The sequence below is a fragment of the Nymphaea colorata genome, chromosome 11 (genome assembly GCF_008831285.2).
Source record: "Nymphaea colorata isolate Beijing-Zhang1983 chromosome 11, ASM883128v2, whole genome shotgun sequence".
NCBI lineage: Eukaryota > Viridiplantae > Streptophyta > Magnoliopsida > Nymphaeales > Nymphaeaceae > Nymphaea > Nymphaea colorata.
Window position 1 is genome coordinate 7,500,433 of NC_045148.1, and position 58,064 is coordinate 7,558,496.

Genomic DNA, 58,064 nt, shown 5'->3' on the forward strand with positions numbered 1-58,064 from the left:
GGCCCCATTTGTAGTAGACACAACTCTCTCTAATATGCCCACACCTAGAGTGCGGTGACACTTTTCGACAGCAACTCTTTCCAACTATCTGTAGACTTTCTCTGCAAAGTCATCCTTGCCTTTTAATTCTTATATAAGAGCAAATCACTCATCTACCTCTGCTCCGAAGGACCTAGCATAGCCGGTTTACTTAAGTATTATGTTGATGATACATCCTTAGTTCGATTCCCATAGGTGCTACCCATCTAGGTTGCAAACTGTAGCATACATGATTCATGAGTTGAAAGGTGCACCATAATCTGCCTTGGACCATAGGGGATGGGGGATGGGGGTTGGCTTCACCTCTCATGAACCGCCACTCATCTACCTCTCTACCAATTGAATTTGAGATCTTCAACAAAGAAAATTAAGGACTTATCATTTGCTAAATATTAAGCCAATATTTTTTTTTTTCCAACGCCCAATGAGGCAGTCCTGTGACTGAAAACATCTTGTATATTAATTATTTCTATACAATTTTCAATACATGTAAAGTTCCATGGGATATTTGTCATAGTGGAGTATTTTCAGCAATGAGATCCACCATGATCTCTTTGAACTATGACAAAGATAGTGCGACTCGTTGAATTGACTGCCATCATCAGTCGAAATCTTTGAAGAAGATCACTGCGTTTTTCTAAAATTACTGCATGTCGGCAATGCTAGCTTTTGCCTTTGCCAAGGAAAGGAAAAAAAAAAAAGAAAACCAACACATCATCGTGTCCAATAATTTGTTGCGGCTTCATGATTATCATTGGGTCAATTATAGTGCCACCTTTGCCTTAGAATCTCTATATATCCACCTTTTTAATTTAAAAAAAAAAAATCCTCTCGCCATTTGGGTCTTCACATTGTTACTTCGTAGTAAGAAAACAGGCTTGACTTGTTGGAAAGGCCGGAAAAAATTGTTAGATAGGAGCCAATCACTAAGCTGCAAATGTCACCAACGAGACGATTTCCTCATGTGAATGCAGCAGCACACATGGTTTCATCTCGTAGCAGTTGAATTGCTATTGCCCGTCACACAGCCGCAGCCTGCCCACTAAACCAGCCCCCCTTTTGGATCATGAACATATGCACTTTCAAAGCAAGAAGACAAAAAGCCAGCGTTCCTCAACAATGAAAGAGAAGATCTTCACTTTCATTTGGTTTTCTTTCTTCGACTTAAGATGGAACGCTTAGCTACCTCACTAGCTGATAAAAGATCGGAAAGAAGAAAAAAATATCTGTGGCTGGCTGTGGCCCTGAGAAGTTGCAGTGAAATAAGGAAATGATGAAAGGGACATGAACGTCAGAGGCGACCTGCCATGTTCCCACCGTCACCAAAACAACCAAAGGAAAGTAAAAGATGCACAAGGGCCTCCTGTTTCTTTGCTTCCCCCCACCTTGAAGCCCTCGGTATCAATGGAACTAAAAAGTCACCATTGTGATCCTAAGAACCCAAGTGACCATTAATGCATATGATCTCTCCAGGCGCGAAGGCACTCTCCTTTGCACCTGACAAAAAGAAAAGGACCCTTCAATTCAAAGGTGGATTCTGACACGCAAAATGAAGCCTTGTGAGCCGCACCACTGTGTTGCTGCTGCTAGTGTACGGCCTCAGAAAATGAACCCACCTTGCAATATTGGCTGAAAGGGCAAGTTGGCGCCGTGATATTTTTATGGGCAGCCTGTGTTGATAACAGCTGCCCAAGGCCACAACCTCCTTTTGGTTAAAGAAGCCAGCAGTCTGAGTTTATGAAAGTTTGCATTGGCATATATGAGAGATAGAGAGAGAGGGAGAGGGAGAGCGATAAGTGTTTCTGTGGTAGCCATGGCGTCGTACCATAGAGAGGTTTCCCCCTCCCTCACCAACCATAAAAACACCCAACAGCCCATTCTTTAAAGATCCTTCCTGAAGACCCCTCTGTACATTAAGCCAGGCTGCCCTTCCAAGGAAGAATAAAGGAAGCCATGATCAACAAGGGTGAAGATGAGGAGGGCATGACACAATGGTTTGAAGAGGTTACCAGGGATGCGGAGGAGGTACAGACCAGCATTCTTGGCAAGATAATACGCCAGAATTCAGGAACAGAGTACCTCCGGAAATGGCTGGGACAGGTCCAGGTTGATGAGGTGGATGACCATGCTCTCGAGTCATACTTCACATCATTGTTACCACTTTCAACGCATGCAGATTATGAAACTTACATTCAGAGGATTGCAGACGGAGACTCATCTCCCATACTCACTCAACAGCCAATTACCACTCTTTCATTAAGGTAAAGTCTATCTCTCCCTCTTTCTCCCCTTTCTCTCTTTCTCCATATGCTTGTCAAGGCTATCTATTGATAAGAATCCTGCTATGCAAATTTGCAGCTCAGGGACAACAGAAGGAAGACCCAAGTACCTGCCATTTACAAGTCATAGTGCTCAATCTACTGTTCATATGTTCAGGCTGGCAGCAGCCTATAGGTCAAGGTTTGGGCTAAGCCACTAAGTGTTAAACGTTCTCACCTTTTTTTCTGAACTTGGCTTCTGAAAATACATACTAATTTGGATTTCTTTGTACTCTTTTGCATATTTATGGGTTTCATTGCTTTTGAGACCATTGAGGAAAAAGCTGAAACCTTTTCCTTTTTCAATGATGGCTGCTGTTACAGGGTTTTCCCAATTAAGGCTGGTGGGAGGATTTTGGAATTCATTTACAGTGGCAAGCAATTTCAAACGAAGGGGGGGATGAAGGTGGGAACAGCAACCACTCATTATTTTGACAGTGCGGAGTTCAAAATAAAGCAAAAGCAAACAAAGGCGTTCACGTGCAGCCCTGTTGAGGTCATCTCTAGTTCAGACCATAAGCAATCAACATACTGTCATCTCCTTTTGGGACTGTTCTTCTCAGAAAAGGTGGAGTTTGTCACTTCCACCTTTGCCTACACAATAGTCGAGGCATTCAGGGAATTTGAGCAGCTGTGGGAGGAAATCTGCAGGGACATAAGAGAAGGTGATCTGAGCCCAAGAATCACATCCCTCGTCATGAGAAAAGCAGTCCTTGAGTTGATCTCCCCTGCCCCGCTTCTGGCCTCAATCATAGAGAAAGAATGCATGGAATTGAAGGATTGGTATGGTGTGATTCCCCAACTTTGGCCCAATGCTAAGTACATATATTCCATCATGACAGGATCTATGCTGCCCTACTTGAAGAAGCTGAGGCATTATGCGGGCCACCTGCCTTTGGTTGGTGCAGACTATGGGGCTACAGAATGCTGGATTGGTGCCAATATAGACCCTGCCGCTCCTCCTGAGCTTGTCTCCTTCACTGTAGTCCCAACTTTTGCTTATTTTGAGTTTCTGCCTCTTCATAGACACAGGAGCCAAGATGCTGCTGCCATGCATGAATTCACTGAGGCCCAGCCAGTGAGACTCTCTCAAGTGGAACTTGGTGAAGAATATGAAGTTGTTGTCACCACCTTCACAGGTAGGAAAAATACCACCCTATGAGAGAGAGAGAGAGAGAGAGAGAGAGAGAGAGAGAGAGTCCACAGATCATGCTTGGTTAGACTTCAGTAGAGCAATCTCAGTACCGAACATGGCACACCTAAGGACAGGCTTACTACCGTCTTCACCATTAAAAACCCCACGTTTTGAACAGGTCTGCCACCAGCTTTTGGCACTTTGGAATGGGCCCCACCGTTTGGAAACTGGTAGTTTTGACTCACTCTTTGGTGGTAGTCTGTCTTTGGTGCTCTATCAAAGGCTGCACCTTTTACTGAGAAATTCTAGGAAACCGCGTTTCTGCTTGGGATCGACGCTGTGGTTTGTCCCCTTCCAAGTGCTACTCAGAGCAGACGAACTAGAAATGTTCTTTAAATCTTAGATTCTAAAAATCAAAGTTCACGTAGATTTATTTTCGGCTCCTTCCATATTTCATAAGCGGCAATAACTTTATACCTGCTTTTCTAGTTTCACAGATTCTGAATTTTTCTCATGGCCTTAGTCTCTTAACTCTTCTAGTCTCATGTCTCTGTCTTATCTTCATATAAGTAATCTAATTCTACTTATCTGCACATTTGCTTTGTCTTTTTCAGTCTAACTTTTCTATTTAGCTATACCCATCTTTTGTTTTGCGCAGTTTATCCTATATATATATATATATATATATATATATATATATATATATATATATATATATATATAACGTGGAGTGCAACAAGAATTCTCAAATCCATTTACTTTTCTAGGTTTATATATATATGATATATATACATACATGTATATATATAAAACCTAGAAAAATAATTGGATTTGAGAATTCTTGTTGTACTCCACGTTGGAGTTTTTTCATCATCTCCATTCCTTCTTTTGTCTGTGTCACCTAGGCCTTGTTTGAATGCAGGAAGGTTTCTTTCATGTGGGAAGGCTTCCTCTCAAAAGATGCGAACTCAGGACCACATGCAAACATCTCGATATCTACCTGTCCGAGATTTTTTATCCGAACTTATCCTGAAACAAAGAAGAAATGGGGATCAAAAGTTTCTGGGACCATTTCCACCTGTTAGATTTTCTCCCGTAGAAAGTTTTCCTGCATTCGAACACAACCCTTAAACATTACTCAATTTCACAGTAGGATTGATCTTCAATTCCGGTTAATGAAGCACAGATTTGGATCTTAAATTTGGACAGAAAAAAGTTGGTACCATCTTAATGGACAGGCGCTTCGAGTCAAATCATATCAAGGGACAGCCTTATCTATATGGCTTACATGGGTTGATCCTACACGTCGTTTTACAGAATCAATCTTGTGGACCATAGTCCAAACCTGGATAAGTACAACCTCCTTTTTTCTCAAGTGGTCTTGATCTTTGGACCAGACGAGTATGTCTCGTTTTTGTGTCTATTGTTAGAGTCATTAGCCACGCATTTCACATCTTGTGGCTCTTATTTTGCTTCTGTATGACTCATACATGAGGTGACAAGCCGGACAAGTGGGTCCCGTCCAAGTAAAGTTCCATTTTCTGTATACTTGGCCGTCCTCCATGGATGCTCTCTTGGAGGCCAGTTTTTGAAAGGTGTAGATCGGTGTGGGAGCCCAGAACTGAGTAAGGTGACCCTCTCACTAACTTTAACATTACTTAAATTCTTAGACCGTCAGAGATAAAACTAGATCAAGCAGCGGACACCTCATGTGTCTAATCATTCTCAATTTGCCAAGTGGGGAAGCAACAGGTTGTCTGTTTGGTTCCCCATGGAATTTTCATGAGAGGCTTTTAGTAGTTTTAACTAGTTGCTTGTTGATGTGAAATCTGAGGTGATTTAAGGTTATTAGGATCTTAGATGCTGAAATTTGGGATCAACTCCTTTCCCATCTAACTTGAAATATGAAGTTTGGTCGTATATTAAGGATCTCGAATCCTCTTCTTCATATATAGTAGTAAGACTTCTTATTTGTATGTTTATTTAAAGAAAACTGCCGACAGTAAAACTCCCAAGTTCATATCCTTATGCTTTGAAGGTTTTAACTTGCATTAATCCTTTAATGGGGATGTCAGGTTTGTCACTTAACAGTGATCACCGGATTCAAACCTCGGTTACTTTTGAGTCTTTGAATCTTCTGAGTGTGAACACCCTTGCCATATATGAGTTCTCATACAAAAAAATTTCACGTCAAGTGCTATCTACCGAACACACCACAGGAGATTTTGCGGTAGAAGGGGAAAGAAGAGATAATTATGGATGCCTCCCACCATCATGGTGTGGGCGCTGTCACGGCCATCAGGGTCGTCAGTGGGCTTGGCCCCCATAACTTCATAGGTGGAAGTCATTATTACGGCCACCGACGGAGGATGGGGCTTGTCGCCGGACCAACTCGGCCAATCCCATTTGATGCCCCTTATTCGGCCCTTAATCCTTGGGCTATGGCCTGTTGGCTGTCATGCATTAAAGGCCTCTTCCGTGCTCACCTGATCTTTCATTCCCGGCCTCTCATCGAAGGGTATGTGGTTGATCTTTTATTTTTAATGCCAACATTGTTTAATTCCTTTTCATGTGGCATTTGATTATTCTTAATTTACTCTTTTCTAAGAACCTCAAGGTTTGAGATCTATGAATTTAAACATCAGACTCTTTCTTACTCGTTTTAGATCATAGAGACTTTAAGTAGACACCCTTTCCTTTCCTGTGTCCACTCCCCACATCCCTCACTTGCTTCTTCATCTCCTCTGCCATTATTTTTCTCTATATCTCGTAGAGATTCATCTTTGACATCATTTCAGCTGCTATTTCGTCTCGTCTACCATCATTTTCTCTTGTTATCTTATCTCACACCTGGCTAATGAGCCACTCCCCTCCCCGTGCACCCACTGCTGCACTCATCCCCATAAACTTCCCTCAGATGACCTTAGCCTTATGCTCTCTAAGCTTACGAGAGAGCTTCATCCTCTTGATTGCTCTCCCCCAACAAGGTTTGCTACCTTGCTAACTGGATCAAGCAATTCAACCGTCACATGTTCATTCTAGTAGAGACAGGGTTGGATGATATTACATATGCCTTCATCCATGATATTTGGCAGACTGTGGTGCTTTTTTAAATCGGCTGATCATTCTTGTGGTGGCATTCCCATTCTTTGGAGCATTGTCTGCTTCTGTTTCTTTGATTTATCACAGCTCGTTAATTTGCCCCCTCCATGGTTGCCCAAGTCTCCTTCAGCCCTTCCTTTTATCCTTACTGCAGTATATTACCCTTCATCTTCCTTCTATGAATGCCTCTTTTATCCTGACCTTGAAGCCATTAGGGATTTCAATCATGCCCCTTGGAACATTACTGGCAACTTCAACTCCATCATGAGATCTCAACTTCACTTGCTCCCATTAGAGCTTTTAGAAATATTTTGGCACCCCACCTTTGTTGTATGACGCCCACCTCCAGGGCAATCCTTTCACCTAGTTGGCTGCACTGCCTTGATCAATTTCTCCTGATCATTACAAGTGATGGGTAGTGCAATGGGTAGCCTGTATTAACCACGTCTTCAGTTCGATTCGGGAGGATACTATCTTCATGATATTGAGAAGTGTTGATCTGGTTGAGGGTTGCCGTTCTTAAAGCTAACGTGGTCGGATCTTAGCCTTATAAGCCCCTCTCCCTCTCTGTGGCCATGGTTCATTCACCGACAATCTCTAGCTGTTCTTGATTGGGAGCTTAGTGATGAGCGATCCTATGCAGAAGCTATATTATTGCAGACTATTCTCACCAGCATGGTCATTGAGCAACATTCTGATCATTGTCAAACAAGATACATGTCCATATGTTCTTTTTTCATTGCTTGGTCAAGAAATAGGGTGAAAGCATTCAATTGTGTTGAATTTTGGGATGTGCGGCTCTCTGTCCTGATCTGATAACGCATTGATTAATGGAATCTATCACCGCATTCACCACCTCTTACTCAACTCACAGACAAAATATTTGAATGGTGCCACAGGTCAAAGCTCACATTTTCTCAAAAGAGAGGGCAGTGGTACCACGGAGTGGCAGAGAAAAATTTTCTGGAGGGCCACTGGTTCACAGATTTTCATACTTGAAGTAACATTTACATATAGAAGACCTTAATATACAAATGAAGGAAAATTTAGGCCTCACACCAGCTAATATGTGGCTCCACCTTTGGTACCATGTGAATATGTGCACGATATTGTTTTTCTCCTAAACATGCATGTCCCTCCTTCCCCATTTTTACCCTTTTAGGGGAGGGTTCTTACTTTTTCTCATGATGGGTAGTTTAGTCATTCTGGGCTTTGAACACTAATCCCTCTCTTGAGCACTCAAAACACATAACCAGCTTCAGCCTCAAACCTCCAAGGGCAAGAACTTTCATGGCTTCTAGCGGATAATTAGATTGCTAAGTTCTTTCATGCATAATCTTTCCATAATAAAACATCCAAGCTAAGTCACATGGGTACTGGTATGGATTCAGGTTTGAGTACGTATACCGCTAAGTGAGTTCAAGTATTACAATTTTTAGAAAATTTAGGTAGGATAGAGTGTATACATAAATATAAACAATATATATAATAATCAACAAAAATTCTCAAATTAAAGAAAAATGAAAGGAAATTACATAATTTAGGTAGAAGAGAAATAGAAGAAGGAAAAACCAAAACTAAAGAAAACATGAAGTTTGAAAACATAAAATTTTTAAGTTTTAAATGCAGCCGTAGTATCCACTTGCCAGCACAGGTATTTGGGCAGATCGTACCCACATGACTGAATAATTTGACTTCATTCTGGACAAAGTTTTTCTTACGGTGTGGTGTGCCTCTGATTTGGCTTCTCTCTTTTTTCAGGTCTCTACAGGTACAGGTTAGGAGACGTTGTTCAGGTCTCAGGCTTCCACAATAGATCCCCCAAGCTGAGTTTTGTCTGCAGAAGGAAGCTCACTCTGACGGTCAACATTGACAAGAACACGGAGAGGGACCTGCAGCTGGTCGTAGCAAAAGGATGCCAACTACTGAACGACTCGGGCCTCGAGCTCGTCGACTTCACCAGCACGGCCAACCTCTCTGCGTCGCCGGGGCGTTACGTGATATACTGGGAGCTCGGCCATGGCGGCAGGGCCGACACGAGGCTCCTGGCCGAGTGCTGCAAGAAGATGGACGAGTCCTTTGTGGACCCTGGCTACGTGGTGGCCAGGAAGTCGCACTCCATAGGGCCGCTTGAGCTGTGCATCGTGGAGAAGGGCACCTTCAAGAAGATCCTTGACCATTTTGTGAGAGACGGAGCGTCGCTGAGCCAATTCAAGACTCCTAGGTGCACCACGAACCAGCTCTTTGTTAGGATCCTTGAGAGCTGCACGGTTGAGAGGTTCTGCAGCACGGCCTACTGCTGAGAAGAGTGTGAACAACTCAATAACATTATTAGATCCAGGATCTAATTGATATCAATATAATGCAAACCACACATGGAAGTTCAAAAGATGTCGTAGTGAAAAGATGAAATAATGGCTTCAATTTGTTGATGCATCTAGTTCGTTGTTTCTGGTTGGTACAACAGTTTCTCAAGCAATTGAAACGAGTTCCTTAATGTTTCAACTTTCGATCTATGTTCTTCAATGTGCGTCTTGGACTAGTATTTAGCAGAAAATTTATATTGATCCTGACAATTCATCGCTGGTTAGAACTGACAACTCATTATTCTCTCTTCTTTAATGTGGGTAGCAGTGACCATTCAATGTTATGAAAAGAGACAGAAAAAGTGGTGTGAGTTTGTTTGGATTGGAGTTTTGAAGACCGAGCTACTTTACTTGGGTAGTTGTATGCAACTTACAACCATTGGCCACATACAAATATAAACACACAAATCAGTAGCAGTATACACGTGTGCTCCTGCTAGGCTTGTTTGTATATTGATACGATGAAATGGAAAGAAAAGGAACAGTCCTTACATTATTTCACATTAATGGTAATTTTAAAGCTCTCCGCGACTTGATCAATATTGCACCCCACATAAAGAGGTAAAGCTTCTTAGTTATTTAAGTTACGGAGCATGTTGTCTGCACCATTAAGGTAATTTTATATATACTAGGAGCAGTGGCTAGCTACTTGTGGACCAGGGTGCGCATGTCCTACAGCAAGACTTAAGAGTGTGCTTGATAACATCAAATTTGAAAGCTGAAGTAATTTGAGATCATTGAGGGCACATTTGATAGACACAGATTTGATATCCTTAGGATCTGAGAACGATGCATTTAGGATCAACTCCCCCCCTTCTGATCTCAACTCTGTTATTTTCTCAATGCAAAGAAGTAAAATTATAAGGATTTAAGTGTGGATCTTCGGTCTGACTTATGATCCTTAGTTTGACAAGCCATGAATTTTACCATAGATTTTTTGTCACATCCTCAAAAGCATGTCACATCATATTCACATCATAACTATGGATATCAAATCCGAGGTAATCAAACGCCGCTGAGAATCTCAAATCTGTGGATTTAACATCCAACCCCTTCCCATCTGATTTCAAATATAAGGTGAGAACCTCAAATCTTCTTTTTCACATAGTGGTAAAATCCAGTGTTTGTTTACAATATAGGTCCCACATAAAAGAATCATAAAATCAGCCATGGATCGGGCACAGAGGCTATAAAACACACACTAAAAGCTACAAATACCTAGTTGTGGTCCATCTAAGTGGAGTGCCCACTTAAAAGATACTGGTCCCTGCTCAACCCTAGGATGTACTTGGAAATTAAAAAGCTAAAAGAGACAGAGACCATGGTCAAATAATGAGGCCAGCTATCCTTCTTCACATTTATTTAGTGGTACTAGACGTGAATAATCTGCTTTGTGTGTCCTCCACAAGAAATAAGGGGGAATGCCCTTGCACATTACAGTGTTATTGTAGTTGGGGGAGAAGGTGGCAATGAAGTATCAAGCAGAAGATTTCCCTATATATAACTTTGGCTATCGTTGTTATGTTTAGAATTATCGATTGGCTACCAAGGCTTATAATGTTGTTTACACTTTTGACTTACTCTTTCTCTTTCAATTTCTATATAACCAATCTAAGAGAAATGCCAACATCTGGGCTTAGTAAGCAATGAAGACAAGTGATGCTAGAGGATTCTGTCCCTATAGGGGACCAACCTTCTACAGCTAGTACATTAATATATAGGCCCTAGCTTCTTCACAAGAAGGCACATGCTCTCTTAGACCTTTATGTGTGGATGTACACATGAAGAACCACTTCGTGGGTACATATCAGCTAAGTTTCAAAGATCTATATGAAGCTAGGCACTCTATCACTATATGGTAGAATTTTATATGACCTGCAAGAGTGCCTTCTGACAATATATAGAGGGAGAGATGATATATATGCTAATGATTGTTAAAATCTTATATCACCATGTAATCATAGAGGAATAGATGTTATATGCTACTTAGAACAGTGTATACTCGGGTATCCTTTTTTTTTTCCTTTGAGTAGGCACAGCAATGCACAGGGATTTTCCGGTCACATGGGTGAAGGTATAAATGCTGCTACCGGTGCTGGAATTCCTGTACGAAGCATATATATATATATATATATATATATATATGGATAAAATTTAAAAAATAAATGCTAAAAAGAATTGACTACATTTTTATTAACAACGGTCTATGGCATGGGGCGGTTTATGGTAGCATGAGGGATGATTTATGGTTCTTTGGTAACAATTATCCAGCATCCAGTAGCGTTATGTGTGTGTATGTGTGTGTTCATGCGTTTTTTTTTTACTTGCGATCAAACGTAATTGAAAATGAAGGTCTGCAGGATCTCGACATCATCACGGAAGAGCAAATTTCTGGCAGGGGACAGGCAGAGAGCAGTAGCCAAGAGATACCTACAGGTTTTGTGGAAAGAAATCAATGTTTTTCAACCCGAAGTCTTTCATGAGGCCTACTACCTAGGTGGGCAGAACTCTGCAATTGCAGTCTGGAATCCCTTCAGTCAATCAATTCCTTTCTGCAAATTGCGGTGTAATCATCCTGAATGTTGAGGTAAATGGTCTGGCGGGAGGCTGGTTGAATGATAAAAGCCATCTTCTACATTAATTATAACCCACTACCGCTTCTGATCTAAATATTTAATCTTTCTCATAAAAATGTTTATGTACTTTCTGTGTACTTCTAGCCCCCTTCATGCTTACTTGCGCAGTTTTATTGATCGACATAGGGACTTGGTTGAGTTGATAATTTGCTTGAAAATGAAGGTTAACTCACAAAGAATGAGAAAATGTTTCGTAGATGATAGATCAGAAGTATATACAGATGCATGCATTTTCTTTCCATATTGATGTTGGTATACCTCATACATGTGATATGGCGATTGGCTTCTTATAATTAAACAGAGATATCGACTCCATTTGGAGCCATCTGCAACTTGAATGAGCCCCTTCGTGCCACGGAGACCCTAGTTAAAGCCAGGATTCATTTCTTGTGCACCCCATTATTGAATGCAGTATTACCACACATACCTCAAGGCCCTACCTGGCATTTTAAACGCTAATAGGTGGCTTGTGGACCCCAATCTTATTCAGTTCTCAGGGAATATATCATAAGCGTCCATTTGGTAATGCGAAAAGCTTCTACTACTTGTTCCATGAATCTGCCCAAGGATTGAGACAGAGTAATAAAACCTTATAACATAGTGTTCTTTATAAATATATCCCAAAGATCAGGGCAATATTCATGGAACTATAATAGTTTATAGGGACATCCTTTGAGTGTCACATAAATGTCCCCTCGTGCTTGAGGTATATTAGTGTTTCCAATTGTTCCATAAATCTAGTCGAATATTTGGAGCAGATCCATGGAACAGTCATGAAATATCCCTACTACCAAACGACCCCTAAAAGGTCCAACACTATTGAATTAGAACTCTCTTGCTCTTATAAATAGAAGATGGTCTATGAATTTTGGTAACTTTTTATTTTCTAAGTTTCTAGCTAGTTAATTAGAACTTTAAATTTGAGTGTGTAAATGCCATCTTTTGTCATACCTTATTCTTGGAGTATCCAATTCCATGACAAATAATGTGAATTAATGAATTTAAACTTCCATGTTGATCAACCTGAAACCTATAACTAAAATCATTACAGAATGAGATGAAAGGGAAATCTTAAACAGAAGCCCTTTTCTCTTCCCTTCTATCCCCTAGGGTTGTGGTTCTTGGATCCCTTGATTTGTTGTTGGATCTGGGGTGGAGGTTGAGATCGGTTGCAAGGTCTAGAATGCTTGGGTTTGGCTATGGTGTCTGGCGGATAGAGCTGGACATCAAAGATCTTCTTATTCAGACAAAACCTATAGCCTAAAATAGACATACCACTACCCAATGATAGATCAGGACAGAATGAATTATTAAGAGAGTTGATGGGGTTTGCAGGAAAACTTGTTGCGAGGTCACTAGTCCCTCAATGCTGTGCAATAGACAAACTACTAGGGTTTCAGGCCAATTATCTTCATCAATTGGCAATTACCCACTAATACGACCTTATGGCACCTAAACAGACTCTTAAGCACCAGCTAAGACAGGTTGAGTATATCCAAGAAACCTAAAGCAGCATCAAAGGGGCAAACAACTTATCAAATAAATAAACTATCTAACACTAGCAAGGACGCTCACCAGCCTATTTCAGGTTGCATTTTCTCTTGGAAGATGGTTGCATGATGCAGTCTTCTTGGCAAATAAGGTTGGCCATTCCATCAGCTCTTTATGCTCTCCATCTTTTATCCTTAAAGCTTGATATCGCTAAGGCTTTTGATTCGGTTAGTTGGGATTTCTTATTTCACCTCCTCCATGGGTTCGGCTTTGGACATAACATTCGTAATGTAGTTGTTAGGCCTCAGATGACCATTTCCTTCAACGGGTCTGTCGTTCAGTTTTTCTCACTGCGTCATGGGCTTTGTCAAGGTTGTCCCCATCTCCCTCTTCTCTTTAACCTCGTTGTTGATGCTTTTGCTGCCCTCTTTAGGTCTACATCATATTCTAACTTTTTAAACGTGTTGCTGCTCCCTAGCTTGTTTGGTTTCTCCGTCATTCACTATGTGACTATTTTATCGTCTTCGGTACTGTATTTCAGCAGTAGATTGCTAGAGTTTGGTTGTTGCTTCGGCTTTTTGAGTTGGCTTTTGGGCTTTCTATTAATGCTACCAAGTATTAGTTGCTTCTCCTCCTTGTCGATCATGCAACTGCATTTTTTTTAGAAGTGTGCTTTGGCTATAGTGTCTCGTTGTTACCGCTTGACTATCTTGGTCTTTCATTATCCTCTTTCCCACTGCGGCTAATGTCCAATAGCAGATGCTCACCTGCCTGCAAGTCTGACAAGCTAAAGTCCTCTCCCTTGTTGGTACAGTCACCCTGGTCCGACATTGTTAGCCTTCATCCCTCTCCATGCTCTTGGTCTTTAGAAGCCACTCATTGCCACCTTTGTCCGTTTCAATCGTCTCCTCTAGTGCTTCCTTTGAGGAGGTCAGTGGCCCTCCGATTGTCTTGTGCACTGGGGATGTTGTTACTCGTCCTTACTCTTAGGGGGTTCTAGTATTGTCTTTCTTTGTCATTAGTTATGACATCTAGCCACTTATTATCAGCCCCTTTTCTCTTTTCTTGGGTTTAAATTTGTCTTTCCTGCCCCTCACACTTGGCACACCTTTGGGTATATCAGATCTCCGTTACACATCTGAAAGAAAGAATATTCTTTCCACCATACTGACTTTCACCCACTTGGACCAGCTTTCCCCAAACCATGCCCCCAGTTGGCTCATTTATTTGTCTTGTCTCATTCGCCTTCGCTTCTTATTACGGTGCTACTTTTGGTCTGACTATTCCATGGTTCTCTGATTATGCCATTTGGTTTTCTAGCCTCTTACCTCATGTCATGGTTTTTGTCTGACTCTTTTTCGGCTGGCCACATCAATACCTGGACCATCTCAAGCACCTTGGGATCCACAAGTTGTTAACCAGTGTCATCTTTCTCTCCCTCTCAACTGTGAAGTTGTTGACTGTCTTTTTTTTTTTTGTTGTTTGTGTGCTGCCGCTTGGCCTTCCATCTCCCCTTTCCCCAAGGCAGCTTCTTCTCTTTTCTTTTTCAACTTCAGTCAGCAATGGTGGGCAATTTACCTAACAGTTTTGGCTCATTTGTTTTTGGTGTCGGATTTGAGAACACCGCAATAATCATATGCTCAGGGACACATCAACGAGTGTTGCTTAGTGTAAAAGCAAATATTCACTTTTCTCTTCGTATTGGATGCAGGATGACTTTTGCCTCTGATTAGCTCCTTCCCTCTCCCCTCTTCCCCACCTCACTGTTCTTGCTTGTTTATTTGTTCTAGCTTGCTTTGTTTTTGTTTATCTTTTGACATTTTCATTTTTGTTACTGTTGCTTAGTGGCACCTTGTCACTACTTTTCGCTATGAATTTTTTTATTTTGTCAGATATATATATATATATATATATATATATATTATACCAATTAGTTAATTTTAAGAGAACCGACTATGAGATCCTTGATCAGAAAAGGAAATTAGCTTTGCAGCGAGATTATTGATGTAAATAAATTCACAAATGGATTTCCCTGCAGCTGTTCCAATACATCAAATCTGAACAGATACCGATGGTGCTAAAACAAAGGAATATAGATCTTTGTAACAGATTCATTTATGAGGAATTATTAGAGACAGTTGTAAAAGCCATTATAACTATCAAGATATTGAGCACCACTTGACTCTAAGGTCGATAGATGCCTTCCGTTGAACACCCATGTATTGTCTTTCTTCTTATTTCAGCTTTAGATCTAATTTTCAACAATCTGTTATGCAGTTGGCCGGGGTGGGCGGCATGTCATGGGCATTATCCTTTGAGAATCAGGATGGCATCCTGATGCCATTGAGAAATCTCCCTCTTTCTATCTTTCTCTCTCTAGCACCACATACCAAGTATTCGCATCTATGTAGATTTTTTATGCTTCTAAATTTCGGGTGAGGGGGAGGATTAATCTCACCACCGAAGAAGAGAGACCAACTACAGGTCCTTCCCTTCAAAGTCTAGAGTTGTATTGATACGAAGCATGTAGTGAGATCTCCGCGTGCTTCAACTTATAAACATAACCTCCTTAGTTGAATTGAAAATGCATTGCATTACCTGTTCTAGGCTTGCCCGTTCGAGCTATGCCCTTCTGGGTATTTGATGCTTTTTAGACTAGAAGTAAGGTAATATCTAAGGGCATAGCCAAGGGGGGCTCGGCCCCTCCTCAAAAAAAAAGTTTTTTTTTTAAATTACGTGTAAATTTTAAAAAGTTTTACTTATCGTATATAAAAATTTTGAGAACGATATTTGGGCCCTCCCATGATAATATCTTAAAAATATCTCCAGTCCTTTTTACTTTTAACTTTCAGAAATTGAATGTCCTTTGTATTATCCGCCATTATGAGCTCGTAAGTCTTAACATCACAGCAACTCTGATGGATGCCTTTACAGTGTCTGAGGTGGTGAATACTGCCAATTAAGCTCGAGGTCCATCGCCCTTCGCCTGTTACATGCACGGAAGAGGGCTGGTGAATGAATCCAAGGATCGATCGACCAACACGTTTAACATGAGAAGATGCGATGCAGCAAGAACAGCAGTGAGTGAGCCTTCCCTGTTCTGTACGAGAGGAAGCCCTCGCTTCTCGTGAACTTCGTCAGGTTCCAGTAGACGCCAAGAAATTTGCAGAGGCCTGGAATGGGCCACGTTGTCTTGATTTGGTAGCTGACGCGCGACCACCGAGTAACAACAAAATGACTTCGACAACACCGTGTTCTTCTATTGAAATTTCAGGGACGGAGACAAGTGTGGGATATACGGAACCCAAAATTTTTCTTAATTGACGTTTTTTTAATAATTTTTTCTTTCATTTACACTTTTTAAAATGTAAAATTTTTTATACCTAGTGTCCCTAGAATTTTCTAGATCCACCATCTTGCCAAAATGAGGTATCTTGATCCATGGCAATTTTTTATAGTTTTTGTCACATGATGAACGTGGCTGTGAACATGGCAGTGCCAGGACCAAGGTGTTGGGGATTAAATATGTTTTATTGTAGAACTTGATTGTTCCCGTCGAGTACCAGGTGTTGCATAATTTCAGATGCAAACTGCTGGGAGATTCGGGCTCTCGTAGGGCTGTTCATGAGCCAAGTTCGTGTCGAGCTGAGCTGACTCAAACTCGTGTGGAGTGTTCGACAAAACTCGAGCTTTGCTTGAGCTCGAGCTGAGTTGGAGGTCATTCGGTCGAGATCAGATCTGCTTGAGTTCTAAAAACTCAAACTTGTCTCGAGCAGCTCGATCAAGCTGAACCTTATGCTTACCAGCCAAATCACACATCTATTTGAACCATCCACTTTTATGATAGCAGTAATAGGATACATATTTTATATATATATTCTCTTTTTCAATCTTAACTAACTTTTCTCACTCTCTGATCTCAAATAAATATGCACGGTTATTTTTTTTATCGATTACTGAAGATGATAAGCATTAATAAACCGCCCTTAAATGGGTCCGAATCTAGTTAGATCTTTGATAATAGTGCTGTCTGAATGAGGAGATTCGAATTAAACAAGTGGCAACTTAACGATTCAACTCAATGCATGGCCCGATGAGACAGCGCAGATGCATGTGAGTATTCAATGGCTGGGTGCACGGCAGCTAGGGAACTGAATGAATTGGATTCGAATCAGATACACCTTTAGCCGTATACGTTTTTTCACGTATTTGTATATTTGAATTCAAATACGAAAAGTCATATTAGAATCCGACCTCACAATCCAAATCAGATCCAAATCCTATTTTTTATTCATATCTGAATCTAGACCCAAATCTTGAATCGAATCTGGCTGATTTTCAAAATGCATGACCATTGGGTATAGTTTATTTATTTAAAACTAAATCGGATCTGAATCAAATTGGATGTCAAAACGGTTAGATTGGATATCCAATACAAATTTGATATATTGACTTCTTTAACGGCAGCATCCAAATCCTAGTAGAGCCCATGAACCAGTAAGGAGATGCTCATCAGCTCTGCTGTTATGTTGGACCTGATACCCACTTTATTAATTAGTGAGGCCTGTGAATTGATGCATGACTGATGGATGAGCAAACATTTACATGCATGAAAGATGAACAAAGATTCATGGTCGACATGGAAATGAGTTGAGATTTCATGGTATCAGGGTCTATTGGAGCCGCTTGGATTCATATATTCGTCTTCTGCAGTCTATAAATTGTATTCGAATGTACAATCCATATTAATGATCTTCAGGAAACTTCAAAATCAAGGCCAGTGGTAAAAATGTTGCATTACCCACGAGACAACTTTTCCTCTTCATCAAGCAAGGGACACCATGGAATTTGGCTCTCCAAGAGAGAGATACAATGGTCTATATGTTCAAAACTATGAATTTAGTTGCAACGAGGAAACATGCAACTCTTCCAGGCGGATGCAGCGAGAGACTTGATAATAGGGCGGAGCCCCATACAGGCTTGTGAGGGCAGTTGCCTACCCCAGTCCCCTAAAATATACTTATTTCCATATTAGTTGACCTCATTTATTTACTGATTGAATAGATTAGTGCCCCTCAATTCTTATTTATATATGGTACCCTCAATCATTCTATGTCCATATATATATATATACATATATATATATATATATATATATATGTGTGTGTATATATGATGCCCCTCAGTGTAGAGAGAGAGAGAAAAAGGGGAGGAGAAGAAACGGTCCACTTGGCCTCTATGGCCTCTATAATGGCACCCCTAATCCCAAGATCCACATTCCTCAATACCATTAAAATAACACCTTTCAAGTTCGAAATGATGACGTGACTATAACATGCCACCTAACCCGATATAACATGCCATATTTGAGATCAAATTGTGCATCCAGTTCATATGATGGTGGTAGTTAATGCACTATTAAACAGGTAGAATGACTCGAAATTAACTGTCAACGTGCTAAATTCATCTAAATGTATATCCTAAAGTCTCCAATCAAATAGATTTATATGCATCATCTGGGTTTCGCTTGGAACGATCAAGTAGATAACATAGTAGTACATTGATAAATAATCTAATTAATAGACTTTGTCAAGTAAAATTAATCTCATACACAAATAGAATTGAAATAGATGCATTACGTTAAAAAAGAAATGGGAATTTTTTCATAGTCCATAGCAAGCATGAACAATCTATCAAGCAGATTATAAGCCGAAGGCACATGGAAATTAAATCTAATGAATAACCAATCTTTTGTTGAGTTTTAAAAATGTTCCCAATATGAATTGTGCTTTTCCAAGCATTCCATAAACATATTTCAGAAAACATCATAGAGACAAATACTGAAAATCTCTTACATATTCAGAAATAGACGCAAGAGATAACGAAGAAAGAGAAGTGAGTGGGCCATTGTTGGCTGGCAACCATCATTTGCAGCAAAGAGGGGATATATATATATATATAGAGAGAGAGAGAGAGAGAGAGATTGGTAAAAACCTAAGTCATCAACCCTTTAATTTTGGCTAGAAAATTGTTTTTAATAACCTATGAACAACCTCATATATTTATGAAAACTATTTTGATATAAAACATGCTTTGAATCGAATTGTTTTTATGAAAATGTTGTTTTTTCTGTTATCAAAATGTTGATGCTATGAGTGTCATTCATTTGTGCTTATTAAAAAAACATTATTAAAACCCACAAAATGATCAAAGGGTGGTCTTGCCTGACCTATTAGTCTGGTTTCTACCAATCTCTCTCTCTCTCTCTCTCAATCTCTTTATATATATATATATAAAAGAAAAGAGAGAGAGAGATGCAAAGTCCAACGGTTCGAGATAGAGAAAGAAGCACCGACTGTGAAAGGGGGTAGACCCTCAAGGAAACCCTTGACTCCTCGAGGTGAAAACTTACGGGTTAAGTTTAACAAGTAAAATGTGTGAAAAAACAACCATTCTAAACAATGAAAATGAAAGGAAAAAGCAAGTTCAATCTTGCTGGAGGTGTACATGCAAACCATTTTTTCATAAAGGAAGGTATGATGAAATATTACGGAAATTAATAAAAGATAGAAGCCCATTCCTAACAGAAGAAAAAGAAAAATAAATAATGAGATTTATGTGCTTTGGTATATATAACACACCTATTTTCATGGTAAACTTAGCTATCAACATTGTGTTTGATAGTAAGTATGTCTTTGATATTTTATAAGCTTGTTTACAACACTAAAAAATATCACCGCATGCTAAATAAGAACTACCAAAACAAGATACACTACGATATGCATTATCTGCGGGTGTTGATGCAATCTTCGTTGCTAAGATGATCTTCATTGCTAGCATAATCCTCATATTGTTTTCCAGTTATCGTTCTGAGAATCACGTTGAGTGCATGTGATTTCATTACATGTAGTCGCCGGTGGTGAGGTCTGGCGGCGGAAAAGAAGGGCTAATGTTTACTGACGAGACGACAAACCATCGGTATATGTGTAAACGCTGACGGGTGTCGAAGCCGTCGCTACATGCTGAGCTAAGACTGACGGTAACACCAAACCATCTCTATATTGTTAGTTAACACTGACGGGTCTGGAGGCCATCGCTACATAGTGACATAACATTGACAGTCACTGCAGGCCGTCAGCAAATCTTCAGCTGACACTGACGCTCACCACAAACTGTTGGTAACTAGTCAGGTAACTCTGACGGTAAATGAAAATGTTTGTGATATTTGATCAATAGCAACGAAAATTGATTACCGTCAATATTTCATAATACTGACGGATATGCCTTACAATGATATTTTATTTTGTCGATGAAAAGCCTAGTTTACTGACAATTTCTGTTGCCCATCGGTAGAAATCCGTTACTACTGATGGTTTCTTTTCTTATGGTCAGTAATATGTCGGTTTTTTGTAGTGTCACTCCACTTTCATGCCCCTTCAAACTAGGCAATGGGCTGGAGATGCCTAGTTTGCCTCTAAGATGAGCAAAGGTAAAGTGAGACAAATCCTGAGAAAATATCAACAACTTGCTGTTATAAGGGGACCAAATGTGTGGCCAATAAATCCAATGCATACTTTCTTGCAGAAATGATAATAGATTAAGATTAGTGGATCTAAGAGATGTAATCCAATATCTTTTAGAATAAAGGTGATCCAAGTTGAGTCCAAAGCTGATGAAGCCATAGAGTGATACTCTACTTTGTTAGTGGATCGAGCTGTAATGGGTTGTTTCTTTGTTATCTAAGAAATGCAGTTCATTCCAAGGAATGTGCAAAGCCTAGTGGTAGATGAAAAAATTTCTTGGCACCTCGCCCAATCTGAATTGGAAAAAGCATGAAAGCAAGGATGTTATTGTGGCGAGACACTGCACTGTAGACTAATAGTGTCATGGATCTATTGGATGATACTTTTGACTAACGCAAAATTGTTTTCCCATGGATCTTGTATGTACTAACTGACAAAGTTAACAGCAAATGATATTGGGGCATATGTAAATGTAAGATATTAAAGGCTCCTTACCAAGCTGTGAAATAGTGTTTGTTTTGAAAATGGAGCATGATAATTTTGAATGACTGATGTTGCACAAGGTTTAGAAAACAACACTTTTGCATATTCTAACAAGATCTAATCATATCGCTTTTAACTTATCAAAAGTCTATTCGTACTATTAAGTAACTCAACTGCAGTAAAGCCATGCAAACTTCCCATGAAAGTTTTTCGTTGCAAATTCTCGACTAAGTTCTTGAATAAATTCATTAACAAGAAAATCATTGTTGCTCGTTAGTATTATATGATGGGAATGTAAAAGTTGGAAAAGAGTTCACTCTGCTTTATGAAAAATAAAGAGAGATGTATTTGATATACTGGAGAAAAAACCTTTCAAGAGTAATTAGAAAGATCCAAGCCGATCTTACCATGTTCATGGAGAATTATGCAATCTATAAAGTGCTTTGTGTAAGTTGACAAACATAGTGAGGTTCTGGAGGGTTTTCAAATCCTTGAGGCTACTCAACATATATTGTTTCATTCAACTTGTGATATAAAGAGACACTTTTTACATCTAATTATATTATGTCCTACTTTCAGAAGGGAGAATTAATAGTTAATACTAGAAAATTGTAGTTGGTTTAATAACTTGTGAAATGATTTTGGGAAAGTCTATACCTACAATTTGATCAATTCCCTTGGGCTACCGAGCATGCTTTTAGTTGTTTCAGCCAAGCATGCTTTTTTAGTCGTTTTAATATTCCATCAACTTGCAGCTTTGTTTTTAAACACCCATCAAGTTGACACAACATTCAAATAGGCAGCACAAGGAACTAAATTGATGTCATCCACTGCTTCAAGACAGCAATTTCTTCTTCATTGCCCTAGCCCATCTTGGGTGTGCTCAAGCTTCTTTAATGGTTCAACTGGCACAACAAGAGCTAAAATATTTAGGATTCGACCTTACTCTTTTATCGTGTGCTCAAATTGCCATTTGATGTGAATTTGAAGTAGTCGAGCAAAAAAAAAAAAACTTTGTGGTAATGTAGTTGAAAGGGTGTAATATTGGTTTTACATGAGGAAATTTTGTCAAAATACAACATATTTTGAAGGTTCATTTCCTTCAATATGCATTGGTGTTGAATCTCCATGTCTTGTTTTGAAAAAGTAGTAGGTCGTGTGGGACAATGACCTTCTTCATGCCATCTTGTGAACTAGCACTTTCTTGAATAGTTGTGAGCAATGAAAACAAGGTTCCCACTTTTCAAAAGGAAAATTTGATTAATCAAACACCATGTCTCCTGGTTCATTGGAGGATACAAGCATTTTTATCCTTTGTATGTCGAACTATTACCCATAAAGACACAAGGTGGCAACCTTAGTTCAAATTTGTTGTGAGAATAATCACATGAATATGGAAAGCATCGAGTTCCAAAGATTCTCTTGCAATAAAATTTGATTTTCCCTAAACCAAACTGAAATGGACTTTTCATATTCAATGTGAAGAATTGGCAAAGGATTTATCAACCATACTTCCTTAGGGAATGCTTCAACCAATATTTGGTTGGAACTCCACCATCAAACATGAAGGCAATGGTGAGTTCAATAATAGTTATATGTCATCATTTGGTCTTCCCACTTTGAGGTGGTGACTTTGATATGGCTTGAGGTGTTGGATTCTGTGATCTTGTAAATCTGTACAATAGTATGAACCATTAAGCTCAATCCTTCATCCAATTGAAAATTATTATTCTATTGCTTACATGCAAATGCGTTTGAGATTTTGCACATAAATATTTTCTAAAAAAAAATTTTCAAAATTCACTTTAATTTGCTGGAAAACTAGGGAGCCATGAGGATACCTATTGGTATGAGACTTGATCATTAATAACAACTATATCACAAGTAACCGAATCAATCATTATGCTTATCTATTGTTTAAATTATTAACTATTATCGTAAACCTTGAAATGGATTGAAAGAAAAAGCAAACATTGCATGACTTTGAAGAAAATGATATATTTGACAAGAGAACGATGAATGTGAACCAAGCTTTTGAGAGATAGATTTGAGAAAGTCCTAAATTAGCCCTCAGGGCTTTGAACATGAAGTTTTGAACCTCATTTTCATCATGGGGTCATGCATGATGCAGCCTAAGTCTAGGTGCATGCTTAAGAACATAAATTTGATTTTGAAAAAAGAAAAAAGTGCCCCAAAGAGGATGTTAGAAATAGATGTGCCTTAGGAAAAGGTTTTTGAAAGGGTATTGTAAAGGACTCCAGTGCTATTTTGATCCTCTTCGCAATTGAATGTTAATCCACTCTACAAATTGACTCTATTTTTCCCATGTGTCTACTTAATGGTGTAAGTATGTGAGACTACTTTTAGTAACTAGGTTAGGAAAGGGCTTAGTAAGCTTGGCGTTCTAAGTTTGGCAAATTGTAGGGGAACTTAGTTCAATGGGATCAGTAAGTGTAAGTCAGGTAGGTTTCAAGGGACTAGGTTTCTTGGAAGCCTATGTAGATAGATCATTATGTTTCAACTTTCAATTAATCAGGTTTGGTGGGACCTGCTGAACTTAAATAAATGAGGTATAAGGAAAATAAGTTAGTAGGCTCTACTGCAGTTAAATTAGGTAGGTTAAGGGAAGATGTGCTTTATGGGCCTACCTAGGCTAAATTTGACAAGTTTGGAAAAGATGAGCTCTATGGGATCTACCTAGCTAAATTAGGTAGGTTTTGGGGAAATGCACCATATTGAACCTATCTAGGCTATATTAGGCAGGTTTTAAGAAACTAGGTCTAGTGGGCTCTATTGATGATAAATTAGGGAGGTTTAGAGACAATGAGCTAGATTATACAAGACCTGCCTAAAATAACAATAGTTCAAAAACTATCATTCTAGGCACAAACTTATGCTTTCGATTATTTGAAAGTGGTAATCCTTAGAGGTCCCTGAGGGAGTTGGGTAACGGTTGTGGTGGGGGATGCTAAGCGGTTAGTTCCTGTTTCAAATCCTTGGGGCATCAACTCTATGTGTTGTAAAAGAAGAGAGCAAAACATGGAGGGGGCATTACTCAGAGGAACTGAAAGTAAGTCATGTACCGTAAGGAGTAGTTTCGTAATAGATACATCTTGTAATTGTCCCATGAATCTACCTTTAATATTGCACTAAGTTCATGAAACAATAGTTTTAATGTCTGATAAACCTACTTCATTTTTTTGTGCAAATTTATGAGATAGTAGCAAAGTGTCTTTGGCTGCCAAACAACTCTTAGGGGAACGAGAGGTTGGGTGGAAGCTTCAGCTCTCTTCTGAGTGAAAGGATGAAATACTCTTTCTGCTCACCTAAAGGTAAAGCCCAAAGGTCAAAATAGGAGAGGAATTCTTAAATTGTTCTTGTTAGTAGTGCCAAATGACCGTTTGTACCCCTTCCACAAATTAGTCAAACTTGGACAATTGACCTCCCCACACCTCGAGACTAGGCCAAGTCAGATCTACAATGGTATATAATGGTAAAAAACTATTAATTGAGTGAATTAGTGAAGTTGGAAAACAAGGAAATCAGTTATTTTGAAGGGCATTGGTATGATGTTTTCACTAGGTGAGCTGGGGAAAATCCAATTTGAACAATGCTTGAACAAAAAACTTTTAGAGAAAGATGAAAATTTGATGGTATTCCAATTAAATTGAGCTCAGAAGACACTTAGAGTGAAGTGAATTAAAATCGATGCTGAATGTGTAGAAATTTGAATCTGGTAGTGTCTAGGGAAATTGAACTTGAACCAAACTAAAGCTAGGTTGATCTAAGGTGAGTCATAATTGACCCAAATTGAAGTTGAATTGTGTCTGCTGGGTTCGTTTCAATTGAAAAATAAAAAACCATTGCACCAGCTCCTCATGGATGGAAACTGGCTGCCTATCAGCCCCCATCTGGCCATTGTGCCAACCCCTCGGGAACAAAAAAAAATTGCATATTTGCTTTTGTATTTTGGATATAAGTTTGCATGTAAATTCTCATCTGCTTCATTATCAGATTAAAAAAACTGTGAGTTGAGAACATATTATCAATTAAAATCAAAGATGCTACTTTCCAAATGTAGACTCTTTTTTTTAAAAAAAATTTGAAAACCTAATTAAATGAAACAAAGGGAGCAACCTTACTAGGACCGCATTTAAAAATTAGTTTTTTTCAGAATTCATTCATTCAAATAAAACAACACTATTATAGGAAAATTTGAATATGAATAAATAACAACTACCTATAACTAACTTCATCTAGCCCAACAATTAAATTTGGGAGTAAGCGAGACTAAACTTACTCAAATTTGTTGTTCTTTGTTTTCTTGAAAGAATTAAATAATATTCACAAAGTATAACAGCGGTTTTCTGCAGTTGTCCAACATCTAATGCTTGTTAATCTAATGATGCTTCATGACTAACAGATGAAGGGTTGCCCTAATTTTAGTGAAAATTATGTTTCTTGGGTCTTCCACATTTTGTGATTCTTCAATTAAAATGACGCTTTCTAGGAAATCTGTCAAATAAGAGCCTGAAGTCCAATTCTGTTAACATGATAAACTTATCATGATCATTTCAACAGTGGCGTAGCCACATGCCCACACCAGCCTCTTACAAGTTCTGTATTTTTAAATGGAAACTTTTAAATATTTATTTTTATATATATAAGTGCCCCATCATATTTGTCTATTTTTAAACAAGTGCCCCTCCAGCTGATTTTTTTGGCTTCGCCACTCCATTTCAAGCTGCCCCTTCTGTTTCTCAAGTTACCAAAACAACACCTGAAGTTCATATTTGACAGTTTATATAAAAGTTATAGATTTAATTAAGGATAGTAGGAAATGATTTCCTTTTATATTATAAACATATCCCACATTAAGTAAAAAAAATGATAAAGAATTGCTCTAATTTTTAAAAGATTTTTGAAAAATGTGACTGCTCGCAGGTTATATGTTACGACCCCTATAACAAGTGACTATGACATACTAGTTAAACCAAAACCGGTTTATCCCTTTTTCCTCATAAAATTACCATTAATATAATGGAGAAACATATCTTCTCGTGATGCTCTTTTCTTTCGCTTCTCCATGTTAAAAAGACTTGTGTTCCCTTAGTATTTGCTTTGTCCTTAGAGTTACATCAGTATTAAATGTTGACATTTTTGCATGCTTCAATTTGCACCTAAGGCCCATGTTTAAGGGCAATTTTTTTGTAATTTTATATGTAAATTTTAGAAAATTTCAATTGTTCTATATAAAATATTTTTAAAATGATATTTTAACTTCGGTTAAAATTTAAAAACTTTAATTCGGCCCCCTCATCAAAAATTTATTCCTGCCCATCCCCTTATAATGCAAGAGATATGGGTGAACACGAGCCGAGTCGAGCATGAATTCAGTCAGCTCGAGCTCGGCTCGACTAATGAAACCTTGAGATCGACAGAAGAAGCTCGAGGTCTACTCAGCAGTTACTTGTTGACCTTGAGCTCAACTCGATTAAGGTTCGATAAACTTGTTCGAATAAAATTGATATTCATGGTTACGTGTTGAGCTCGATCTCGACTCGATTAAGGCTCGACAAACTCATTAACTCGTTCAATATATTAATTTGATTAAAACTCGACAAAGTCGATTAAGGCTCGAGTTCGACTCAACAGTTCGACTCATTCACTAGCCAACCTTTAACTCCCTTCACCCAGCCAGGAGAGCATAGCTTCCTTCGAGTTTCAAATGAAACATTTAACAAGCTTCAAGTCTTTAAGCTATGCTTTTGGAAGGGCGACAATTTTAGAAAAACGATATTTTCAGGGAGTTTTCCGTGAAAAAACCAAAAAATTTAAAAGCGGCAACTAGCTTTTCACAAACTCAGGCTTCAAAATTCCCCGTAGTTCTTCCAAACAGCATTTTGTCTTTGTTAAATACTATTATCGCGATATGTTCAAGCGAGGAGAAAAATAATCCGCCAAGAAAGATTGTTAACCGAGCACGCCATCGTCTCAAGACAAGACCCTGTTCTCGTAGCAGACTGGCGGGGGAACGGGGAAGCATCTCTCTTCCGGCTTTCTCTCTCTGGTTCGGCAACCTGCCGTCCGTTATTGCTTAGGCCGCCAAGAAGCGTCGTTGCTGGGAAATCAGACGGAATTAGTAGCAGAACGCGCTCGAGGCGGCTGTGGATGTGAACGCACCGCTGGCTTCGTTCGCCTTTTTCTTCCTCGACAGCCTCGCCTCTGCCGGAAACATGGTGCGTGCGGAAAAGTGGCTCTTGGAAGATCCCCATTTCCTTTACCGCCTCTTTCAAAGAGTTTCGGGCAGATTACTCTGTTTTTTAGGGGGATCTTGGGGGTTTTTGTAGTGTGCGCAAGTGGTACTTTTCTTTCATTTTTTTTTTTTCCTTTTGTGGGCAGTCGTCGTCGAAGAAAGTGTTCACGAGGGAGGAGTGGGAGAAGAAGCTCAACGACGTCAAGATCCGGAAGGAGGACATGAACAAGCTGGTGATGAATTTCCTTGTCACCGAGGGCTACGTCGAGGCAGCTGAGAAGTTCCGGATGGAGTCCGGCACCGAGCGTATCCGATTCCGATTTTAGTTCTTTTTTCTTCTTAAATCCAGCTCATGGAATTGATTGCAGTTTGTGAACCGAAACTTCAATTTCACAGTTCCAATTTCGGTCCTTATCTGTAGACAGCAGATATCGACCTGGCAACGATAACGGATCGGATGGCGGTAAAGAAAGCTGTGCAGTGCGGTAATGTTGAGGATGCAATTGAGAAAGTGAACGACTTGAATCCGGAGGTACACATTTCCCTCTCTCTCTCTCTCTCTCTCTCTCTCTCTCTCTCTCTCCTGGTCGGTGTATTTTCTGCTCAATTAATAATATTTTTAATGTTTAAGCTTTTTTCTCTCATTCATGACATAGTTTTCATTACGAAGTGGTAGTAAAACTTTTGCCTGCATTTCCTAGGCAATGTAATGGTGAACTCCATTCTGAGGTTACATAATGCTGGTTGTGGACTTTATCCTTAGATCGCAATGTCAATCAGAGATAAAAGTATTGCACTTTTTGAATTAATAATTAGCATTGATAACTATACTATGAGGCCTTGGGAATGCTGATTATTCTATTTATAAGAACATGGTTACATTTAAAAACACCATTGTGCTTTGTCTTCCTTTTATATGAAGCATAGTTTTAAGCTTGTGTGGTTTCAGAGTGGTGTTTTTGTTCAAAAACCCGAATATGTCATTTATTTCGTATTCAGGTGCTCTTTCTTGTCATGTCAAGTGTAATCAGTCGTCTATTGCTTTGATTTTCTTTCCTAAATTCACGGTATTCACAATATCCTTCTTCACCGTTGCTTAGTTTGGATTTTTGGAATTAATCTGAGATAATAGGTACCAGGTCTTACTTTCTTTGTCCTTCTGTGTTTCTCTCTGTTCACTTCTGAACAGCTCTTGTAATAGTCTTCAGTTCCTCTGCAGTTCCTTTATCAGCGTATACATTGCTTGAGTCTTTGGGAAAGTTTCCTATATTTCTAGAAGTGTATCCCTGGGCTGATGTTTGATGTTGCTCACGGACAGTGGTTGAGCAAGAAATTTAGCTGACATTTGATTGCTTTTCCTCAAGATCTGTATTAGTCTATTAGATTCGTGTATTTACTAACTCAAATTCATGTTTGGGCATATCACACATATGCATAATGCTTATAAACCTAAAATTCCTAACAAATTATTAGAATTTGATTCAGGTTTAAGGTCAAGCAATTATGCCATTGCGAATATCAAAACTTTTGTTTGTTCTAGCCCACGAGATGCACCCCTCATAGTTTGTTTACTTAAAATTTAAAAGCATGCATGTAATATAAGTCATTGTTAAAAAATCCTTGACTTCATCATTGCCAACTTCCTAGGACCTGTGCCATTGATTTTCCATCACTTCAAAAGTATATATATGCTCTATAAGACATACATACTGATTTACTGTAGCATTAGTGGGCTGGGTCCCAGATTCGGATCCATTTAGGTTTTGGATTTGTCCGTAGTGGGACTATTCCTCGGGATGTTCGGCCATTATGAAGATTGAGGAAAAAGCCTGGACTCTAATACCAATCTGGCATTGATTATAGTTTTTTACTCTAATCCTTGTGGGAAAAGCACCAACAACACACAAGAATAAGAAGAAAGCACGAAAAACAAAGGGGAACTCAATAACAATAAGGGAATTAGGGTTTCTTGATAAAAAATTAGTGAAAAACAAAAGAAAAAGGTCTTTTAAGAAGCCTAAGCCCTAGATCCGAATTGGATTTGGGACCCACTAACAAAAGGGGTCCAAATCCTAAAGAACATGAATACCAAATAAAACCAAATCCAAAGTCTAAATGGATCTGAATTTGAGACCTAGGCCACTAACGCTACATTGCGTCACATATCGGACCCACAAAAAAAAAGGGTCTAAATCCTAAAGAACATCAAATACCAAATAAAACCAAATCCAAAGCCTAAATAGATCTGAATTGGGGACCCGGCCCACTAATGCTGCATTGTGTCGCACACACACACACACACACACACACAGATATATATATATATATATATATATATATATATATATATATATATATATATATATATATATATATATATATATATATATATATATATATAGAGAGAGAGAGAGAGAGAGAGAGAGAGGCAGATGGATTAATAGACTTGTGATTCAGCTCATCACTTTCTCAAATACAAACTGTTTGAGCAAATCCTTAGCAAAAGAACCCCATGTCTGTTATGGCTAAAACCGGTAGATAGCGGGAAGAGATGGATTAAGGGAGTCACAATTTGGCCCTTAACTTTATTGAATCCAAACTGTTTAGCAAATCCACACCTTATGGAAGGGGTTTGAAGTTTGTTTGTTGTTTTTTTTTTTTTTAATATAAAGCTGGTGATCTGGGTCAAGGAGGGCATCCATTAGGCCATTAACCCAGACCCAACCCTTAGTTTCCTTTCAATGGTTGATAGGTGGTTAACTGAGCATCATGAATTTGTCTCTGACATGTGAGTTGGTTTTCTTGTTTTTTTTCATCACCATGTCACTAAATGGACATAGAAAACTCCATTACTTCTCTTTTAATATTGTTCACATAGCATGCATATTTTTGGGTGTGCGAGAGGTTATCTCACCACCCAAGAGAGAGCCGAAGCCCCCTTCCTTCCCCTTGCCCTTAGGATCTAGAGCTGCGATGGTACCAGGCAATGAGATGATTACATGCTTCAACTTGCACCTAGGACCCATCCCCTTTATAGTCAGGGAATATAGCCAGGTTTTAAACTATGTCACATAGGTACGGGTACAGGTACAGGTGCGGGTACGGGTGCCGGTGCGGGTACGGGTACAGACCATTTTTAAAAAACTTGGTGCGGGGGTATGGCCATACACACACATGCACATATACATATATACAAACAGAAATTATTTATAATTCATAATCCAAACTTTATCGGTCTTGATTCTCATTCTCCTCAGTCACATAAAGTACCACCTGAATAATAAGATGTAGGAATGAATTGACGAGAGACTAAGGGGAGAACAAGGAACTAGATACAGAAGCTGAACAAAAGTAAGAAGTACGGTCAAGTGGCTGCAGAAATTCGCTTAATGTGCTTATTTCAAACAGTAAAAATTTTCAGTTTGGAGTGAAAAACAATCCATGAACTACATAGCAATCAGTTTCATCAAAGGGACGGTGTCTACAACATCCACAAGTTTATAAAAATTAACTTATGACAATGGCAATGGCAATCACGGCAGAAGCACAAACAAAATAACATACACTTTTACATAAGTAACAGAACAAACAAAAGAGGGAACACAAAACAGAAGAAAAAAAAAAGGAACAAAAAAATGGGAACCGACTGCAGGCAATGAACAAAAAAGAAGGAATAGTTTGCAGGCGACGAATAGAAAAAGGATTCAGCACCGTCTGTCGGCACTGGAGATGATGGAAGGCTCCGCCGGTGAAAAGCGTCGTCTGCCAGCACCGGAGACGATAGAAGGCTCAGCCCATCGATAGAAAATTAGAAAACGATGAAAAAAAACAAATACCATCGCTGTTTGCCGCCTGCCGTCGCCGAAGATCGTCTGCCGTCACCACTCGTTGCCTGCAGTCGCCGGTCTTTGCCCTTGCCATCGCCTGTCGCCGTGCGTGGTCGTCGGTGAGAGAGGAGCGCCGTTCGTGAGAGAGGAAGAAACGAATGAAATGAAACGAAAAAGGTTTTAGGGTTTTGATATATTTAACGTTAAAATGGTTTAAAACGTGAAAATATTAAAAACGTTAAAATGAAAATGGACAACATTAGATTCGGTCAACTTTGACCGAGTCTGAAAACGGTCGAATATGACCCTGGGTGCGTTGACCACACCCGGTACGGTCAATGCCGCACTTCAGGCGTACCCACCAACATACCCATACCGGTACTGGTGTTGTACCGGTACCGTGTGAGTACTCCTCCATAGGAGGAGTACCCGTGTGACATAGGTTTTAAACAAGCCTGCCCGTTTGTGGTATGCCCCTCGGGTTGAAAATATTAAAGGATGTCTATATACCTATGGAGAAGTGTGTGCATGGATTTATTCTTTAGTAAAAAGATGCTAGAGGATAAAGATACTGTTCTTAATCAATATAAGCTAGATTTCTGTTTCATTTTATAGAGAGATTCACTTCTTGCTCTCATACTTTTGGAGGCTATATGATAGTTCATTCTGTAAGGAGATGTGCAGGCTGAATTATGCAACCAATTTTGGTATTGTATCTTTGCATAAATAGAAAGAACTTAATGTTGCTTGGTTTACCTGAGATGTATGTACTCGTTACAAAAATGCATTTGCAGAAGTAATGAGGAAGATAACATAACTGGATTGTTGTCACTGATACAAAATTTGGAACATTATAAAATATTTCAAATTTGTGGAATAAGTGTACCCAAAATTGTTTGTATATATATATATATATATATATAATCAAATGCCCTCTTACATTTCAAAATGCGATATGTGGTGGTGATTGCATTTGGACTTGTATCATCATATGCTTGTATATTGACTTTAAGGCTTTAAGCATATAAAGATATATAAGAAAAGATCCTGAAAAGGTGCTTGGATCTCGAGAGGTAGTATTATGTGATAAAGATAATATGCAAATAACTTAGTTTCTAGGAGATGCATGAATTAGTGGAAATGCTGTTTAAGGTTGGGTATTTTGTGGAAGTTATATTTGGAAAATGGAGCAAATTCCAATATCATTTGTGTAGCACCTACTGGTATTGTTGTGCTTTAAAGCTGGTGCTACTTGTACATATAAAAGGAGAAAGGACTACAATTATGCATATTCATGATACTGTGGTGACTGAGAATTAGGTTTCTAGAGGAACACCATATATTTTGTTTCCTGTACTTAGTTATCAGGTGACAAATGATCATATGTCAGATGGGCCTTGGTTTGAAGTACTGCTGTACTGGATATTGCTTCAAGATCTCATAAACAGTATGTGTCCAGAAATATTTCTTTTAAGAAATAAAGTCAAGGCACTTAGAATGGAATTTAAGATGTCTATGGTGTAAGATAGTCAATCAGGACCTCCAAGATTTATAGTCCAATATCAAATAGAAAATTTATTTCTATGCTTCTCGAAAGTAACCTTCAAGCCAAAGGCACAGAAAGATCGTGTTTGTATTGTGATCAATGTGATAATCTGGGCTGTATTCTGTGTGGATGGTATGCTGATACATTGAACGTTGAGCTGGTTGTGTTTAACCATTCATGGATTTATGAATGTTATTACTGCAAATAAATGATTCATTACAAGCGGGTTATATTTGCACCCTAATTTTTTGGGTTTGGCTGATAATACTCTGGACGCAACAAGCTAGCAAAGTGGGTATTACTGAAGTGTACCTATGTCACTCATCATCTATTTCCCTTTAATGGACATATAGGTCAGATAGACACACCAAAAAGTGGCACTGGCACCGCACCTGTATCGACATGGGTGCACATGTGGATTTGAGCTGTCTCGGTTTGACCGAGTCGGGTGCTGCTAATAATACCCTCTCCTTTTTTCTCTTATATTTTTTTCCTGCTTTTCTTCTCCCATCTTTTCCCTCTTCTTTCTCTCTTTCCCCCTTTTCTCTCTCTTATTTTTCTCTCTTTTCCTTTTTCTCTCTTTGTCTTTCTCCCTCTCTTTTTTAAGGGGGAGAGTCATTTTCAAAGGACAAGAAACCTGACATCCTTTTTCAAGGACATCAAGGACTGTTGACTTCCTCAACCTCTCATCCGTTTATTTTTTTATTTAATAAAATTTTGAATCTTGAATGAGATCAAAGTAACCTTCATAAAAAAAAATTTAAAATGTAGACACATAAAACCGTTAAAGCTTTAATAGTATATATACATAAAACCGTTAAAGCTTTAATAGTATATATATATATATATATATATATATATATATATATATATATGCTCTCACCACTTCCAGTGCCCCTGCACCTGCACCCATGTGACATATATGGACATAGAATTTTCCAGTTCTGTAATTTCTGGCCTTATCCAGAATACATACGCATCGCTGTTCAGGCTTGGAATAATTGAGTGAGGGGTTGTCCTATTATTAAAATTCATATTGAAAATGAAAGAGGTGAAAGGAAAATAACACTGTGGAATAGAAAGGTAGTTGAATTATGGTTTCCTGAATCTTGACATGCAAGTTGTTGAGCTTAAAGCTCAATTTGAAGTGGTTCAATCTGATTTAAGGGTTGGTGATATCTCTGTTAAACGATCAGAATCTTCATTGTCAAATGAACTGAATGGCCTTCTTTGTGATGAAGTCTCTTTAGAAACTGAGATCACATATTGCTGGCTCTGAGATGGGGGTTCCCAACACTATGTTTTTCCTGACTAAGGGGAAGGAGAAAATAAAAAGGATCAATTTGTTCTAGTGGATGGCAAAATGTAGAGTCTCCAGCTGATATTCACGAGGTTTGCAAAAAGCTATTTCAAAAATTTGCTCACTTGAATGAAACTACCAGTGATCTTCTCATGCGTTTGGCTGATAATGCTCTGGAGATTCCAGCTTGATGTGTGAAATCAATGATGAGGAAATAATTGATGCGGTTTTGGAATATGGCAAGTCTAGCTCCCTTCGGTCTGCCTTGCATAGTGGAAGATTCTTAAAGCTGATTCCAGTAATGAGTTCAGGAGTTTTATGGTGCAGTATCAATAGAACTCATGTGGTTTTGATTCAGGGTTTCTTTTGTCTGAATTTGGACCTTTTTCCATGTGCACTTGTTTCAAAATTATAGTTGTAACAATGGGGCTAATTTTAAAATTTATAATTACGCCTATTCAATGATCTTCCTTCCCAAGAGATCAATCCACCATTCAATTTTATTTACTAACAAGTTTTTATTAGCAAGGTACTTTTTTTGCCAGTTCTTAATTGATTCAGCTGAATTGCTGAAGTAGTTGATTCACTGAATCGACAGCTTGGCTGATTTAGTTCAGTTTCCGATTTTAATATTGTTGATTCGTCGTATTCCCCTTCACTGGATGCTGGCCTTTAAATTTACTTTTGCCTGCATTCTGCAATTGAATGATGAGAATCATCATGAGCCTCATCTTATTAAATGGATAAACTGTGAAAAACCTAAAATTTAGGGAGGAGTGGGTCTCCAACTTCTTGAAGAGTACAATTATGAACCTACAGCTTTGTGATCTTAGCATGTTATTTCAGGGCCTTTTCTGTGGGCGCATCCATGTCCAGGTCGTTGTTAACAGGTTTTTATCAGCAAGGTTGTTCTTTGATGTTAACCAAGAAGTTTGTTTTCCTCATGGAACTCTTAGGAATTCAAAAATTTTGAAATATTAAAAATAATATAAAAATATGAAAATTTGACGTTGATAAACATTCAAATAGTTATTGAAGTGTTAAAGAGGCCCTCAAGAAATTTAACATATTTAAAGCTTTTTTTGGTAAAAAATGAAAGAAAATGGAAAAACAAACATGATATTCAGATATTCTCATTTTGGCATTTGTTTTTCAAAATTTTCCTTTATTTTCCCTTTTGTCACTTTTTTTTTTTGAGAAAAATGCTGGTGTGTATGACAACAGTTTGGACTAAACATCTTTCATGCCATTCCTTGTGGACCATGAGACCCGTGGCCAAAGGACCTTGGAGTAGGAAAAGCATTCTATGGGAATGGCAAGCCCTCAAAGACTAATCTGCTTGAGCTTTAGGAGATCAAAGAATAATCAGATCCTGGTCATACTTATGGGATGGTTGAATCCACCTGAATGAAGTGGTAGGGGTGGGATTATAGAGAAAGACTTGAGCAGTCCATAGATAGTTCAGGCTGTGACAAAGTTTCTGTCAGGATGGTCTTTGCAGAAGATTAAAGTTAATTGGTCTCAAAATGCCAATAAACTAGTTGAGTCATTTCAAGAAAGAACATATATCATTGTACTAGGACGAGTGAGTTGATTGAAGGGTCAAGAAAACATATATGGTTTAAATATGCTATTACGAGGTTTGCTTGGTCCAATCTATTTAGCCTGTGAAACAAGTTGCAAACACAGGACAGGCTTCAAAAGTTTGAAATATTGCTGGCTAATAGGCATCACCTAAAAATCTTAGAATGTACAACATCTGTTATTCAGTTGTGCTGGAGCCAGTTTGGTACCGTTCGTTGATAGTGTTAAAAGATCCTGACTTTCATACATTCGGCTGGAACTGGATTGCTGGTCTTGGAGAAAATATCCTGTGAAACGAATTACTTTATGTTGGAGACAAAACTCTCATATTGTCATATGGAAAATGTGGAGCCCTTGAAATGTGTTATTATTTAAACATGAATTGTTGTATGTGAAGAAAGAAGATAATATGGCTGTTTTGCATTTAGAACTTGGTCAAAATAGTCTGGGATGAATAGGAGAATACTACAGTTTTGGTGTCAGTTAAGCTTGTTTCAGGGGTGTCATATGAAGGATTTCACTCTACATCACTATCTCCTTGATTAAGTGCTGGAAGATGTGCAGCCTATATAATTCAGATAGAGAAGGCTCTTCAATTGGTGCTTACTGGATTTCACTTCCATGGATATGGTGTTTCCTGAAACATCTTATATGTTACAGTGCTTTTCTTGGTTGCAGAATAGAAAAGGCAAAGTTGTAATTAATTGGCCAAATGCAAACCAGTATGGCTGGCTTAGAGCAGTCATTAATGGCAAAAGAGGTTGAATAGGTGGAGCCCATCAGCTCGTGACTTTTAAAATAAGATTGGAAGTTAATGTGATCGAAATGGGCTCCTAATGCTGCTGTACTGCAGCCACTCATTTAAAGTGATAGATCATTCTCTTGGTGATGGAGGCCTCCTGAATGGGAAGTTCTTTCAGAATTATGAGTGTTATGGTTATGTTGTTCAGTTTTTTCATTTGTTGAACACTTTTTTATTTGATTTTGTCCTGCATATTTGATGTTTCATCGAAATGTGGTAACCCCCAGCGGCCTTGTTCAATTAGTCCAATGCTGCTGGATTGCAGCTACTCATTTAAAGCGCTAGATCATTCTCTTGGTGATGGATGTGGGAAGTTCTTTCAGAATTATGAGTGTTATAGTTATGTTGTTCAGCTTTTTCATTTGCTGAACAATTTTTTATTTGATTTTGTCCTGCATATTTGATATTTCATTGAAATGTGGTAACCCCCAACGGCCTTGTACAATTAGTTCGGCATAGATAAAGGAAAAGAAAATAGGGGCAAGGGGCAAGGGGGTGGGGCATTGAGGGAGCTGAAGAGAGATGTAAAAGGATGTTTTGGAAATTTAAGCTGCCTTGCCATACAAAGAAAGAAAATTATTGTTCAACAGTTTGCATGTCTAGTTTTTTAGCAGTGTACAGGAATGCCATGTAACACTTCTCTATCCAAAATAAATATATGATATACACCCAGTGTCACATGGGGTACGGATACATTTATGGGTGCAGATGAGGAGAAATTTCTAAAATCACGGGGTGCTGGGTTTATATATATATATATATATATATATATATATATATATATATATTCATTCATTAACTGATAAACAAAATTTGAATAATGAATACTTTTTGAAATATTTAAATTGTTACATACTTTTTTTGAAACACTTAAATTTGAATACTTTTAAGGAAAAGCACCAAGGCTCAATGACAAATAGGTTCAAAGAACCGAAAGAATAAACAGTCTATATGCAGCAAGGAAAATAATAGAATATATTAAAAATTAAAACTCTATAGAACAGAAAATACAAGAAGAAGTGAGTAAAGGGAGGGCGGTTGCCCTCTATGTAGAAGGACCAGCAAGCCATTGGAGCTATCCTTGGTGCTACCCAGCTGCTGCCTTTTGCTGCTGCAAATAAAAAACAAAAAAAAAAGAGATGCTAATTGCTAAAAATGATCAGACGGACATGGTAATGACAACAAACAATAGCTGAATAAAACATTCAGTGAGTCACCATTCACATTTCAGAAAAATGCAAACACAAATCTGAATGCATGAGATAAAAAGGGCAAGTCAGCAAACAATGAAATCAGGCAAGAGGAAGACGGCAACTCAAATGAAGAAATACTGCACATGTTCATATCAGTTCTGTTGATGGAGATGCAGATATGGGGATGACAACTCTAAAAGATGTTGGTACGGGAGAATGGCTGGGAATATATATTTGTTAGCAATGACCAGCTAACTTGGGAACCCTTACAAGGCAACCCCAATCCCACACGCACCCACTCAGCCCTAATCCCAGATCAGGGCTCTTTCCTCCCAGAGGCAAAGAACTTCAATTAACTGATGATCCCTCCCTCAGCGCCTTCGACCTATTTATAGCCTTATTGAGTTTGCCCCAACTAGGAACCGATCCAAATCCATAACCGGTTACTAACAATACTCCCCCTTTGAATAACACCTTGTCCTCAAGGTGTGACAAGAGTCCTCCCATGACTGCAGCTAAATAGGGTGATGGCTATTAGTAAAGACATAGCTCAACAATGGCCATGATAGTGTAAGAACGTACTTGAAAATCAGCTGCTCGTGCTCAGAAATGCCCTTCTAGTACGCTTGAGAAAATCCTTAATCTCAGGTGAACAAGATCCTCCAAATGCCCTTCTAACAGCAATCCAACATTCACCATTCAGGTCGTGCTCACTTCCATGTGTCCAGACTTGCAACCCAACTTTGATGAATCATAAAGAATTGACATTCCCACCAGAGTTTGCCATTGTGGTGCATGACACAGCTGTTGTTCATCATCAGTTGACCCTCTGATTTTAAGGACAGATGGGAGGTTATTCATCACAAATGAAGTTGTCTCCATCCTTCACAAGGATTCGGTAGTATATAAACCTCATTCACCCCCTTCCATAGTAGCAGGTCTGCAAAAGCATATCCAATTTGTGGCATGAATTGGGCAACAATAATGCCTAACCCGAGAGTATCTTGATGTCCATCACTTACCAGGAATTCATGTCCAAATGAAACTTTTAAATACTTAACTTGTGGATGGATGCAACTTGGAGACTCAGCTGTAAGCAACACTGCATTAACTCTTAAGGCCCGAGAGTACTCTTGCTCATGTGGATGGAGACGTCTACCTACTGCCGGCAGGGAATTAATAACTCCCAAGTCCCAACATTCTCAATCTGAACATGTCTTTCAAAAGTGAACCTAGCTTCTCCTAGTGGAAGCCAACTTGAACCTTGCAACTTACGGAAGGTAATAATGCCTCACAGATGTAGTTACAAGACCTATGGGAAGATGTTTCAGTTAGGGAGCCTCTGAAAATCCTTAGAAGGGCCTCAAGGTGTAAAGCCTTAATTTTCTCTTCAAGCGCAACCTCCCTTAAGCTATGTCACATAGGTATGGGTGCGGGTGCCAGTGCGGGTACGGACCATTTTTAAAAAACTTGGGTGCGGGGGTACGGCCGTACACACACATGCACGTCTACATATATATGTCAAAAAATTTCAAACAGAATAACATATTTGCACATATATACATCAAAAAATTACAAGCAGAATAACATATTCATAAATCAGAAGATCATATATCAGTCACTAAACTTCCCCAAACAGTCACGATTTTTACATAAGATCAGTCACTTTTTATCCCCAAACGGTCACGATTTTCTTCGCGAACAAACGCATCCCATATGCTAAATAATCGTAGCAGCTGAACATAATATTGGGATAAAAAGAACATATGCACAGAACCAGTATAGAAAGAGAAAAGCTAGAGAACGCAAGATAGAAAAAAAAAAAGGGAATAGCACCGGTCGTGAACCGGTGGAAAGCGACATCTGCGGGCACCAGACAAATGGAAAGAAGAGCGCATTGATAGAAAATAGAAAAAATCATGAAAACTGAAGGAAATACTGTCGTTGTTCGTCGCCTGCCATCGCTGGTCGCTGTCTGCTATCGCCGGTCGCCGCCGTTCGTCCACCCAAGTCGTGAGTGAAATGCATCCAAGGAAGTCGTCGCAGGGGTTTAGGGTTTTCGAGCATTTTAACGTTAGATGATGTTTAAGACATTAAAAACTTAAAATCGTTAAAATAAAAAACTGGACAACTTTGGACTCGGTCAAAGTTGACCGAGTCAAAAAATGGACGAAATTGATATTGGGTACGTTGACCGTACCCGGTGCCGCGTTGACCGCACCGCAGCCGCACCCAGGGCTGTACCGGTACCGTGTGGGTACTCCTCCTTAACATGAGTACCCGTGTGAAATCAGTATGTTTAGGTAAAATCTATAGTTCTTGGAGTTTCTATGCTTCTTCCCTTGTTGAACATCTAGACAACATAGGAATATCCACGATGAACTCGAGCAGGGCAGTTCCTAGCCGACTGAACTAGCCCTTCACATGGGCGTTTAGCGACATTGGGTTTTAGGCCCTGAAATTTTTCTTGTCGCGGAGTGGACATAGTGGTAGGTGAATCCGTCTATTCTATTATAACCTTTGTGCCCAAAGTTTCCGCTGGAGTCTGCCTTGTCTTTACCTCTAATTTCCCATCAACAGCCTCCTTGATCTCAATTTCTAAGGCAGTCTTCTTCAAGAGCCAAAAACTGCTCTCTTCTATTTCATCTTGCCATATGGCCGTGCACCCCATGAACCCTCTCTCTATCCATCCTAGAAGTCCCAATCCAGTTGAGCGCAGCTGCACGGGTTTACATAGAAACGTGCCTAGCCTAAAGGAAGAAACGGAAATGTACCTTGGATGGCCATCTTCATGTGCTGCTGGACTCCTACCTCCACCCATTCTAGGATCTTCCGTCATTGTGCTGTGGCCTGAAGCCATGGCTCGATTCCATGGGGGTTTCTTTGGCTGCCTTAATGATCTCCCATTCCAACCTTCGTTGTTGCCTTCTTTGGATCTTATTCTCATCCACGACATGATCCCCCACAAAACCAAGCGCGGCGCTACTGCTTTGGCTCTGGTGAAGGCATACAAAGGGATATTGTCATCGTATGACAAGCCGCAGAGGTAATCTGGCGTTAGCATGATTTGCCCAACTTCTTCTTGCCCCAACCCCACTCCTCCTGCCTTTCAGTAGCTAGCCCATGATGGACGCCTTTGTGTTTTGCATTCTCCATCAGGATTGAGCTATTAGCTTCTTCTTCTTCTTCTTCTTCTTCTTCTTCTTCTTCTTTTCCATGCTTGCGGCAATCTTTGTCAAGGGATGTGCTGCCTTCTTCCTTCTGCCATGTTTGCTCGCATTGTTTTAGTCTTTTAGATGCCTCAAGATTTGGTCAACCAATTGCTGCTTGATTTCTAACACGGTTTGTGCTTAGAAGGTGCCCAACTTGGTCTTGGGAACTGCAATTGACTCCCTTCACTCCCTGGTTTCATTCCTAACCACCAATAACCTTGATCCAGTCTGTCAATTTCTTCGTCCAAGTCCATCGTTGAGGACTGCTCCTTGGGCCAGATTGGCCAGAAGGCGACTCACTTAGGGATGCACGATTTCTGGTATTGCTCCCTGCCCAGGAAGAGTAGTAGTTTCTGCTGAAGCCATAAACTGAAGCTTGCAAGGTTAAGAATATACTCGTCATACCCTTTGGGTAGTTTTGGGTTCCACGACTCAAGGCTGGGGTTGCCATACACCTGGGATCCAAGCTGCAGAAGCATGTAGTCTTTTGGAATCTCATCCGCTGGTTGAAGAGGCCCATAGATGATCATCCGCAACAGCCGGCTGGAGGACGATGCTACACCGGTGTTTCAATGACTTCTATCAGGGTATCTAGCTGTTGTCGCATTTCTTGTTCTCTAATCACCGGCAATTGTTCCTCCCTCTCCTTGGAGTCCCTGGGCAACAGTGGAGACTTCCTTGGTTGCTCCCATAGTTGTCTATCACCGTATACTCCCATCGATTGCCGAGGAAAGCACCCGCGTGTTCTTTGGTATCACAAGCTAGAGGGAAGTGTGTGCATAGCCTGGCTGATTCGACAGGCTTAGGCCCGTGGAACCCCAACGCATCTCCTTGAGGAGAGTATCGTTGTTAAAGCTTGAGCATCATCTTCCACGTTTTTGTTTGTTGTTTGTTAAGGCATTGAAACATCTACAAGTACTTTTCCACAGTTTCCTCGCTCTGGGAATTCTTCAAGCAGTTCCTGCATCCGCCGGCATTCCAGCAACTGCTCATTCAAGCCATCCATGGTCTGGCTGGTTCTTGCAAACGTATTTCCCACCTCTTTTGTAGTCTGGCGCTTGCGTTCTACAGAACCTAGATCTGATACCATTGTTAGCATCCACTAGCTAACTTGGGAACCCTGACAAAGCAACCCCAATCCCACATGCACACACTCAGCCCTAATCCCAGGTCAGGGTTCTTTCCTTTCAGAGTAAACAACTTCAATTAACTGATGATCCCTCCCTCAGTGCCTTCGACCTATTTATAGCCTTGTTGGGTCTGTCCAGTGGCGTACCCGTACCGGCTAGGTACGACACTGGTGCTGGTACTGGTACTGTCCTGGGTACCTCTTGGGTACCGGTCAAACAGTACCCAGGTACGGTCAACGTACCCAGGACTGCATCCGTCCAATTTAAGACTCGATCAAAGTTGACCGAGTCCTTTCTTATCCAAAATTTATGATTTCAGTTTCGTTCTTTACACCATTTACACTCAGGAAACACATACAAAGATGTGTTTTCATATTTTTTTCAATAGTTTCTTCTTTAGAAACTATAAATTTTGAATCATGAATGCGCTATTTTCTTTGAATTCCTATTTATGTTATATATATATATATGTGTGTGTGTGTGTGTGTGTGTGTACATACGTACCCCCGTACCCAAGTTTTTTGAAAATAGGCCGAACCAGCACCCATACCGGCACCCGTACCTATGTGACAGTATATATGTAAAAGTACCACAAAATTTTCAAAACAGTAGCAACATTTAAATGAACAAGTGATATAAATAAAAACATGTACATGTTAATGAATGATAACTCAAAAAAAAAAATGAGTTAGAAGCAATCCAAATCAAGTAAAGTAAGTAGTTTGGACGAGTTTTGGTCCAAAAAGTACTTGATGTCCAATTACCTGCTTTGCTGTGTTGGTACGACGACGTGGGCATGGCAAAGTGGTTATTACTGAAGTACCTATGCGACTTAGATGTGGGCTTGTAGGATATGAAAACTGGGGGATGACTGTTATGTGTCCTGTCAATTTGATCAGATGGCTGACGACCTGCCAAATCGAAAGAAACTTTTCCAACTGGTTGATAATTGCTTAATGTTGCTGGTTGAAAACCATCCAGTCAAAGTAATTGGACAGCTGAGGTTAGTGCTCATGAGTTTTTCACATTCTACTAGGCTTTTGTGTGTGTGTGTGTGTGTGCTCCTGGGAGAACCTACACCCACCTATAAAAGGTTTACTTTTTCATAAATAATATGGTTTTTGTCATCCCAGCTTATGGATATGATCTACAAACAATTGCTTAGTGAAAAACAAGTTTTAGACCATGTAATTATAACTCTAATGCAGGTATTCTAATACCTTGGAAAATCTTTCGTCCAGAATGTGTCAATTTTAGGACCTTTAAATTCATTTTTTTATACGACCAAAGATACGATTTAAACATGAGCTACATCAGATAATCATGTTGGATGTGTATCATAAGGTTTTTCATTGCAATAATGACACCATTAGTTATAGTTTTTCACAACATAAGTGTAAGTGTTCCATTAGAACCATAACATTATATATATATATATATAGATAGATAGATAGAGAGAGAGAGAGAGAGAGAGAGGAGAATGTTCTCTCATCCGAGTCTTTTGAAGTGCATGCATGTAACATAGCTTGTGGGGGTAAACGTTTTATTTCAGAAGGGAAGGGTCTAGCACATTGTGGTTGTTTTTTGGTTGGAAGCATCTGCAAAAGCTAGTCATAGTTCAACTTGTCTCATTTCTGGCTAATTGTGTGCAGATCTTGGACACAAATCCACAACTTTTTTTCCATCTCCAGCAGCAGAGACTGATAGAGCTAATCCGCAATGGAAAAGTAGAAGAAGCTCTAGAGTTTGCTCAGGAAGAACTTGCTCCAAGGGGTGAAGAAAATGTAATTTCTTCTGTCGCTCATCTTTCTAGATATCCTCGCTCATCTTTCTAGATATCCTGCTTTAATAGCTTGTCCATAAAGAAAGATTCTGTGTAGCTCTTGGATCTTTTATTTGCCTCTCTTAGAACTATTGATGTATCCTTAAAAGTAAAGTTTATTTCATGATAAAGTTGCTTCATTTCATGCACTAAAAGTGGTCTTATGATTGAACAACAAGAGTTGGAAATATCTATGTCATGGATTTGAATGCCACAGTTGCCTGTCAGCCATCTTAATGAGTTAGGTTTCCTATTTCCGCAAGAAACATAAATTGGATCTACCTTTGTCCCAAATAGGGATTACACATTTTGGCAACACATGCCCCTTTCACTATTTATCAACTTCATCTATTTATTTTTTAATGCTTTTTGTGTATTCTTCTCTATGTTGGTTTCGTGTAGGTGTGTCTTTCAACTCAAAGTTTTGTTTCTCTTGGTTGTCTTTTCCTTAGGTTTTCCTCAAAGTGGTAAACTTTGCATAATTTCTATATTCGAAGAAACTCCTACACTGCAGAAAATTACTTTTCAGGGAACGGCAGTATGTAGCTATATTCTGGTGTTTTGTCATGCTTCATAAGTTTATTAACATTTTGAGAGTTATAACTTTTACAGCAAAGTTTTTTGGAGGAACTGGAGAGAACAGTTGCACTACTTGCTTTTGAAGATGTGTCTAACTGTCCTGTGGGAGAACTTCTGGATATTTCACAACGGCTGAAAACTGCTAGTGAAGTCAATGCAGCAATTCTTACAAGCCAGAGTCATGAAAAAGGTTTGGACAAATGGTGCCTTAAATTATTTTGAATGTTTAGCTTGGATATTGCATAACACATCTGAATGAATAATTCAACAACCCAAGGGGCATATGGAGTTGCATAGATGCATGACCACAACAGGTACACACACACACAAAATATGCAGATGCAGCCATAGCCTTTGTCTATATTTTATTGGAGAGCGGCTGAAATTTTATTTTGTAAAACTCAGCCAGCTAACTGTTGGTTAACCTCTCTTGAGTTTGGCCAGCTTCAGGGGTGTCCAATTCATGGGATTACCTTTTGTGCTTCTCATGAATTCACCAACACCTGGTTGGTCTGCAAGCTGGTTGTCTGACTGAACATTACACTTCTCATACCAACATTTAATGATTGTCTCCACAGCAGTATACCATGTGTTCCTGAATTTCACAACCATAAACATGTTGCCTAGTAGCAATTTTATTTGATTGCCAACTGTAGATGAGTGGTCCAGTCTTTTGCTAGTCTTGTCCTTCTATTTCCGTCAAGACATGTGAAGATGGTACAGTGGACCAGGTTTGAATGAAGGGTGACACTGACATATTCCAGCCAATCTGGACCAGTTAAATGTTGGTGCAACCTTTAACTTGCGGTTCAATCTGGTGGGGTTCTTGCTCTTAAGCAGGTGTGGGTTGATCTTTTCGTGTATTTCTGAAGCCTGAGTTATGTTGTACTCGTATCATCCAGTGCATCAAGTGAGAACTAAGTCTTTTCATGTGACTTCCTTAATTGTTGGGGTCTTCTTTATGTTTAAGGGAGGTTTCTATCCCAGATGACAGGATTTTGGCGTTGATCTAGCATGCTGCCTCATTGTTAGTGTTTTACTAAATGCTGGTCTTGATGCATTGGACCAAAATGTCTTGTATGAGTTTCTAGTCTTCTGTTATTTAACTAGAATGCTTTGGAATGACATCTTTTGGCAGATCCTAAGCTTCCAAGTCTACTGAAGATGTTGCTTTGGGCCCAGAACCAGCTAGATGAGAAAGCTTCCTATCCCCGGATAAACAACTTGTCTACTGCTGCTTTGGAGGACCCTACAGTTTGAAAGGATGAAGGATCCGACTAGAGGTGATTGCTGTCTTAACGAGTGTTATGTAGGCCACGGGTTTCTTGCTGCCAAGAGAAAAGGTTCATACAAGGAGTTGCCTTGCCCTTGTGTATCATCTTGTGGTTTGCGATCTTATATCGAAATGGGCACTGTTTTCTCTTCTTGTATTGGGGAGTGTAAAAGTGATTATCATCCCAACCACAGAACTTTCGAGTTTGAATTGGATTCTATTCTGCATAAATGCATATCTATAGTTACTTTCATCTGCACCAAGCTAATGTTAGCAAGAACATCAACGGCATTGTTTCTTCCCCAAGTTGAAAAACAACGTTGTGAGGGGAGAAACTGGCAAATTCTGCTGTCGGAGTTAAGTGACTACATCAAAAAAATCCTCTGAAACAATCATCCTAAAGGTGCATTCGACCCAATATAAATCGGCCCATAATTAATCAAAGAAACCTTCATCAGCCCCAACAAATAGGATTCTGGGCCAAAGCCCATCAAAATTATAGTTAGAAATTATTTAAAACCACCTAAATTTAGAGGCAACTTTCTCAGAAATTGACCATAAAAAGCCTAATGCCTAAGATTATGATAGAAAGGTGTTAGAACGGCAATAGTGAGAAGCTGCTGTATGTCATTGATACTTATATCTAGCTGTATGGATATTCCTGCAACTGCTGCCAAGGATATTAAAGGTGAAACCGATCTAGAAGGCAGAAGAAGAATGTAAGAGAATAGAAATGCATAGAAGCCTCTAACATAACAGAAATTCGTTAAGTTTTAGCATTTCTGCCATTGCATGTAACAACTCAAAAATGTATACCCTGTAGGGAAGACATGTAAAGTGCGAAGATGTTCAGCTGAACTCCAATGAAGGTACTTTTGAGGTGGAGTAAAGATGACATGGCAAGGATGAAAAGAAGAGATTTATCAGCTAATCAAGTAGAGGGGAGAGGAAGATTCACATACCCCTGCTATTTGGCAATCGGAAGCGATCCCAAGAGCCAAGTGGAGTGCCTTTTGTGCAGTGAAAGGTAGATGTCTTACTATTGGCAGATCACAGCGATTTGGTATTCTGACGGTTATTCGTTGACCAGTCTGCAAAGAAGCAAATGAGTCTGATCTCGTATATTTTTATTCATTGTAGGCTTGCACAGGCCATATGGAAGTTTGTAGCAATTAAATTTGACTTCTGCATTGAATTTGGCAATATGATATCTGAAATGTGGGACTGATGGGGAGGCTGTAAATTCAAAGGCAAGTGGGTGAAGAGATGCTGGACTATGTCTTTTCCCGTGGTGAGCTGGAATTTGTAGAAGAATAGGAACTTGGAATTGCATGCAAGGGGATGCGGTCTTGCAGAATATGTTCCTGTATATGGGAATATCTAAATAATAGTATTTGTAATACTCCTTGGGGCAATAAAGCAAAGGATGATGTCATGGTGTGGTTGCTATCTGATATTCAGCCTGATCTGTGGCCCTCGTAGGTGAAGTTCAATTTGTTTTTTGCTCAATGCGAGAGAAGATCGGGGGTTTCATTAAGTTATCGCTAACAATTAAATTAGCAGATGACAGTTGCATCCACACTGGTGTCCACAAGGGATTCAGTTGGACATGTGATTTTTTGAGAAATCTTTCCATCAATTTTCATGTTCTTCAGGGGAAGAATGTTATGGCGGCTGGTCCTTCTAGGTGGAGGAATCATATTCAGAGAGTTGTTAATGATAGTCGAACTAAAGGATTTGGAGTGAAAGTAGAGCTCAGGAATATTTCTGACCTCAAATTGGTGAGAAGTAATCCCGATTCTAGTACTCTTAGGACTTCTGGAGAAAGTTAATTCTGTAATGCATGATTAAGGTTTGGGTTTTTTCCCTGGTGTCTGAGAAGTGTATAGCATTCTTCTCGGTGTTTTGGTATATTCATTGTTCATGTCACCATGTTTTTCTCTCTCCGCACGGTGTCGGAGCCATAGAAGACCCTGAAGATTCATCTGGTTGAGTTCATACATGTGGAAATTCTCATCAACTAAATTATTCTTCTGCAGATCTCAATATGGTTGAGTTCTTTGCCCCATATTATTTTCGTAGCATTTGACAATCCTATTTGCTCATAGGAGAAAGCTATGTAACTTGGAGTAAAGCTATGATGATGGTGCTGTCCGCTAAACACAAGATTTCATTTACTCTCTCAACCAGATGTATTTGTCTCCCATATTCATTCTCTGCAGACACTACAAGCACTTGCCATTGTCTTGGATCTTAAATTCTATATATCAAGACAATTAGCTAATAGGGTGATCTATGCAACATCTGCTAGCGAGGTATGCATTTATCTAATAGATTACTTTACATGGAACAAAACAACGTACAAATACCAAAGCAAATCTGCTATTAGTCGTCTCCCTTAAAACACTATTTCATAAGCTGCTTATTTTACTAAACTGAAGGTCTATTGAGACAAATTGGCTGCGTATGCTCTTTTTCAGATGAAGAAACATTGAGCTGCCATTAGGAATGGTTCCGACAGAAGGCAATTCCTCTGCAATTATATCAGTAAGGAAGATCTACTAAAGGGCAGATTAGAGACTAAAGAGGCAATCCTTAATAAGAAGAAGAAGAAGAAGAAGGACAATGCACCAACTGTGCTGTAATGGTCTTTCATATATACCAAGTGGGTCACCAACAATGCTTGTCTTACAGCCATAGATATGCATACATTACAACAAAACAACCAAAAAAAAAAAAGCAACATCATATAAAACAAACAAGCAATTAAACGTTTGCTTCTTAGAAGACCGTCACAAGCTTACGGCCATGAAAGTTTCACTTTGTTGATGGTGGACAAGACTGGACAGGATGCTAGTGAAATCCACCCGAAGGCCTTCTACAGATGTGGGCCCATCTCCGGTCCGGTGCTTCGCCAGCCGTCCATCTCCCAGATGGACGGTGCTCAATGAAAGGGAGAGCCGTGGACCCACTGAATAAAATTGTCCCTCTCAAACGCCAGAGATCATGTATGGTCCTTTTAAGGCATTTAAGTCCTTCCTGGCCTAATGCAGCAGGCACTGCTCTACAAAAGGGACAACTGAAGGGTGGACGTAGGCCTGTCCTTCCAAAGGGGCATGTGGGCCTATACATATGCTGGCACGAAGCCAAGACAAAAGGGTTCGTTGTTCGGCCGGCCTAGCAGGTGGGACCAACTCGGTCTAGTCTAGATTTTGGCCTCATCTTAGCTAGGTCTTGTGGAATTTACAAGGGGATCGTGGTTGACCCAGTTTGACTTGATGGGGCCTAATGGGCCTAGTGTCCTCCGCCTAGGCCTTGTCTCAATAACGAAAAACTCGACCCCGAGGTTTCACTTTCGAATTTTGCTGGCTCGAGAATGGTTGATCGTATGCAGTGTCCTGTTCTGGCCCTCCATTAATGCACAGCTCCTTGCGCCATTCCTTTCTTGACCACAAAGAAAGAAAATGAGATTATTATATGAGGAAATTGAGTTGTTTGACTTGAGCGGAGTGGACTTGGCGAGAGTGAGATATTTTGGTTTATATTTTAACTGATTGGCAGGTTCAAGGGTTCAGCAGAATTCACTACATTGTAGCATTCAGTAATTTGATTCAATTCCCAGAGAAGTTTAGAGAAGTTCGAATGCTATAAGCTATGAGTAGTTTGGAAGGCTTCAACCTGCCTCTGAGCCTGACCACCGTGAAAAAGCTCAGCATAAGGGCAGTTTGTGAGAGCCGAAGCCATCCTCACTTCTCCTACTTTTAGGGTTCATCCTTCAACTCAAGTGTCATGCATGCTAACATGTCAAAAAAATAGCGTCCATAAGAATCAAATTAAGAACTGTTGTCAATGCCACATTCAAGCTGACCAACTATACTACACCTCTATCCTTAATAAGATTTATTTTACACCTTCCACAGCACCTATTTGATTGCCTCGTGTTAGGCTGTTTGACTGGAAAGGGATTTACCCCCCATAATTTACCTCTTCTCACTAAGCTTGTATGAGAGTATAAAAATTACCAAACCATGACGATCCGTATCACAGTCAGCTCGCCACATTACGCGGACGCTTTCACGGTGTGAAATCATTTAAACGGCGGCCATGGTTTTCTCCTTCAGTCGGCCTTAGGAAACACATTCAAATTGACTAAAGACCGAACTCGAAAACCCATGTTTCTATAGCTGCCAAAGTTTGGAAAGTAGGGACAGTAGTAGATGGGAAGAGGACAAGAAATGTAGCAGAGAAGATCTGTTCTTTTTCATTGCTTTCCAAAATTTGCACAGTGGCTCATTTTGTCACTTTCTCCCATTGCATGGATGAGCCAGTGTTCTGGGGGTGAAGCAGTTTCCTAACATTTCATTTGTCCTCAGCTAAATCTGAATATCAAAAGAGATAGAACGTAGATGGTGCTCTCTCTTCTGCTGTGTGCTAGAGGGACATCATTTTCCATCAGCTGAAAGTTCTAAGTTGTTCACTTTTTGGTGGGTGAGAGTTCCACAGTTGGGAAGAATTTTGCATCTGATGGTTTTTGGGACCTTAATGATTTAATGGAGAATATGACAGACCAGTAGTTCTCACTTCTCTCCAGTCTGAGGTCATTGTACATTCCTCGCATCTGTTCTATGATTTTATCCATGGTATCTTCACTGAAGCTTGTTGTTCAAGTAAAAGACCACTTCGTTTTTCGCACCAAGAGATTCAAATGACTTGCTGAATACGAATGACTAAATCTAAAGTTGCTGACTGTTATCTCCTTGCTGATTGCAGTTTCAGAAACCAATAAATGGTTTCCTATATTGACTTTCTCAAAAGAATTACGGCTTCCTCAAGAGAATTAACCGGTCTGCTGCAAATTGCTTGCAGCGAGACTTCCAAGGCTGACATTTAACAGTTCACCTTCTACCCGTTCCGTTTTAATTGCTACGGAAGTATCCGTTCGGGAAGAGGGGAAATCTTTAAGGTGCTTCGAAGCATTTATCTGCACAGTAAGAAAAGAACGCCAATCCACACACAGACACACACACACAGCGAGAGAGAGACTAGAAGAGTGGGATGAAAAAAAGGAAGGAATTCATTGAATGAAAAAAAAAAAAAAGAAGCACATGACGGTATATAAGTAAGAATCTGCACTAGAAAGGCAAAAGGAAATAGGAAAACGAAGGGATTTTGCAGAAATGATTGCCTCGAGGGATTGAGCAGTGTGGCCTAAAGACCATAGAAGATAGGGATGTTGCAATCACAAGTAAGACATCTAAAGATCATTGTGGCATGAACCCTCCTGCTTGGAAAAACAAAAAAGAGGAGAAGAAATTGTTTCAGGAGACCGACATTCTCTATTCATTTGCCAAGACACACAAGAGCTAGATACATTTTTTCACACCTTCCGCTCCTTCTCTAAGTTCTCTATTAATTTCTGCAAGTTGGCATTGTACATAAAATGCAGGAACCACAATGCGAAGATTATGGTGTCATCTAGACACCCGCCTGCACATGCAGAGCCATCATCAAAATTGAGGGCATAACTCGAGGCATCATATTGGAACCTCAGCCTCTGCTCGTGCATGTTCTTGACGGCCTTCCTGATCTCTGCTCTGACCCTCCAGTATGCTCTGCGTAAGCGTCTCTTCCCATATTCATTTGCCCAAGCCAGTTTCTCAACCAAACCCATCTCTCCCCCTGCAACAAAGAGGCTAAAAATGAGCAAAAACAAGCCATGGCGAAAGATTGAGAAGAAAACGCAATATTTTCACACGACCAACAAAAGATTCAAGGAAGAAAGGGGAGGACCCACGAGTGGAATTGTGTAAGAAAGTCCCCTCTGCGTCTTCCTTTGAGTTTCTTCAAAGGGAGTCCAACTTACAGCTCACAGGCGATACGAAATCCTTCTGTCTCTTTCTCCCCCCCCTGTGTCACATCTGCTCTGGTTATATAGACGAGGCGTAAAAGAAAAAAATAAAAATCAAATGTCCGTGAAATCCCAATTAAGTCCACTAAATGTTACTGATAAAATGCCTTTTAGCAGGGACAAGACGCATTTAGCATTTAACTCGTCCCAGTGGATGATTTAGCCATTTGAAAGCAGCTATAGTGCCAGAAACTGGCATTTCAACCGGTAGATTCTAGTCATAGAGCCATGAACCAACAATTTCTCTGTTTATAAAGCAGGGGCATCAATCTATTTTTCGATTTGTGCAGAGGTCTTTACTTTAAAAACAATACTTTGATGCATGACAAAGAAGCGACACATGGCTCTTGGAATCGCTTTCCTTTTAGTCGTGGACATTGCTCGTTTAGGTATAGGCTAGTAGAGTGTAGGGGCAGGTGAAATGGCTTCCAAGCTTGTCTCCTTCTTACAGCTGAGTTAAACAGCTCAAAACCAGTATGAACTAGAAGTTTTGAGAGAAAGGGAAAAGAAGAAACTCTTCTAATTGGTTTTGAACCCAACTTTAAACTTGTTCATCAACAAAAGCAACACCATTTGAGCTTAAACCAAAAGCTAAGCAATTTGAAAAGTTTGAATGCGCAGCTGACGAGCCGGAAACAGAGCAGCTCATCAGTTCATGGGACACGAGCGGTGCATTTAATTTTGATTCCCTCGCAAAGCGTTTTCAAGAAACGCCAAAAACCCTCTTACAGACTTACAGTCGAACGCTTTAGACTGCCGTTTCTTGCAGATGAAGACTACACAATCTAAAAAAAACATGATTTCTGCAAGAATTTTTCGCTGCCCTCAAAGAATTTCAAGGCATTCCCTTGTGGCGGAAGAAACCAATCACTGCGGACACAACTCCTCTGACAGAACCACCCTTTAATCGTTTACTGTATCCAAAATGGTACTGAAAAAATCCGACCATCGAACAGAAGGGGTAAAAAGGGGGCGGAGCCGAGAATCTAGCCCACATATTCGCTGGCCGCGCCCCAGCACAAAAAGGGAGTCAAGAAAACGACCTCACTGGTCGTGCATATATTCATAGATAGTTTTCAGCAAGTTTCTGAAATCTCCCATCTCTCTCCCTTCGTCCAATTAGCCCAAGGATAGATAGTTCTATTTCTTTTCATGGTTATGGTTTAACCAAAATACGTCAGCAACCCATCTCTCTCTCTCTTTCTCTCTTTTTATATATATATATATATATATATATATATATATATATATATATAAAGAGAGAGAGAGAGATGGAGATATACCCACCAATAGGGTTGCACAATGACTTGAGCTAGCTCTGGCTCTACTCGAAATCACTCACTAAAAATGGACTAGTTCATAAATGACTTGACCTCAAGTTCAAATGTATGTTCAAAATATTACACTAGTCAGTTTGGAGTTATAAGAACTCAACTCATTTAGACTCGACTCGCTTGAATAAAAAATGAATGCCGAAACATAACACAAGAATAGTTAAACAACGAGCAAGTATAGAGTTTAGCGAGTCAAAAGAAATGAGACAGACTTAACAAAAATAAGTTAAACGAGTCGAGCTCAACGTTGTATTGTCGAGTCAAGCTCGAGCTTACTCTATGAAGCTCAGCCCGAAGAGATCGAGTTTTCTAAGTCGAGTGGAGTAGAGATCCAACCCAACCCTACGTACCATTGCCAATAAGCATCATTCAGTTTCAGCCAGTTCTATATATTTACATGCAAGATCTTTGATGTAAATGTCGACCAAATGCGGCGCAATAGGAAAAGGGAGTGACCATGTTGGCTCTGACTAAGGTAAGAACACATGTAATTGTTTACTAGAAATCGACTATTGGATCATCCATACATTTACATAGTTTGGTAACTTTTAAAGTCAACAGATAAATTTTTTTTAAAGTCTTAAAGAGGTACTTTTTTAATGCAAATGCTTTTACGAATACGTCCAGTGTCGTTTTCGTCTCTGAATTTTCAAGGACCCAGAAAGACTTAAAAAAAAAAAGGCTGAGAGGAAAAGAACCTAGAAAGACTGAAACATGTAATTCATGGATTGATCGATCCAAAGCCTGATTGTGGAATCTAAGACCTACCCAGGCCTTTTCATTATTTTGGGAATCATTCAATGAAAGGCGAATACAAAGCCTCGATGAATTGATCCCAGCAAGGTAATAGCTATCTTAATACATACTATACCTTGCCTATAAAAGAAGACTCTAAACACTGGACAAAATGTGAAAACTGGAATGGGAAAGAAGTGGTCTTGAAATAAAGTAGGATCAAACCACGGTGACCATCTTTTTGTGATCTCGAGGGCTACTGGGTCCTAAAGGGCCTTGATCACCATTGGTAGCTGACGTTTGGCATCAGAAGAAGCATGTAAATTGGTGAGGTCTCATGTCGCTACAAGTGTAACAACCCAATCTAATTTCAGACCAGACTTCGCCTTTGGTTTGATGAATCCTAATTCACCCCATACCAATTTCAGTTTTAGTCTAAAAAATGTTAGAAACCAAGACAATCGACCACTTAACAACTCCTTTTATAAGTCATCTAAGATTCTTCATAATGTTAACATAAAAATAAACTTTTTAAAGTGGGGTGTTACAATCCACCCTCTTTGAGGCACATACATTCGTACAAGTGGGACCCTAAGTTCGAGTGTGGCATAGTGCTATGATACCATTGTAATGACCTAACCCACTTACATACTGCGGTTGGGCCCTTGATCTGAGAGATCCCAACCCTCCCCCTTCCCCCAACCCCACTTCTCTCCCTTAATAATTTCAATTTCAGCATGAAAAAAAGGTGAGAAAGTATAACAACCAACCACTTAACAATAAAATTGAAGCAGCAAGAAAAACCCAACGGAAGAAATGAACCAAAACACAGCTGGGTCGAGAGGGAAGTCAAAGGAGTCTTGTGCTCAAATGAAGCTTCTCTTGCCAACAGATTTGTGGTGCTTTATAGTTCAGATGGAGGGGTTGGTGACTCTTCCACAACTAAGCAAATTCAACCATCATGGTAGTCCTTCAGTTATTCAAGATTTGATAATGTAGTAATGTAGATCCCATTCATATTCTAAACCCTCCCCAAATAGGTCATTCAAGGCTGTGCAGTATAATCGCATAAGTGTTCTGCCCATCCTTAACCCGTATCTCCTTCTCTTATCAAGAACGACCATGTGATAATGACTTCTCTTAGGCTTTGCTTTTATGGCAAATGCCCTGCCATGTGGAAGGCACTTAGGTGAGGAAGAGGAAATATCTGTTTTAATGAAAGCCGAGCTCTTTCTCTATCTCCATTACCTCTAGGGTCTAGTGATACTTTTAATGTTTGGGAGTAGTACCCTCGTTGTACCTTAATTTGCATGTAGTTCTCTCCTTTTACAGCAATGTAAAAGTTCAAAATGAAAACTAGTTGTCTACCAACCCCCTCACCGTCTACTGCACCAACCCTTTAGGGATATGTGGGTGGGGGTCGGGGGCGCATTTCAGCCTTTAGCATTAAAGAAACAAATGAAACCTTCTTCAAAAGGCACCGAGGTTATGATGGTTGGATCCAAGCACCTTGCTAAGCTGTGATCTTGGGTTTACACGAGTGAGAGGGAGATGAATGCATTGTGATGTTAGAAATAGTAATGATGCTAATCAAGTGGGAGAGACTTTTTTTTTTCTTTTGAAAATTCAATCTGGATCAATTTATTTAATTTTATATATGTGTGTGAGATTAAGGCGCGGCATTGTGCCCAGCTGTCGGCGAGTACCTGGTACCCCGCCCAACTTGGGCCCAAAAAAAAAGGCACCGGGCCTGCCCGATTCTTTATATATGTGTGTGAGATTAAGGCTGGGCATTGGGCCCGGCTGTCGGCGAGTACCTGGTACCCCGCCCAACTTGGGCCCAAAAAAAAGGGCATCGGGCCTGCCCGATTCTTTATCGAACCGGCCCAGTTGGGCCCGATAATTTTATATTTTTTTGTTAATATATATATTTATATATATATATATAATATTTTATTATAATTAATTATATTTATATATTATTTTATATTAAATATATATTTTTAAATTTAATCAAACCAGGCCCAAACCTAGGTTTCGAGTGTCGGGCTGGGCCCAACCGGGTGCCGAGGCTGTGACCATCCAACTAGGTCATACCAATGGGACTGACCCCATCAGGATTGACCTGTGACATGTTTTTTCAAGTTATCCAAAAATTCTAGTTATGTTGGTCCTACAACATCACCAAAATCAATAAACAAACATATGTATATGTATGGAATGTATATAATTAGTCGCATAAGCGAAAGATATCCAGTATAAAATATTATTCCCACGATGAGAAAATGTCGTTTAGGCGGACCTAGATACCAAGACCACATCGATCCAATTGGTTTTATTAGAAACAAACAATAGCAGAACATGTCAAAAAAGACTACGTAGAAAGAAAGAGTGAGAAAATTGAGAGAAGAGGCATTGTACTGAGCACCAAAAAAGATGTCTTAACATCATAGGGGGTAGGTAGGGGCTGCACGTGAAAGAGCTCGAGTTGGGTCAACTGAAAACTCAGGCTTTGAGTTCACTCAAACTGAAGTAGAGTTTTATAGAACAAGTTCAAGCTCGACAGGACAACGTAACATTGTACTCTAACTCCACCTGTTTAACTTGTTTTTGTTAAGCAAGTCTCGTTTCTTTTAACTTGTTTAATTTGTTAGTTTGTTTAACTCGATTGACCTGTTTAATTACTACTCATTTAACTATTTCCTTATTATAATTCAACAGTTGAGCCAAGCCAAGTTTAAATGGGTCGAGTTCTTACATGACTCAACTTGTTTAACATTTTGAGCATGCATATCAACTCGAGCTTAGCTAGTTTAAGAATGAGTCGAGCTCAAGTCAAATTTTACAAGCAAGTTCAAGTAGAGCTCATGCTAATCCACTTGTTGTGCATCCTTAAAGATAAAAGGAATGTGGGGTTTTGGGCTATGAAGTACTTTCACCACCCAAAAGACAATTGAAAGTTGGAAAAAGAGGAAGGGGGCGGGACTCCAATTAAAACTTGAAACTGTTACATTCCCCCATTTTATTGCTTCTCTTCTGTTGTATTTTAACTAGATGACCATCGAACAAAAAGCAGAAGGCAGGCAGGATCCCAAGGCACCTGACAAGGGAAAGGGGTGCCATCTGCGATCAGGAAGTAACAGCCATTTAATGTCCATCTCATCTGTCGAATGTGAAGGAGGAAGCGAAGAGCAGTGGAACCAGCAGCAGCTAGCTAGTCACATGGGTGGTAATGGTGGACCTGCCCTACTATTTCACACAGTATTGAAGCAAGGAGCATACAGCACAGACAGAGAGACCTTCCTCGGGTCCCTAAAATTCCACATTTATTCTCTCGCTGTCCAAAAGGGACGTCTCGAGTCTGCTCTTTGGCACCAACTGTTTGTCGCTTTAGGGGGGCAAATTGGTGTTTGAGGCAGGGAGGAATATGAACTCGATGAAAGTTTCAGAGGCCCTTTGTCTCTCAGCTTTACTTTTGCTGCTGCTTTTATTTTTCTTCCTGCAAAACTCATTTATCATTCTTTTCACTTTTTTCTCTCCTTCTTTTTCCCTGCTTCTCAAAGGTGGTAGTTTCCGTTTTGACTTAACGCTGGTGAGTGGTCGCAATCGATGGTCAGAGAGGCGCTCAGATCGTCGGGAGAAGGTGCAGGGTTTCCTGCTGTAAAGGACCCTGCTTAAAATCGGCTGCAGCTGCTGCTGCAGCAGCAGCAGGACCGCCCTCGGCCTCCGGGCCGACTTGTCCGGCATGGCAATGCTCATGCGAGGCATCATTTCTTGATGATTGACCAACGATTCGTGGTGGGAGAGGGCCGTTAGATCTTAGAAGTAGTTCCGTAGATTGATGAAAGATTTATTATTATTATTCTTCAAGTTGGTGGTCAACAGTTTTCTGTTTTGTTTTCATAACAAGGAGTCCTGTTGCATGATGTGAAAGAAAAAACACAAGACCATTTGAGTTGAAGAACAAGACTGAAGCTAAAGCAAGAAAGCAGATGCTGCATTTTTTAAAATAAGGAAGTTAGAAAGTGATTCAGCAGTGTCGAAGCAGGTTTCCTGGTAAATGGAAAATGGAATAACCTGTTATGTTCGAACTGGCATTTAGATGACACACTTAAACTAGGCTTTGCACCTTCAAAACTAGATGAAGCATAAGGTAAGCATATCCTGAAATATAAAAAGCAGCTTTAGTATCTTAAAAAATGAATAAAAACTTTGTCCAATGGATAAAATACTTTTATTAACCCAATGTCATATATCTATATCTATAACTATCTATATATATATATTATAACTTTTCGTTGGCAGATGTATTCATAAAATAATATAAAAATAACTTTTAATCGTCATTTCATGTTCATGATTCCGGATGTACAATCCATCGGTGCGTTAAATAATTTTCAAGAATTCCAAAATGAGATTGAATTCGGCACGTCTGATAAGATTGTCGACAAGACGACACAAGCTGGACAC

The 58,064-nt window shown here is 39.6% G+C and overlaps 2 protein-coding genes and 1 long non-coding RNA gene across 5 annotated transcripts; 2 read left to right on the plus strand and 1 right to left on the minus strand.

Annotated features, from left to right (window-relative positions):
* The first annotated feature begins 1,488 nt into the window (after positions 1-1,488).
* LOC116264154 (indole-3-acetic acid-amido synthetase GH3.10-like) lies at positions 1,489-9,099 on the plus strand. 2 transcript variants are annotated; one of them, XM_031644205.2, is made up of 4 exons: positions 1,489-2,300; positions 2,398-2,493; positions 2,682-3,496; positions 8,356-9,099. In XM_031644205.2, exons 1-4 carry the CDS (start codon positions 1,993-1,995, stop codon positions 8,895-8,897), a joined length of 1,761 nt encoding a protein of 586 aa, XP_031500065.1. In that variant the 5' UTR covers positions 1,489-1,992; the 3' UTR covers positions 8,898-9,099. The 2 variants fall into 2 exon arrangements, with proteins under 2 accessions (XP_031500065.1, XP_031500064.1); XM_031644204.2 differs by having other exon boundaries at positions 1,492-2,300; positions 2,398-2,499.
* A 17,928-nt stretch (positions 9,100-27,027) lies between these two features.
* Positions 27,028-45,870, plus strand: LOC116263782 (protein GID8 homolog). 2 transcript variants are annotated; one of them, XM_031643562.2, is made up of 6 exons: positions 27,028-27,332; positions 27,496-27,655; positions 27,778-27,881; positions 43,596-43,727; positions 44,378-44,534; positions 45,483-45,870. In XM_031643562.2, exons 1-6 carry the CDS (start codon positions 27,330-27,332, stop codon positions 45,602-45,604), a joined length of 678 nt encoding a protein of 225 aa, XP_031499422.1. In that variant the 5' UTR covers positions 27,028-27,329; the 3' UTR covers positions 45,605-45,870. The 2 variants fall into 2 exon arrangements, with proteins under 2 accessions (XP_031499422.1, XP_031499421.1); XM_031643561.2 differs by having other exon boundaries at positions 27,030-27,332; positions 27,775-27,881.
* Positions 45,871-50,673: 4,803 nt separating this feature from the next.
* Positions 50,674-51,783, minus strand: LOC126410560 (uncharacterized). The gene is made up of 2 exons (XR_007574780.1): positions 51,412-51,783; positions 50,674-51,296 (listed from the first exon to the last, which is right to left on the minus strand). It is a non-coding gene; the product is annotated as an uncharacterized LOC126410560 (long non-coding RNA).
* Between the last annotated feature and the right edge of the window lie 6,281 nt (positions 51,784-58,064).

What these genes read in the sequence shown, in the direction of transcription:
- LOC116264154 (XM_031644204.2), top strand. Translation starts at nt 1,993, where the DNA reads ATGATCAACAAGGGTGAAGATGAGGAGGGCATGACACAATGGTTTGAA. An exon ending in ATTACCACTCTTTCATTAAG is followed by an intron (nt 2,301 to 2,397) that starts GTAAAGTCTATC and finishes GCAAATTTGCAG; the next exon opens with CTCAGGGACAACAGAAGGAA. An exon ending in GCAGCAGCCTATAGGTCAAG is followed by an intron (nt 2,500 to 2,681) that starts GTTTGGGCTAAG and finishes CTGCTGTTACAG; the next exon opens with GGTTTTCCCAATTAAGGCTG.
- LOC116263782 (XM_031643561.2), top strand. An exon ending in GATGGAGTCCGGCACCGAGC is followed by an intron (nt 27,656 to 27,774) that starts GTATCCGATTCC and finishes ATCTGTAGACAG; the next exon opens with CAGATATCGACCTGGCAACG. An exon ending in CTCCAAGGGGTGAAGAAAAT is followed by an intron (nt 43,728 to 44,377) that starts GTAATTTCTTCT and finishes TAACTTTTACAG; the next exon opens with CAAAGTTTTTTGGAGGAACT.